Genomic DNA, 72089 nt, shown 5'->3' on the forward strand with positions numbered 1-72089 from the left:
ATGCTATCATGGAATGGCACCCGACATGCTGTGGCATTTTTCGTGTCCATTTTGAGAGAAGGCGCACTCAAATAATGACAGCCAACAAAGGCATTTTGAAAAAATAGCTGCCACTTTAATATCTCAAACGTTTGTAGAATTCAAACCGTGTGCGTTCTTTTAACCATTCACGTGACGCCACGTGTCTTGGTTTTAATGGCTGTAGGAGGTGCCGTGCGGACAGCTGCTTGACCTTGACTGAACGGGAGGCGTGCGAGCATAGTCCGGTGCGCAGGTTGACCGAGAGGCGTGCAAGCTGTCCTCTAATGCGCATGCTCAATGGGAAGCGTGCGGGCTGTACGCTGCGCATGCTCAATGGGAAGCGTGCGGGCTGTACGCTGCGCAGGCTCACTGGGAAGCGAGCCCTTTGACTTCCATGGTCGCCCGCCTTCCTCTCCATTAATGGCGCCCGAGCCGCTGTTTAATATGGGCGGCCTTACTGTTCGCCTCCCATTCCCCTCCCTCCCGCAGACCTCCACCAACGCCATGGCGCAGAACGATCATCTGCCACTAGTCTTCAAGTTTGGTGAAGTTGACTCCGAGCCAGAGGAGATAGAAAATAAGGAGGAATGGGGCCTCATGGACATGGCCCAGAACGAGCTGGCCGCGGGCGGTTGCTGCCCCCGCTCCCGTCCCGGCTCCCATCCCCGCGCCCGCACCAGCGACCATCCCCGTAGCATTGACGGGCTAGTCACCGAGCACTATCGAAGAGCTGGAAGCCGCGGGCGTCAGTGAGGTCTCCGCGGACCCGCGCGAGCTCCTGTATATGCCAGCACCAGCGCCCGTGCCCGTGCTCGTGCGTGCCCCTCCACCCATCGTGGCGCCGGGCCCCGTGCGTTTGGCTGCACCCGCCGCGCCCATGCCCGTGCGCGCGCCCCCCTCAGCGGCATGGGACGGTGCCGTTGACCGCTACCTCTCAGCAGCGCCAGTTGTCGTCCTCCGGCACCCCGCCCGTTGATCGCGCGACGACATGATGTTTGATTTACAAGGAAGAACATTTTGTGCTGCCTTGAAGACTTCAACAACGGCGTCCCGGAGGACGACAACGACAACCACGGCGCGACACACCGCCTCCGCCGCCGCCGGAAATAGTTGTTTTGGGGTTTAATACTGTATCTCGAATTCTCGATCATATGAATATAAATTCGCAGTGTGACTGACTTATCAAACGATTTTCTTTTGAAAAAAACGTCAATGGTTTTTAAATATAAAACACTCATCGCAAACATTTTAGTTAGAACACCCGGATGCAAACCGACAGCTTCCCCAGGAACCAAGGGAAAATGTGCCGAGCAGGATTTTTGCATCCCTTCAACGCAAACGGTTGTTTTGCATGACCCGTGTGCAACCACGTACAAACAATTGGGTAAGATTTGCATATCTGTCATTTTGGGTATGTTGCCATTTGTCAAAATGGAAAGGTTGACATTTGTTTATCTAGTAACATTGCCATTTGTCAACCTTGTAACACTGCGATTTGTCAAAATATGCAGCTAAAAATCACTAGCACTATCAAATTTTTGCAACTAAAATCAGTAGCACTATTCATATGGACACCACTAGCAGGCGTGAGTTGATGGACGCATATGCAAATGTACCATTGATTACATACAACAAGTCATCAGCCCACAACGACAACGAGGATACATGTTGGATTATAGATCATTTCCAACAAAACATTCTAGTAAAGTTTTTCTCACACAACAAATAACAAAGCGATGAAATGAACTTCAGCTCAACCACTCGTCGGCATTGGAAACGCTTGCTTTGAACCAGAAGTGATTCTCTGGGAAGGGCCAGCTACTGTCAATCTCGAGACCAACGCAGGACTGATCATCCAGGCTGAAGCAGCCTATGTCAGGACCCATATTGGGACAGTAGGGAAGCATAGCAATGTCCGAGGTATAGATACAGTTGCTTCTCATAAATGGTAGTAACGTTGTGTCAACAGCAGCTGGATCGCCTTCCACCATCATTGGATAGTTTTGTCCAAGGAAGAGCGAGTTTCCTCCAAGATTTCAATACTGAACCAGGGAGAAGGTGTTGGCGCTAGTACACTAGTATCCATCCCGAATACCCTCCAACGGATGTTGGAATACGTCCGGAGAGTGCGACCATGCGAGACAACACCTGCTTCCTTAGTAACATCAGCAGTGCCCTGTATACAGACAAGAAGAGGTGATCCATCAGAATAAGTTGCCAGGCGCCACTGAGTATATGGGTCCAGCTCGTCCTCATGCTCGTGATCATCAGCATCGTCATCTCCCCCTTGGTTATAAAATTTTTCAATTATAGGTGGTGGAATGTTCACAGGACCTTGGAAACACAAGAAGGTTAATTAATTAGTAAAGGGAAACTAGCTAACCCGCATGCATGTGGATGAAACAACTATAATTACGGTGGAAGACAAACGTACCAAAAGCATGATGATTCCATGCAAAAACAGTGCCACGAGTGGTGGCAACAAACACATGACCCTCGTATTGAATTGCATCACAGTACTCATCCGTGTACAAAAATTGATTTTTGAGCAATATCCATCGAGGCGTGGAAGTAAGGAAGGCAACAAGCTTGTCGAAGATAGCAACAACTTCATGGTTCGAGTAATCCCAATAGCGGTTGGGAACTCGACAAATTGCTATCTTCCGTAGACGACAGTCACCATGATCGTATTTGAACTCACGTAGGATACCAGTGTACTCAACCTCTGGGCAGTCGTATGAGATTTTTGGAAGTGGAACCCGGTGACGAGTGTACACATTCACAAGTTCCCACTCGCAGTTGTACCCAATATAAACAACCCAATCTCCATTTGCGCCTGCCCAAGCCTTGACCTCAAGCGATGGCATCTTAACATCATACGTATCATTATCAAGCGGCATCAACTTGCACAAGGCGAGGCTTCCCTCGTCCCCTCGCCAGTCAGCAGGGTCACGGCGAAGAAGATAGGGGAGATCAAACTGCTCCTGGACCCTTGGGTTCCTTGTAATGATGTTATTAGTTGAGTCGAGAATGGTCTTGAACGAACCTGCCATCCTAGCCGAGGTGATGACGTCGCACCGATCAATGAGTTCCTCCACCATGTCATCTTTCAGATCGGGGCAAGAATAACGAGGTCGTTTCTGTCCTGTTCCCTCCATGGAGAAGATGATCGAACAATGGCAGAAGGAAGGGTGAAGGCAAATGGAGGGAGGAAGAGCGTGCGACAGCAGTTCCAAATCGAGAGGGAAAGGCGAAGAGGCGCTGGACGGTTGCCATGGTACACGAAGAGGCGCCTGGGGAGAAAACGGTTGCCACAGAGGTCACACACTGATGACAAGGGCCGAGTGAACCGCATGCGTATATCGCACACACCTTGATCTGGCTGACCGTTTCTTTTGTGTTGCCTAATCACAAACAGTTCATCCGAGTGAACCGTATGCTGTATATCGCACACACCTTCATCTGGCTGCCCGTTTCTTTTGTGGTGCCTAATCACAAACAGTTCATCCGAGTGAACCGTATGCTGTGTATCTCACACGCCTTCATCTGGCTGCCTGTTTCTTTTGTTCCTCCTCATCGCAAATAGTTAGTTGAACTGAATCGTATGCCCTTCATCGCATACGCAACTAAAACCCAAACCGTGTTTGATGCATCCGTCATCGCAAACGTTTTATACATTTCTGACGGTTTTCATACAGCACCGTTTGCGATTATTGCATCGCACACAGTTTCTCGAAGGGTCTCTGATCGTAGTGTCGCGTTAGCAGCATCCTGCAGTAGTGCCTCTTTCAGAAATTTTATGCCCCAAGACAATACCTTCATTAACCATAAAGTGGCACTTCTCCCAATTCAAGACAAGATTAGTTTCTTCACATCACTGCAAAAAATCGATCAAGGTTGCTTAAGCAATCATCAAAAGAAGTTCCATACAGGGAGAAATCATCCATGAAAACCTCAACAATCTTTTCACAAAAGTCAGAGAATATAGCAGTCATACATCTTTGAAAGGTAGCAGGTGCATTACATAAACCAAAAGGCATACGTCTATAAGCAAAGGTACCGAAAGGGCAAGTAAAAGTGGTCTTTTCTTGATCCTCTTTCGACACAGGTATTTGAGAGAAACCAGAATAACCGCCTAGAAAGCAAAAATGTGTATGTTTGGATAATCTTTCTAGCATTTTATCAATAAAAGGTAAAGGGTAATGATCCTTTCTAATAGCTTTATTTAATTTGCGGAAATCAATTACCATTCTATAACCTGTAACAATTCTTTGTGGGATCAATTCATCTTTATCATTAGGAACAACAGTAATACCTCCCTTCTTAGGGACACAATGGACAGGACTTACCCACTGACTATCAGCAACAGGATAAATTATACCTGCCTCCAGAAGCTTTAGTATTTCATTTCTTACCACTTCTTTCATCTTAGGATTTAACCATCGTTGGTGATCAACAACCGGTTTAGCGTCCTTCTCCTATTTTATTTTGTGCTGGCATAGAGTGGGACTAATGCCCTTAAGATCATCAAGAGTATATCCAATAGCAGCACGGTGCTTCTTCAGAGTTCTCAATAATTTCTCTTCTTCCTGCTCTGAAAGGTTAGCACTAATAATAACAGGATATATCTTCTTTTCATCAAGATAAGCATATTTAAGAGTATCAGGTAATGGTTTAAGCTCAAACACCGGATCACCCTTGGGTGGAGGAGGATCCCCTAGAATTTCAACAGGCAACTTGTGTTTCAAAATAGGTCCCTGTTTAAAGAATACTTCATCTATTTCCCTTCTTTCATTCATAAACATATCATTTTCATGGTCTAGCAAATATTGTTCTAAAGGATCATTAGGAGGCACGGCAATAGAAGCAAGACCAATAATTTCATCTTTAGTAGGCAATTCTTTATCATGGGGTTGTCTACGAAATTTAGCAAAATTAAAATCATGAGACATATCCCCTAAACCAACAGTAACAATATCCTTTTCGCAGTCTATCTTGGCATTAACAGTATTCAAGAAGGGTCTACAAAATATAATGGGACAAAAGCCATCTTGTGGGGAACCAAGAACAAGAAAATCAGTAGGATATTTAATTTTCCCACACAAGACTTCAACATCTCTAACAATCCCAATTGGTGAAATAGTATCTCTATTGGCAAGCTTAATAGTAACATCAATACCTTCTATTTCAGTGGGTGCAATATCATGCATAATTTCTTTGTATAAGGAATGAGGTATTGCACTCGCACTAGCACCCATATCACATAAGCCATGATAACAATGATATCCTATTTTAGCAGAGACAATAGGCATGCCAACAACAGGTCTATGTTTACCTTTAGTATCGTGTCTAGCAATTCTAGCAGCTTCATCACAAAAGTAAATAACATGCCCATCAATATTATCGACCAAGAGATCCTTAACCATAGCAATACTAGGTTCAACTTTAATTTGCTCAGAGGGTGTATGTGTTCTAGCTTTAATCTTACGAACCACAGTTGAAGCTTTAGCATGATCCTTTATTCTAACAGGGAAAGGTGGTTTCTCAATATAAGCGGTAGGAACAATAGGATCAACATTATAAGTGATAGTCTTTTCTTCAACTTTAATAGGTCCAAATACTTTTACTTCCATGGGAGGATGATATTTAAACCACTTCTCCTTAGGGAGATCAACATGAGTAGCAAATGATTAACAGAAAGAAGCTACTATCCCAGAGTCAAGTCCATATTTAGTGCTAAATTCACAAAAAGCATCGGTATCCATAAAAGATTTAAAACACTCAAACTTAGGTGTTATACCTGACTCCTTACCTTCGTCGAGTTCCCAATCTTCAAAGTTTCATTTAATTCTTTCCAATAAATCCCATCTGAATTCAATAGTCTTCATCATAAAAGAACCAGTACAAGAAGTATCGAGCATGGAGCGATTATTGAGAGAAAGCTGAGGATACAATTTTTGGATAATAATTTCTCTTGAGAGCTCATGATTGGGGCATGAATATAACATTGACTTAAGCCTCCCCCAAGCTTGAGCGATACTTTATCCTTCGCGAGGCCAAAAATTATATATATAATTACGATCACGATGAACCAGATGCATAGGATAAAACTTCTGATGAAATTCCAATTTCAATTGGTTGTAGTTCCATGATCCAATATCATCACATAGCCTAAACAATGTCAATGCCTTTCCCTTTAAAGATAAAGGGAAGACCTTCTTCTTGATAACATCCTCGGGCATACCTGCAAGTTTAAATAATCCACAAAGTTCATCCACATAGATTAGGTGCATATTGGGATGTAATGTTCCATCTCCTGTAAAAGGATTAGCTAGCAGTTTCTCTATCATACCCGAACGAATTTCAAAGTAAACATTTTCAGTAGGTTCAGTAGGTTGAGGTGAAACTCTTTGCTCTACTGGTCGGGGTCAAGATACCCCGAACAAGCCCCTCAAAGGATTATTTTCCATAGTAACAAGTGATAGTAAATTTCAGCACACTATATAAATTTTTCCTTACCAAAGGCGTTTCACTCCCCGGCAACGCCGCTAGAAAAGAGTCTTCATGACCCACAAGTATAGGGGATCTACCGTAGTCCTTTCGATAAGTAAGAGTGTCGAACCCAACGAGGAGCAGAAGGAAATGACAAGCAGTTTTCAGTAAGGTATTCTCTGCAAGCACTGAAATTATCGGTAACAGATAGTTTTGTGATAAGGTAATTCGTAACGGGCAACAAGTAACAAAAGTAAACAAGGTGCAAAAAGGTGGCCCAATCCTTTTTGTAGAAAAGGACAAGCCTGGACAAACTCTTATATAAAGGAAAGCGCTCCCGAGGACACATGAGAATTATCGTCAAGCTAGTTTTCATCATGCTCATATGATTCGCGTTCGTTACTTTGATAATTTGATATGTGGGTGGACTGGTGCTTGGGTACTACCCTTCCTTGGACAAGCATCCCACTTATGATTAACCCCCCTCGCAAGCATCCGCAACTACGAAATAAGAATTAAGGTAAACCTAACCATAGCATGAAACATATGGATCCAAATCATCCCCTTACGAAGCAACGCATAAACTAGGGTTTACACTTCTGTCACTCTAGCAACCCATCATCTACTTATTACTTCCCAATGCCTTCCCCTAGGCCTAAAAAATGGTGAAGTGTCATGTAGTCGACGTTCACATAACACCACTAGAGGAAAGACAACATATATTTCATCAAAATATCAAATGAATACTAAATTCACATGACTACTTATAACAAGACTTCTCCCATGTCCTCAGGAACAAACGTAACTACTCACAAATCATATTCATGTTCATAATCAGAGGGGTATTTGTTGGGGAACGCAGTAATTTCAAAAAAAATCTACGAACACACAAGATCTATCTAGGAAATGCATAGCAACGAGAGGGGAGAGTGTTGTCTACGTACCCTCGTAGACCGAAAGCGAAAGCGTTATGACAACGCGGTTGATGTAGTCGTACGTCTTCACGATCCGACCGATCCTAGTACCGAACGTATGGCACCTCCGCGATCTGCACACGTTCAGATCGGTGACATCCCACGAACTCTAGATCCAGCTGAGGTCGAGGGAGAGTTTCGTCAGCACGACGGCTGATGGTGTTGATGAAGTTACCGACGCAGGGCTTCGCCTAAGCACTACAACGATATGACCGAGGTGGAAATCTATGGAGGGGGCACCTCACACGGCTAAACAATCAACTTGTGTGTCTATGGGGTGCCCACCTCCCCCGTATATAAAGGAGTGGAGAAGGGGAGGGCCGGCCCTCTCTATGGTGCGCCCAAGGGGGGAGTCCTACTCCCAGTAGGAGTAGGTTTCCCTCCTTCCCTAGTTGGACTGGGAGAAGAAGGAAGAGGGAGAGGGAGAGAAAGAAAGGGGGCCGGCCCCCTTCCCAATTCAGATTGGGCTTGGGGGGCGCACCCCCACCTTGGACGCCTCCTCCTCTCTTCCATCATGGCCCATTAAGGCCCATTAACTCCCCGAGGGGTTCCGGTAACCCCCCGGTACTCCGGAAAAATGTCCGAACCACTCGGAACCTTTCCGGTGTCCAAACATAGCCTTCCAATATATCAATCTTTATGTCTCAACCATTTCAAGACTCCTCGTCATGTCCATGATCACATCCGGGACTCCGAACAACCTTCGGTACATCAAAACACATAAACACATAATACCGATCGTCATCGAACGTTAAGCGTGCAGACCCTACGGGTTTGAGAACTATGTAGACATGACCGAGACTCACTTCCGGTCAATAACCAATAGCGGAACCTGGATGCTCATATTGGTTCCTACATATTCTACGAAGATCTTTATCGGTCAAACCGCATAACAACATACATTGTTCCCTTTGTCATCGGTATGTTATTTGCCCGAGATTCGATCGTCGGTATCTCAATACCTAGTTCAATCTCATTACCGGCAAGTCTCTTTACTCGTTCTGTAATGCATCATCCCGCAACTAACTCATTAATCACATTGCTTGCAAGGCTTATAGTGATGTGTATTACCGAGAGGGCCCAGAGATACCTCTCCGAAACATGGAGTGAAAAATCCTAATCTCGATCTATGCCAACCCAACAAACACCATCGGAGACACATGTGGAGCATCTTTATAATCACCCAGTTACGTTGTGACATTTGATAGCACACTAAGTGTTCCTCCGGTATTCGGGAGTTGCATAATCTCATAGTCATAGGAACATGTATAAGTCATGAAGAAAGCAATAGCAATAAACTAAACGATCATAGTGCTAAGCTAACGGATGGGTCAAGTCAATCACATCATTATCTAATGATGTGATCCCGTTAATCAAATGACAACTCGTGTCAATGGCTAGGAAACTTAACCATCTTTATCAACAAGCTAGTCAAGTAGAGGCATACTAGTGACACTCTGTTTGTTTATGTATTCACACATGTACTAAGTTTCCGGTTAATACAATTCTAGCATGAATAATAAACATTTATCATGATATAAGGAAATATAAATAGCAACTTTATTATTGCCTCTAGGGCATATTTCCTTCACTCTCCCACTTGCACTAGAGTCAATAATCTAGATTACATTGTAATGATTCTAACACCCATGGAGTCCTGGTGCTGATCATGTTTTGATCGTGAGAGAGGCTTAGTCAACGGGTCTGCAACATTCAGATCCGTATGTATCTTGCAAATATCTATGTCCCCTTCCGACACTTGATGACGGATGGAATTGAAGCGTCTCTTGATGTGCTTGGTTCTCTTGTGAAATCTGGATTACTTCGCCAAGGCAATTGCTCCAGTATTGTCACAAAAGATTTTCATTGGACCCGATGCACTAGGCATGACACCTAGATCGGATATGAACTCCTTCATACAGACTCCTTCATTTGCTGCTTCCGAAGCATCTATGTATTCCGCTTCACACGTAGATCCCGCCACGACGCTCTGCTTAGAACTGCACCAACTGACAGCTCCACTGTTCAATATAAACATGTATCCGGTTTGCGACTTAGAGTCACCCGGATCAGTGTCAAAGCTTGCATCGACGTAACCTTTTACGATGAGCTGTTTATCACCTCCATGAACGAGAAACATATCCTTAGTCCTTTTCAGGTATTTTAGGATGTTCTTGACCGCTGTCTAGTGATCCACTCCTGGATTACTTTGGTACCTCCCTACTATATAGTTATAGCAAGGCACACATCAGGTCTGGTACACAGCATTGCATACATGATAGAACCTATGGCTGAAGCATAGGGAATGACTTTCATTTTCTCTCTATCTTCTGCAGTGGTCGGGCATTGAGTCTCACTCAACTTCACACCTTGTAACATATGCAAGAACCCTTTCTTTGACTGGTCCATTTTGAACTTCTTCAAAATCTTATCAAGGTATGTGCTTTGTGAAAGTCCAATTAAGCATCTTGATCTATCTCTATAGATCTTGATGCCCAATATATAAGCAGCTTCACCGAGGTCTTTCATTGAAAAATTCTTATGCAAGTATCCTTTTATGCTATCCAGAAATACTGTATCATTTCCAATCAGCAATATGTCATCCACATATAATATTAGAAATGCTACAGAGCTCCCACTCACTTTCTTGTAAATACAAGCTTCTCCAAAAGTCTGCATAAAACCATATGATTTGATCACACTATCAAAACGTTTATTCCAACTTTGAGAGGCTTGCACCAGTCCATAAATGGATCGCTGGAGCTTGCACACTTTGTTAGCATCCTTTGGATCGATAAAACCTTCTGGTTGCATCATATACAACTCTTCTTCCAGAAATCCATTCAGGAATGCAGTTTTGACATCCATTTGCCAAATTTCATAATCATAAAATGCGGCAATTGCTAACATGATTCAGACAGACTTAAGCATCGCTACGGGTGAGAAAGTCTCATCGTAGTCAACTCCTTGAACTTGTCAAAAAACTTTCGCAACAAGTCGAACTTTGTAGACAGTAACATTACCGTCGGCGTCAGTCTTCTTCTTGAAGATCCATTTATTCTCGATGGCTTGCCAATCATCGGGCAAGTCAACCAAAGTCCACACTTTGTTCTCATACATGGATCCCATCTTAGATTTCATGGCCTCAAGCTATTTTGCGGAATCTGGGCTCATCGTCACTTCCTCATAGTTCGTAGGTTCGTTATGGTGTAGTAACATGACGTCCAGAACAGGATTACGATACCACTCTGGTGCAGATCTTACTCTGGTTGACCTACGAGGTTCAGTAGTAACTTGATCCGAAGTTTCATGATCACTATCATTAGCTTCCTCACTAATTGGTGTAGGAATCACTGGAACTGATTTCTGTGATGAACTACTTTCCAATTCGGGAGAAGGTACAATTACCTCCTCAAGTTCTACTTTCCTCCCACTCACTTCTTTCGAGAGAAACTCCTTCTCTAGAAAGGATCCATTCTTAGCAACGAATATCTTGCCTTCGGATCTGTGATAGAAGGTGTACCCAACAGTCTCCTTTGGGTATCCTATGAAGACACATTTCTCCGATTTGGGTTCGAGCTTATCAGGTTGAAATTTTTTCACATAAGCATCGCAGCCCCAAACTTTCAGAAACGACAACTTGGGTTTCTGCCAAACCACAGTTCATAAGGTGTCGTCTCAACGGATTTAGATGGTGCCCTATTTACCGTGAATGCAACCGTCTCTAAAGCATAACCCCAAAACAATAGCGGTAAATCAGTAAGAGACATCGTAGATCACACCATATCTAATAAAGTGCGGTTACGACGTTCGGACACACCATTACACTGTGGTGTTCCAGGTGGCGTGAGTTGCGAAACTATTCCACATTGTTTCAAATGAAGACCAAACTCGTAACTCAAATATTCTCCTCCAAGATCAAATCGTAGAAACTTTATTTTCTTGTTACGATGATTTTCCACTTCACTCTGAAATTCTTTGAACTTTTCAAATGTTTGAGACTTTATGTTTCATTAAGTAGATATACCCATGTCTGCTCAAATCATTTGTGAAGGTCAGAAAATAACGATACCCGCCGCGAGCATCAACACTCATCGGACCGCATACATCAGTATGTATTATTTCCAACAAGTCTATTGCTCGCTCCATTGTTCCGGAGAACGGAGTCTTAGTGATCTTGCCCATGAGGCATGGTTCGCATGTATCAAGTGATTCCAAAAGCCCATCAGCATGGAGTTTCTTCATGTGCTTTACACCAATATGACCTAAACGGCAGTGCCACAAATAAGTTGCACTATCATTATTAAACTTCTATCTTTTGGCTTCAATACTTTGAATATGTGTATCACTACTATCGAGATTCAACAAAAATAGACCACTCATGAAGGGTACATGACCATAAAAGATATTACTCATATAAATAGAACAACCATCATTCTCTGATTTAAATGAATAACTGTCTCGCATCAAACAAGATCCAGATATAATGTTCATGCTCAACGCTGGCACCAAATAACAATTATTCAGGTCTAAAACTAATCCCGAAGGTAGATGTAGAGGTAGCGTGCCGACCGTGATCACATCGACTTTGGAACCATTTCCCATGCGCATCGTCACCTCGTCCTTAGCCAATCTTCGCTTAATCCGTAGCCCCTGTTTCAAGTTGCAAGTATGAGCAACAGAACTAGTATCAAATACCCAGGCGCTACTGCGAGCATTAGTTAAGTACACATCAATAACATGTATATCAAATATACCTTTCACTTTTCCATCCTTCTTATCCGCCAAATACTTGGGGCAATTCCGCTTCCAGTGACCAGTCCCTTTGCAGTAGAAGCACTCAGTCTCAGGCTTAGGTCCAGACTTGGGTTTCTTCACTTGAGCAGCAACTTGCTTGCCGTTCTTCTTGAAGTTCCCCTTCTTCCCTTTGCCCTTCTTCTTGAAACTGGTGGTCTTGTTGACCATCAACACTTGATGCTCCTTCTTGATTTCTACCTCCGTAGCTTTTAGCATCACGAAGAGCTCGGGAATTTTCTTATCCATCCCTTGCATATTATAGTTCATCATGAAGCTTTTGTAGCTTGGTGGCAGTGATTGAAGAACTCTGTCAATGACACTATCATCAGGAAGATTAACTCCCAGTTGAGTTAAGTGGTTGTGGTACCCAGACATTCTGAGTGTATGTTCACTGACAGAACTATTCTCCTCCATTTTGCAGTTGTGTAACTTATTGGAGACTTCATATCTCTCAATCCGGGCATTTGCTTGAAATATTAACTTCAACTCCTGGAACATATCATATGCTCCATGACGTTCAAAACGTCGTTGAAGTCCCGGTTCTAAGCCGTAAAGCATGGCACACTGAACTATCGAGTAGTCATCATACCGAGCTTGTCAAACGTTCATAACGTCTGCATCTGCTCCTGCAATAGTTCTGTCACCTAGCGGTGCATCAAGGACATAATACTTCTGTGCAGCAATGAGGATAATCCTCAGATCATGGAGCTAGTCCGCATCATTGCTACTAACATCTTTCAACTTATTTTTCTCTAGGAACATATCAAAAAATAAACGGGGAACTACATCGCGAGCTATTTATCTACAACATAGATATGCAAATACTATCAGGACTAAGTTCATGATAAATTAAAGTTCAATTAATCATATTACTTTAAGAACTCCCACTTAGATAGACATCCCTCTAGTCATCTAAATGATCATGTGATCCAAATCAACAAAACCATGTCCGATCATCACGTGAGATGGAGTAGTTTTCAATGGTGAACATCACAATGTTGATCATATCTACTATATGATTCATGCTCGACCTTTTGGTCTCAGTGTTCCAAGGCCATATCTGCATATGCTAGGAACGAACTGTCGCAACGGTGCATACTCAGGGAGAACACTTATACCTTGAAATTTAGTGAGAGATCGTCTTATAATGCTACCGTCGAACTAAGCAAAATAAGATGCATAAAGGATAAACATCACATGCAATCAATATAAGTGATATGATATGGCCATCATCATCTTGTGCCTTTGATCTCCATCTCCAAAGCACTGTCATGATCACCATCGTCACTGGTTTGACACCTTGATCTCTATCGAAGCATCGTTGTCGTCTCGCCAACTATTGCTATCACGACTATCGCTACCGCTTAGCGATAAAGTAAAGCAATTACATGGCGATTGCATTTCATACAATAAAGCGACAACCATAAGGCTCCTGCTAGTTGCCGATAACTTTTACAAAACATGATCATCTCATACAACAATTTATATATCATCACGTCTTGACCATATCACATCACAACATGCCCTGCAAAAACAAGTTAGACGTCCTCTACTTTCTTGTTGCAAATTTTACGTGGCTGCTACGGGCTTAGCAAGAACCGTTCTTACCTATGCATCAAAAACCACAACGATTTTTCGTCAAGTGTGCTGTTTTAACCTTCAACAAGGACCGAGCGTAGCCACACTCGATTCAACTAAAGCTGGAGAAACAGACACCCACTAGCCACCTGTGTGCGAAGCACGTCGGTAGAACCCGTCTCGCGTAAGAGTACGTGTAATGCCGGTCTGGGCCGCTTCATCCAACAATACCGCCGAATCAAAGTATGACATGCTGGTAAGCAGTATGACTATTATCGCCCACAACTCTTTGTGTTCTACTCGTGCATATAACATCTACGCATAGACCTGGCTCTGATACCACTGTTGGGGAATGCAGTTATTTCAAAAAAAATCCTACGAACACACAAGATCTATCTAGGTGATGCATAGAAACGAGAGGGGTGAGTGTTGTCTACGTACCCTCGTAGACCGAAAGCGGAAGCGTTATGACAACGCGGTTGATGTAGTCGTACGTCTTCACGATCCGACCGATCCTAGTACCGAACGTATGGCACCTCCGCGATCTGCACACGTTCAGCTCGGTGACGTCCCACGAACTCTAGATCCAGCTGAGGTCGAGGGAGAGTTTCGTCAGCACGACGGCTGACAGTGTTGATGAAGTTACCGATGCAGGGCTTCGCGATATGACCGAGGTGGAAATCTGTGGAGGGGGCACCGCACACGGCTAAACAATCAACTTGTGTGTCTATGGGGTGCCCCCCCGTATATAAAGGAGTGGAGGAGGGGAGGGCCGGCCCTCTCTATGGCGCGCCCAAGGGGGGAGTCCTACTCCCGGTAGGAGTAGGTTCCCCCCTTCCCTAGTTGGAGTAGAAGAAGAAGGAAGAGGGAGAGGGAGAGAAGGAAAGGGGGGCGGCCCCCTTCCCAATTCGGATTGGGCTGGGGGGCGCCCCCACCTTGGCCGCCTCCTCCTCTCTTCCATCATGGCACATTAAGGCCCATTAACTCCCCGGGGGGTTCCGCTAACCCCCTGGTACTCCGGAAAAATGCCCGAACCACTCTGAACCTTTACGATGTCCAAACATAGCCTTCCAATATATTAATCTTTATGTCTCGACTATTTCGAGACTCCTCGGCATGTCCGTGATCACATCCGAGACTCCGAACAACCTTCGGTACATCAAAACACATAAACTCATAATACCGATCGTCATCGAACGTTAAGCGTGCGGACCCTACGGGTTTGAGAACTATGTAGACATGATCGAGACTCACTTCCGGTCAATAACCAATAGCGGAACCTGGATGCTCATATTGGTTCCTACATATTCTACGAAGATCTTTATCGGTCAAACCGCATAACAACATACGTTGTTCCCTTTGTCATCGGTATGTTACTTGCCCGAGATTCGATCGTCGGTATCTCAATACCTAGTTCAATCTCATTACCGGTAAGTCTCTTTACTCGTTCCGTAATGCATCATCCCGCAACTAACTCATTAGTCACATTGCTTGCAAGGCTTATAGTGATGTGCATTACCGAGAGGGCCCAGAGATACCTCTCCGAAACACGGAGTGACGAATCCTAATCTCGATCTATGCCAACCCAACAAACACCATCGGAGACACCTGTAGAGCATCTTTATAATCACCGAGTTACATTGTGACGTTTGATAGCACACTAAGTGTTCCTCCGGTATTCGGGAGTTGTATAATCTCATAGTCATAGGAACATGTATATGTCATGAAGAAAGCAATAGCAATAAACTGAACGATCATAGTGTTAAGCTAACGGATGGGTCAAGTCAATCACATCATTCTCTAATGATGTGATCCCATTAATCAAATGACAACTCATGTCAATAGCTAGGAAACTTAACCATCTTTGATCAACGAGCTAGTCAAGTAGAGGCATACTAGTGGCACTCGGTTAGTCTATGTATTCACACATGTACTAAGTTTCCGGTTAATACAATTCTAGCATGAATAATAAACATTTATCATGATATAAGGAAATATGAATAACAACTTTATTATTGCCTCTGGGCATATTTCCTTCAGTATTAATGTGCATAAAGGATCTGAACATATAATCTTCCGCCGAATAAACCAACTAGCATCAACTACAAGGAGTAATCAACACTACTAGCAACCCACAAGTACCAATCTGAGGTTTTGAGACAAAGATCGGATACAAGAGATGAACTAGGGTTTGAGAGGAGATGGTGCTGGTGAAGATGTTGATGGAGATTGACCCCCTCCCGGTGAGAGGATCGATGGTGATGACGATGGTGAGATTTCCCCCTCCCGGAGGGATGTTTCCCCGGCAGAACAGCTCCGCCGGAGCCCTAGATTGGTTCCTCCAAGGGCCCGCCTCGAGACGGCGGCACTTCGTCCCGAAAGCTTCCTTATGATTTTTTCCAGGGCAAAAGACACCTTATACCAGAAGATGGGCATCGGGTGGCTTCCAGGTGGCCCATGAGGCAGGGGGTGCGCCCAGGGGGGTAGGGCGCGCCCTCCACCCTCGTGGACAGTGGGTGGCCCCCCTCTGGTGCTTTCTTCCGCCAATATTTTTAATATATTCCAAAACTGACTTTCGTGGAGTTTCAGGACTTTTGGAGTTGTGTAGAATAGGTCTCTAATATTTGCTCCTTTTCCAGCCCAGAATTCCAGCTGCCGGCATTCTCCCTCTTCATGTAAACCTTGTAAAATAAGAGAGGAAAGGCATAAGTATTGTGACATAATGTGAAGCAATAGCCCATAATGCAATAAATATCGATATAAAAGCATGATGCAAAATGGACGTATCATGGCTCGCCAGACGAGGCCCAAGGATGCCCGTAGCGGGAGCCCGAGGGACCGGCATCGAGTACGCGTGTACGACACCCGTCCACGGGTTGGTGCCATAAGTCCAGGGCGGGGTGGCCTGCTGCTGCTGCTGACGAGGCCCCCCCTTGCGCCTGTTTGCGACCGCCCCCGCGGCGGTCGCCCGGCGCCCGCCACCCGGCTACGGCTGCTGGGGGCAGCGGGAGGGGCGGGGGGCACGGGCGGGAGGGGGAAGAACCCCGGGGGGCGCGGGGGGCGCCGGCTGGTGGTGGGGCGCGGGCGGGACGGCCGGTGGAGGGGCACCACGCGAGGTGCCGGCGGCGAGGGCGTGGTGCTGCACGCGCTTCTTGACCCCCTTCATCTGCCGCTCCTCCAACAGCAAGTATGCCACAAACTTGGGGAAGGAGGGCTCCGGTATGAGGGAGAGGTTGGAGGCGGCGTTACCGAAGTCCTCGTTAAGGCCGGCGGTGAGCGTGCTGAGGAGGAGGTCGTCATCAACCTTGGCGCCAATGTCACGGAGCTCATCCGCCAACATCTTCAAGCGGCGGCAGTAGTCATCGATAGACTGATCATCCTGATGACAGTGAAAAATTCCTGCTGCAAAAAAACGCGGCGCTGAAGCTTGTTGTCGGTGAAGAGGCCGTTGAGCTTCACCCACACGGCGCGGGTGTCATCACCATCGCTCACGACCATGTGAAACAGGTCCTTCGAGATGGTGGTGAAGAACCACCGGATGAGCGTGGTGTCGATCGCGGTCCACTCGGAGTCGCCCACCATGGCGCGGGAGTCGACGGAGCCGTCAACATGATCCACAAGGTTGTTCTCGCGAAAGAGCAGCGAGAAGTACGTCTTCCACGCGAAGTACGTGGAGTCGGTGGCATTGAGGACGACGGAAACGCGGTCGTGGATGTTGATGTCGCGGATGTCAGCGGGGTCTGGCCCAGCGAAGGGCTTGGAGTAGGAGGAGGCGGAGGAAGACATGGCAGCGCGGCGGAAGGGCGACGCGGCGGAGGTGCGGCGCGGCGAGGGGGAGGCGGCGCGGCAGGGGAAGTGGCGCGGCGCGGGAGGAGAGGCGCGGCGCGGGGAGGCGGCGGCGGCGTGGGGCGGCGGCGGCGGCTGTAGATGGCAGCGGCGGCGGCGGCTAGGGTTAGGCGGAAGCGGGGGATCGACTTGCGATAGATACCATATAGAGAATGATTTGGTGCATCGATATCTCATTGATCGTGCACTAGGCACATATATATATATAGGTACAAGGGTGCGACCGGTATTTTGTCTCCTAAGATACACGTACATATAGAGGGAGACAGGCACTATAGGTACTGCATACGAAACCCAGACCTACGTACATGCACACATGTTGAACAGGGATGATGGTTAACTTAGAGCTTAATTAACGATGATCTAACTGCAGGCTCTGGTTAGACTTTTTTGGATCGAGTATACATGGATGGCCAAAGGCTGCATGCATTGGGAATATGGACGATGGGCGCACAATCTTCATTGTTGCTGTGACTACAGCCGTCCAATCAGACGTGCACTAACCTTCTTTTCCCTCCTTCCTGCAGACTTCTCGTACATTAGTAGCTTCCACACATTGACACACGCGTGAACGCGCGTAAAGCCGCGTGTAGAGAAAGAATCGTACGGCAAATACCGAACGGGGACGTGGAGACTTGTCAAAAGCTCTCCGTGCATGGGTGCCCTTTCTGACATTTGATCCAACTATTGTGTTTCAATTTCCCAGTTTGCTCGCACACAACCCCGGATGCGGGCTTCTGGATTTACCGGTATAAAGAAGCTGCGACGTCACCGGGTGACAAAGTTAATGACGTCGTTTGGTGCAAAATGATCACTGACTCAGTGCATGTGCACAGCTTTCCCATGGCCCCCCTGCAAACACAAATGCGCAGCTAAGGTGAGCACCCCGTGTTGCCGTTTTCCTTCGATCTCCGTCGCCACTCGACATGGATCAGGCCCGATCCAATGCAATCCGGGATCGCGTCGTGGGTTGACGAGTAGCCAGAGCGGCCGCCCCCTGCGATTCACGGCAACACGCCTCGTTCCCGTGCCATGCTTTCGAAGCGCACCAGGAGGTTGAGGTTGCAAAGGGTTTTTTCCTTCCCCTCAGTGAAGGGGGGTCGGCATAACTGACAAGAGGACGCGCGGCCAGAGCTTCGTGCAAACGAAAGAGGATTCCGCTACATGCCCAACTGTTAGAGCAACTCCAAAGCGCCGACGCAGTTCGTCCGCCTGCGTCCGTTTGGGTCGGCGCGGACAAAAGTGGCGACCCAACGCGCCGACCCAAACTCAAATCACATCCGCGTCGCGTCCGCGCCGACGCATTTGCGGTCCAAATTTGCGCCCCAAATGCGTCGGCGCGGACGCCGAACGGACGCTTCGCGCGCCTTCTTGCTATCTGCCGCGTCCCCACATGACGGCCGTCCAACTACCCGCTGCCCACGCGGCCAGCTTAACTTATGACGACGGGCCCACGCGTCAGCGACGGCGCTCGTCCTTTTTTAAGCCAACCGTGCGGCGGGGCCGTCCTCATCCAAACTCGCCGTCCACATCTGCCCACCTTTGCTCCCTCGTCGCCGGCAAACCCTAGCCACCACAACCACAGCGAGATGGGCCTCTTCTCCGGCGCCAGCGGACGGCTCGTGCTCACGCGGAGGAGGTGCGGCGCCGGCGGGCGCTGCTGATGCCGGAGCAGCGCCTCGACAAGGCCTACGCAACCGACTCGCCCAACTGGGCGAGGTGGTTCGCGTTCGAGCACGAGGAGGCGAGGCGACGGGGCGTGCGCAAGGTCGACTGGAGGTCGCCGCCAACGCCGCTCGTCGTCCGCGAGGAGGACCAGGCGGCCCTTGCGGCCGTGTACCGGGAGAGCGAGGAGGACGAGCGACGCAGAGCGGAGGCGGAAGAGGAGGCCCGGTACGAGGCGGCAATGGCGCAGGCCCTTGCCCTCTCCGCGGCGGGAGACAGCGTGGTGCCGCCGGTGGCCCTGCCGTCCCCCATCAAGCCGGAGCCCGAGCCCGAGTCCATCGCGCGCTTCTCCTAGAATGGAGTAGTGCGCGAGTGGGTGTCCGCGCCATCGGTTTGGCTGGGGACGACGCCGGCGTAGGAGCAGGTGTACCTCGAGATGTGGCGCCGGCGCCGGCTGGCAGAGGAGCGCCGTCGCGGCGAGTACGAGTAGATGCTGTTGGGGATCGTTGCAGAAATTAAAAAATTTCTACGCATCACTAAGAACAATCTATGGAGTCTTCTAGCAACGAGAGGGAAAAGAGTGCATCTACATACCTTTGTAGATCGCGAGCGGAAGCGTTCAAGTGAACGGGGTTGATGGAGTCGTACTCGTCGTGATCCAAATCACCGATGACCGAGCGCCGAACGGACGGCACCTCCGCGTTCAACACACGTACGGTTGGGGAAGACGTCTCCTCCTTCTTGATCCAGCAAGGGGGAGGGAGAGGTTGATGGAGATCCAGCAGCACGACGGCGTGGTGGTGGAAGCAGCGGGGATCTCGGCAGGGCTTCGCCAAGCTCAGCGAGAGGAAGAGGTGTCACGGGAGGGAGAGGGAGGCGCAGGGGCTTGGGTGCGGCTGCCCTCCCTCCCCCCTCTTTATATAGGGGTCCAGGGGGGCGGCGGCCAAGGGGGGACTTGCCCCCCAAGTCAAGTGGGGCGCCCCCCACCCCTAGGGTTTCCAACCCTAGGCGCAGGGGAGGCCCAAGGGGGGCGCACCAGCCCACCAGGGGCTGGTTCCCTTCCCCACTTCAGCCCATGGGGCCCTCCGGGATAGGTGGCCCCACCCGGTGGACCCCCCGAAACCCTTCCGGTGGTCCCGGTACAATACCGGTGACCCCCGAAACTTTCCCAGTGGCCGAAACTGGACTTCCTATATATAATTCTTCACCTCCGGACCATTCCGGAACTCCTCGTGATGTCCGGGGTCTCATCCGGGACTCCGAACAACTTTCGGGTTACCGCATACCAGTATCTCTACAACCCTAGCGTCACCGAACCTTAAGTGTGTAGACCCTACGGGTTCGGGAGACATGCAGACATGACCGAGATGACTCTCCGGTCAATAACCAACAGCGGGATCTGGATACCCATGTTGGCTCCCACATGTTCCACGATGATCTCATCGGATGAACCACGATGTCGAGGATTCAATCAATCCCGTATACAATTCCCTTTGTCAATCGGTACGTTACTTGCCCGAGATTCGATCGTCGGTATCCCAATACCTTGTTCAATCTCGTTACCGGCAAGTCACTTTACTCGTACCGTAATGCATGATCCCGTGACCAAACACTTGGTCACATTGAGCTCATTATGATGATGCATTACCGAGTGGGCCCAGAGATACCTCTCCGTCATACGGAGTGACAAATCCCAGTCTCGATTCGTGCCAACCCAACAGACACTTTCGGAGATACCCGTAGTGCACCTTTATAGCCACCCAGTTACGTTGTGACGTTTGGCACACCCAAAGCACTCCTATGGTATCCGGGAGTTGCACAATCTCATGGTCTAAGGAAATGATACTTGACATTTGGAAAAGCTCTAGCAAACGAACTACACGATCTTGTGCTATGCTTAGGATTGGGTCTTGTCCATCACATCATTCTCCTAATGATGTGATCCCGTTATCAACGACATCCAATGTCCATAGTCAGGAAACCATGACTATCTGTTAATCAACGAGCTAGTCAACTAGAGGCTCACTAGGGACATGTTGTGGCCTATGTATTCACACATGTATAACGATTTCCAGATAACACAATTATAGCATGAACAATAGACAATTATCATGAACAAGGAAATAAAATAATAACCATTTTATTATTGCCTCTAGGGCATATTTCCAACAGATGCTCGAGCGCGACCTCGAGGAGGAGCAGCGCGAGGCCGAGGAGGACGCGCGCCAGGCCGCGGCTGCACAGGCGGCCGCACACCCCCCGCCCCGGCACTGCCTGCGCCGGCACAACCCGACATGGCGGCGCTCTGGAACACGGCGTTCGCCTGGGCCGGGCCGGCGCCGACGCTCATTGACCTCACGGGCCCCGAGGACGACGGCGGCGACGCCTAGGGCAGCGCGCCGCCTCGTAGTTTAGGCTGTTTTTTTTAATGCAAATGTGAACGCGTGGACTCTCGCCGGCCTTCGTGGCCGGCTTTAATGTTTAATTAATGCTGTTTTCTTTTTTAATATGCATTTGTTCATTTTTTTTGGCGCCGTCGAAATGGGTCTCAGGCCACCGTTGGGTGCACGCGCCTATCCAAATGCAGAAGCGGGCATCCGTGTCCGTCTAACCGACCCAAACGGACAAAAAGCGACGAAATCGCCGTCCGTTTGGGTCGGTCCGTTGGAGTTGCTCTTACCACCATAAGCTGGAGATATTTACCTGCCTGTCCTGATTAGGTTTAGGTGTGGCATCGAAAAGAAAACCGCCGCCGCTGGCCCCTGAAACGGGCGGCGGGCACGTCGCGCGATGCGTGGACGATCGATTCTCTCCGCCCAGCTGGCCTGCGGTGTCCGCATACGCGGGCGAACCTGCACCTGCACCTGCACTGCAGCGCCACCAGATGGCACGCGCCCCTCCCGTAGTCCCGCCCCACCCTACGGCCCATCGTCCTCGGCCCGGCACACGCGCATACGGCCGTGGAGTTCGAGTTGCCCGGCACCAGCCGTCCGGCGGGTGTTGCTGGTCAGGCAGAGCGCCAGAGGAATGAGCGGTGCCCGGAAACGACGCCAATGCCTTGGTTGGATGCCAGTGTACATGTTTGGGTTTGGAGGAAGCGCCGTAGCTGCGTGTGTAGCCTGGGCCTGGGCCCTTCCCTTCTGTGCGCTGATCAGGCGTTTGTCTTGCCCTCGCACAGCTAGCATGAATAACGCTGTGTTATCGTCACTTGCACCGTTGCACGCACGGTGGACACGCTGCATGCATGCACCTGTAATGGTGGTTTTTGGGTGGTTGAGGGTACAATTTGGATGATCGACAGTACTGTACCATCGACGAGCGAGCTTCTGGGTTTATAGGAGTCTCGTCTACTTGACTGGTTATTAAGAAAGTTTTACCTTTTCTTAGTTAAGAAAGTTTAGCTTGTAGTAGGATGATGTTAAACGTGCACAAGGTCCGTACTGCGTCAACATCAGGCTTGAACGAATACAAGAGAAGAAAAGAAAGCAAGGAAAATCATTGCCAGTGGCGCCGACACATGCATAATGAGGAGTTCTCGGAACTTGCGAGCATCTACGCCATACGTTGTCCATTCGAAGTCAGAAATGCAGCTAAGCAATTTGGTGCTTTTCCGGCTTTTCTCTAGGTTTTATATATTTATTTCCCTCACACCGAACACATGCATTGGCTTTGCATACCAGTGGCGATCCAAGCGCATTTCTATAACCTTGTCTTGAATGATGGTTTCCTAACTTTAGGGGCCAACTCTCTGGTTCGAAAGGAGCGAACACCTTCTACTACCGCCGTGTGATCATGCATCTATGTGCGGGCGAGATGCGCTGCAATGAAGAAGAGGAACGCCGGTAGGAGGAAGTAACTAACCGTTTCCAATAGATGGTGTAGATGTAAATGACCAAAATTTACATCATTTAGCCCTTCAACAGATGATGTGGATGCAAAATAAAAATAAAATTCTCAGCTTTTACTCTAGATGTAAAATACATCACTTGGTGACACAAATCTACATCACCTGCCGCCGCGCGAACGCCTAACCGGCAACCAGAAGTTTCCCGCTGCACACCCACCCTCCCGCCAACTGCCGGCCACCGGCCGCCATGGACGCCCCCTCCCCCCCCACCCCCCTCGCGCGGCAGCCGCCGCACCTCCCTGTGGCCGCCCCCGCATCTCTCGCCCTTCTCGACGCCGTCGTTGTCGCCATGGTACCCCCAAATCGTCGCGCTGGATTCGTGCCCCCCCCCCCCCCCCCCGCGGCAGCCACCGCACCTCCCCGTGCCCGCCATGATGCATCATGAGACCATGATTTTGCTATGTTGATGTTGAATTTGACATGCTATTTAAGTTTGTGATGATTTTGATTCAAATATGTGCAGTTGTATTGCGACTATAGAGCTGCTGTCGCGCAACCGACCTATTTTTACATCATCTGGAGCGGGTGCCCTATTTTACTTCATATGTTGGAGTTGGATGTTTTCAATGATAAAAATGCACTTTTTAATGATGTATATTTTACTCACACCAAAATTAATGTACATCATCTATTGGAAATGCTCTAAGGAGGGTGATGCGTGCAGATAGAAGCGTCGCATGAGAGCAAAGTAAGGTAGGACTAGGAGCGCCGGCAGTGTACCAAGTAAGTATTGCTCCACCACACGTGGCATGGTGATCACAATACAACGTTTCATCTTTGAATCTTCATTCCATTATATCATGGAATTGTATATATCGATATTTCAAAAGTACTTTCGAGATGCTTTGTTATATCAACACAATACAAAATTAGGCTTTGCTATATCAGTTTCTCCAACATCAATGTTCATTTGCTTGTGAAAAATTTCAAGCACACTGTAAACATGCATGGGCATTAATATGTGTAATTTTTATTTACTTTTTTTTTTGCAAAAATGTGTGTGCGAGTGTGTGCACGCGCGCGCGTGTAAATGTTAGTCATAATCATTTTACATTTAAACTAATTTTAATGAATTTAGTAGTCATCTCCATAGCACATGCTCATCGAAGCCATTTCGCCCCTCTCACAATAGGTCGCATCGTTGAATCTAGGCCTCGGTCTTTTTGATTCACCGGATTTATAAACTATAACAATAAAAACTTAGAAATATTGTGCCATGCGATCTTAAATACTGCAATATTACATGAAAGTTTGATTGTACTTTTAAAAAATATGATTCATCATATGTGGTTAAAGTAGATGTAAATTTTACAATGAAATCTATTGCTAAAAATCACATGGAGAAATAAATATTATGTATTGCATTCTTACGAATTAACTAATACACGTAGGAAAAATTCCTAAGAATATAATCCTCCAAAATTTCCTTGGAAATCGTTTGAGTCAAAGAGGCCCTTAGTTTGGATGAGAACTATTGGATGCTCCAGAATAGTTGAATTATTGAGAGCGTACTTAAAAATTTCATTGGATTAACAATATTACTCCCTCCGTTCCTAAATATAAGTCATTTTAGAGATTTTACTACAAACTACATACGGATGTATGTAGACATATTTTAGAGTGTAGATTCACTCATTTTGCTCCATATGTAGCCAATAGTGCAATCTCTACAAAGACTTATATTTAGGAAAGGGGGAGTATATATTTTCAGTCCTTGAGACTAGAGTTCCAACTCGGAGTAACATTTCAGATACAATCTGTTATTCTTGGAGTATCTTGGTATTCTTACATCTGTAAACGCATTATAAGATGAGAGATGCATAGCGTAGTCCACGGAAATAAATTACAAGGGAGATTCGGCCTGTAAGACAAAATATTTCTAAAGGGTTGAACTCCCTCCGTTCAATGGCCTCTTTAAGTATTCTCTGGGCAATAGACATGGGCTGTCTATTCCATTGCATGTCAACTTCTGAATGAATTATACGGGTAGGAAACAAGGAACATGTTCCATTGATACATGAAGTAGGAAATGCCCCCAAACAAAATGGAGGGACGGCATTTGCTCCTAGCTCTCTCCACAATCGATGCCTTCAATTAAGTACACTTACGCTTTTGTATGACGATCAAATATACTACTCCTACAATGCAAAGGGAATTGACTTAGAGCTAAAAAGCAAAACAATTCGCGGTCTCTTTTGTTATTAGTGGCGATTCCATGTTCCGGTTGCTTGCGAAAGGATGGACTTTTCGGTTGAAGAATAAAAGGGTGTCATATAGTAGTATACATAATTAAAATGGTTGGGCTATTTCTCATGGGGCCGATTTCGAAATTAAGGCTCTGTTGCTCCAGCTCCTAAAAATATAAGGAGCTGCGGAGCATCTGTTTCCCAGATGCTCCCAGCTCCGTGCCTTTTAACTCCAGCTCCGGAAGCGGAGTGGTGGAGTGGTGGGTTTCCGAACAGAGTCTAAGTCCGGACACGCTTCAAATTTGTGTAATTGCGAAATGATGGTAATCATCAAATGACTGACTGAGCCATGGTCGTTTCAACTGGAGTAGTGATAAAATGATATGAATACATTGTCCCCGCCAAAAAAGAAGAAGATAATGTAGATGCTGAGGCACCTGCCTGTTAGAGTTGTGTCGAATATTATGTACAAGATAGGTTACAGTTGGACTTGTAGTTGTACTGTGTTTATATAGGATGTGGAGTCGTGTCAAGTAGGACACTTGTATCCTAGGCCTTTCATATATAGAGGGGCTAGACACACGATGTAACCCATGCCAACATAATAGCACATGCACTCAAGGGGGAGCCGGCGGCGTGTGTCGGCGCCCGGGTGGCCGGTGTGCGGTATTGTGACGGTGTCACGGGGAGGAGCGCCCGTAGTCAGGCCCCGGGGATGTAGCCATATCGGTGAACCTCGTTAACAAATCTCGGTGTCGTGCTCGTGTGATTGCTTGGTCCTCGGATGATCGACGGTATGCCTCGGATTTATTCTAACAAGTGGTATCATGAGCAAGGTTACGAAGAGGCTGTTGCGTTGAGCCGAGTTGATTCGCTGATTTAGTTCGTCATGGGAGACGATCGTGTATCAGCAGACGAAAGCGGCGGTCAAAGAAATCGATGGAAGCAGCGGGGCGTAATGCGTGCAAGCTGGCGGCGATTTGTTCAGAGTCTCGACGAGGTGTGATCGAAATTAGCGGCGTCTGGAGAGTCGTGCGGCTGTCGGTCGACGGATTGATGGTGCGAGCGTACTCTAGGCGGGCGCTGAGATCGCTGGCGCCTGGTGGCTGGCAGGCAAGCCCAGGCGGGGCTGGCCGTAGCGACCCGTGCAGGTGGGCAGGGCAAGGCGTGGCAACGCGATCAGGTTCAGATGGCCGGTGAAGCACGCAGGAAGCGCTACAAAGCAGCGAAACGAGTTTTGTTTTGGAAAAAAAAAGGACCGAGTCCTTGTGTGACACGGACGGAGGCAGATCAATCGGCAAGGAAAAAGTCTATCAAAGGATATGCATACATCAGGAAGGCTAAGGATTTGACAAAGCAAATAGCTAGCATTGAGAGTTGAGCCTAGGAGCTACACCACGTGAAGACCAACATTGTTTTGGTTGAATTGCTACTAGTACTGGGAGGTGATCACGTTTGGTTTGCTCATGTACTTTGGCATCGTGGAAAGAAGCTCGGTTAATTTTCGCAAGGTCAGCCTTACAAAGAATCATGACGCCATCGGGCATCGGGTTTGAGGTGGAGAAGTTCATCGGAACTGAAAACCTTGGATTATGGCAGACAAGAGTGAAACATTTGTTGGCACAATAGGGATGCTTGAAGGCATTGCGGGAAGTCGTGACAACTGAGATGGAAGTATCATGTGATGGATGGGAATTCGCCGAAGACAGTATGGGAGCCTCAAGTGTGTCGTACAGTCGAACGAGATCGGCTGGGTCGGACTAGACAGTCTGACGGATCGACGTAAGTCGGTTGATACAGAAGACGGTGATGGGGTCGGCGACAACGACATAGGAGCGTGATGCTGATGGTGACCGACTTCTGGAGCGTGGAAACACGTGGCACAGGCCCGAGTGCTTGCGTGGCTTCGACAAGACTATGGCGCGGGATTGATTCAAGGTGGTGTATACACGGAGCTTGAAGTCGATGGGGCGCAGGGGTGGACTGATCCTCTACCATGGAGTCTTGTTGAAGGTGGAGTTGGATTGAGGGGCTACGGCGTAAGAGCTCAGAGAGTCAAAGCCTATTCAGCGGGAAAAAGCGAGGGACACGTTGTTCGGACTGGAGCCCAGTGGTCTGATGGAAGAGTGAAACTCGTCATCGATCGGTGATGATCGGTGGTACTCTGCAGTGGGGGTTGAGTGGTGTGGGTTCGCGACCCTTGAGATTCGACCGGGACAGCGGAGGCTCGACGCGGTAATAGCGGCGAGGCGTGCGGTATGCACGGAACATGGAGACGGGCCAGGGCTCTGGTGGTCATACATGTGGTGAGACAACTGCGAATTTGACTCGGGATGACTACAAACAACGGTGAAATTCCTTCAAGTTTCAGATAGACGGTCAAGAAAGGAGCAGTGATGGTGAGTTCAGTTGGGAGCGCAAACTAGAGTAATGTGGAACTTAATTTCGCTCGTGTTGGCCGTGGTCAAGAAAAGAAGGGACTACAAGTTGTAGGTGGAGTCACATGGAGTCTTTGGAGTAGCAGCAGTGCTCACGGGATAAACTCAAGTCCAATGTACATGAAAGTTTGACACATGGACAAATTCAAGGTGATGAAGAATATTCGCCAAGGTGGAGTTTGTTAGAGTTGTGTCGAATATTATGTACAAGATAGGTTACAGTTGGACTTGTAGTTGTACTGTGTTTATATAGGATGTGGAGTCGTGTCCAAGTAGGACACTTGTATCCTAGGCCTCTCATATATAGAGGGGCTAGACACACGATGTAACCCATGCCAACATAATAGCACATGCACTCAAGGGGGAGCCGGCGGCGTGTGCCGGCGCCCGGGTGGCCGGTGTGCGGTATTGTGACGGTGTCACGGGGAGGAGCGCCCGTAGTCAGGCCCTAGGAATGTAGCCATATCGGTGAACCTCGTTAACAAATCTCGGTGTCGTGCTCGTGTGATTGCTTGGTCCTTGTATGATCGACGGTATGCCTCGGATTTATTCTAAGTGGAGCACCGTAGATGAAGGATGCAAACATGTTCATTCTGTAACACAGCAGTGTGCGTGTGGTTTTGCCCGATTTTTTGCCAGTGGAGTGCGCATATGTCATGGAGGGGCCCTCCCACTGGCGGCAAAAGTATCTGTTCCCCCCATGCTAGTGGGATATGTGGTGAGCAGCGGCGGAGCCCGGAGCGCCGCCCCCCTACAAATACCCCCCGCCCCCCTCTCCGGTTTCTTATCGTGTGTGCCTGCGCCTCCCAGCCGAAGCGAGAGCGAGAGCCCCTCTCCCTCTCTCTCGGCACAGCCAAACGACGAGTCAGAAACAGAGCGAAACCGAGACGCGCGTTAGAGTCTACCAAGCTTATCCCTCCGCCGTCCGCCTCCGCCTCTCGTTTCCTTCACAGTTCACACACACCCTGTCACCCAGTCAGTCGGCCGGTCAAGCCAAGCCGCCTGCCTCCGCTTATATATCGCCGCCGCGTGCCCGCTCCCGGTTCGCCCCCTTGCTTCCTCTCTCTCTCTCTGTGTTCGTGTGCCTGCTCTGCTCTCCCGAACCCCGGTCACCACCAGGTAAACTAACCCAGCACCAGCCACTCAATATAAACGCACGTACTCTTCACGCCAAAGCAGCAACTCCGACCTACTACAAGCTAGCTAGCTCCTTCACACTCGTGGTCGTGGTACTGTACTACTGTGCGCCCTCCTTTTGGTCTGACCTGTGACGCTACCTGCGACGCGTCGAGACATGGCACTCACGGCGTTCGAGACCGCGGAGCAGCGCCTGCCGTGCCACGCCGAGCAGGCCGACGCCGGCGGCAAGGTGGCCGCTGCTGCTGCCGCCGAGCAGGCCGTGCCGCTGCAGGAGGCGGACCACGGCGGCCGTCTCGAGAGGGACGACATATGGAACATGATCCAGTCGCAGAAGCCCGCGGCCCCGGCGTTGACGCCGAAGCAGGCGCCGTACGTGCCGGCCCCCGTGCGCCGCTCCTCCAGCCTGCTCACCCAGAAGAGCCTGGAGATCTGCACCGAGAGCCTCGGCTCCGAGACTGGCTCCGACGGCTTCTCCGACGCCACCGACCGCTCCTGCCCGGGCTCCGACGACGACGGCGAGGGCGGCGCCAACGGGGTGGCCGCGCGCGCCATGCCGCCCCGCGCGTTCCCGCCGCCGCTGCCGTCGCTGGCGCGCCGCACCGTGGGGTCGCTGCAGATGAGGCAGCACCGCCGCGACGGCCGCCTCGTCGTCGAGGCCGTCCCCGTGCTGTCCAACACCCTGTTCCGCTCGCAGCGCCGTGGCGGGCGCCTGCTCCTCTCCTTCGCCGACACCGCCGCCCCCGCCGAGGACGAGGGGAAGAACCACGCCCAGGAAGCCGATCAGCAGCAGGCCGACGAGCAGACCCACGAGGAGGAGGAGGACGATGACGGCGAGGAGGAGGTCCAGGTCGTGGACAGAGGCACCGTCGTCGAGGTCAAGGTCAGCACGCAGCCCCAGGCGCACAACAGTGGGGCGCGGGTGCACCGCTCCTCGCTCGTCATCAACAAGTTCGTCGGCGCCGAGCCCGTCAACGCCTCCGAGATCAATGACACCGCCGCTGCACCGCAGCAGCCACCCAAGCCTCCGAGCAGTTCGGAGGCCGCAGCTCCGGCTGTAAGCGCGACTGCGACACTGCCTGACCCGGAAGATGACGGCACTGCTGCCACGCCCTGCGAGGGCAAGGTGCTGATGACGATGAGGAGGCGGCGGAGCAAGCAGGAGCTGCTCAACCACATGCGCCGGTGCGGCCAGCTGAGCGGGCAGCTCTTCATATGGGAGCCGCGCGTCGCCACCTCCTCCTGAGCCGATCGTCGCACACGGCCCGCCGGCGCCGCCGCCTCCTGATTCCGTCCGATTCCATGCCTCCACGAGTGCCCTGTTTCTGTTTGTTTGTAGCCGTTGCTGCTGCCGGTGTAACGTAAGCGTGCGTAATATATGGATGTTTGTGTTAGTAGTAAGTGATAATCACGTGCTTGGCTTAGCCGTATGAGCGAGTGCGAGTGAGAGCGAGAGAGGTTGATTGCTTTGGTTATCCACGTGCCTCCGCGCACGTGTTGTATCTACTTGCGTGCTATCCAGTGGTCATAATTTAAGATAAACACGAATGTTTGTGTGATTTATTATTCTTTTTTTTAGGGAGTGATTTTATTATTGTAATGGACAAACTTCATCTGTTAAACAAATTACGGGTATAATAAATAAAAAATTAAACAACACAATAACAAAAATTACCATTTTGTTCGATTCCTTCTAAACCGTCCTGAATCGGCTGTACCGAACCGAACTAAGACCAAAAGAACGAATAAGACGCACATGTAGATAGGGAACATGACTCGGCGTCGGAATAGCTTGGGCAGGAGGTCGTCAAGCAGTCTTGGGCTCCATCAATCAGTGAGGAGAAAACCAAAATCTATTCATTCTTTCATAGAATGATAGGAAGCATGGTTGAAGGGTTTAGGTAAGAAATAAAGGCTGCCGGTGAGGCGGAAAAAGAACAAGGTCATTGAGTTGATGCCAAAGAAGTGGTCAGGGGAGCCATTGCTGCCTAATCACCTGTCATTCTTGCATGAACTCTTGCATTCATCCATGTTCTACTCTTCCTTGTTTGTTCTTAGATCTTTCTGCGGGTGCGGTTGGGTATGCTCGTCGCAAGAAGGCCAAGGGCAATGATGGTAGTGCAAAGTGTGTTCACAAGGCTAACAAGTCTAGGTGAGAATAGAGTTCAAGCGCAACACCTCAATTTTCCAGGGTCGGAAGGGCAGCCTCCAAGGCTCCAGGGATTCAAGCCTTTGAGTCTGAGTTAGATGAGGAATATGATTCTCAGGAAGATGAACACTATGTGGCTGGTGGGCACGAAGGTCAAGAGGATGAGATTGAGGAAGATGATATTGACTTCAATGTAGAGAATGAAAATCATGATCTGATAGCCATTGCAGATCTTAATCAGATTGGCAAGTTGAAGTACCTCGTTGAGCGTGAGCAGGATCCATATATTCGCGACACAGATCCCAATGTTTGTTCTTGTTTCTGGAACAATATCCAACAGAGGGTTTATGAGGAGATCCTCAAGGTAAAGAAGTACAAGATTGCAGTTCATCGGAGTTTGGATCTTGAGTTCGTGCGCACCAACACACAACCATATCCGGATCTGCACTGGGTTCTAGCCAAGATGGGGTTGATTCCGTTGCTCACTTTCGACAAGGCATTCAATGAAGACCTCGCTCTCCAATTCTTTTTCACAATGTATTTTTGGGAGAGAGGAGGCTAGATCTTTCAAGTGGACGTCTGCAACTGCCCGGATACGAGCTTCTATGGCTCCTCTATCACCAGAATGCCCTTGCTTTTGGTTATAAGGAGCACTCTGAGGTCACCATTGGCTCTATGCCAACATGACTCCAAGGTAGGATGCTCTTCATTTTATCTTTGCTCCCCCCTCCCCCTCCTCCCAAAGCTGGATACTCCAGTGAGCTATTGCATATCTGTAGAAGTTAAAGGAGGACAATAATGCACACATAACAAATCATAGCCACAACAGGATGGATGCGCGTAGAGGGGGGGGGGGGGGTAGTGGTATAAATCTGTTTCCAGGGGCTCTGAATATCCATTGTAAGAAAAAACAAAAGCGGTGCTTAGTGTCGGAATTTTTTGAAGATGCATGGATGGGACATTGCATTTGCACATATGAGCTCTAACTATTGTCATATCTCCAAGTTTCCCATAAGATAACTTCAGTTGCTTCAGCAAGTAATAATCTTAATGGTCTGCATCATAACTAGAAGAAACAACATGCGCGACTCATGATGCAACATGCATAAAATGTGGTTCCTAAACCTAAACCTAACAATCTTTTGTGACCCAGAACAACAAAAAGGATATATGAAGATGAACAGAGTGAAAGTGTGAGATACAACAAAGGTTGTACAAATGGTCCAGCAAGGGAACGAGGGCAAACCCCCCACCAACCCCCCCCCCCCCCCCCCCCCCCCCGCGTGTTCACCAAATATGAAAATATGAATAAAGTGAAAATTATGGAATGCAACAATGGTAGCACGACAACCATACATGCTCGAGTGAGGAGGGCAAAGCCCCCCCCCCCCCCCCCCCCACACCCACCACCATTGGCCGGACAAGGTCACTAAACTTCCCGATACAAACAAAGATATTACTACCGCGACACCATGATATTCTGATTCTCTGGAAAAAGAAAATCAAAATTCACAATTTAAATGTTCTTTTTGAGGCAACAATTTTTTTTTGCGGAAAAAACTTGTGGCAAAATATACTCCCTCCATTTTTAAATACAAGACCATTTTGGGAACTATATTTTGTATCTATACAAGGTCACCAGCAGTAACCGAGGTAAAAAATGATGGTGTTGCCTCGTACTAGCAACCCATGATTTAACTACTCGCATGCATGCAATGGATGATAATGACACTCTCAACTACTTTCTTCCTTGCGTCCACTCAATTTTCTCTAATTTGCATGTGCCCTATTAAATCACCCGGTTACGAGAAGACAAGTTAGCTTACAATGCAGACATTAATTTTTACTTGGGTACATGTAATTCGAGTTTGTGACCTTGTGTAAGTAAATGGAGGGAGTATGATATATGGTGTGTTTTAATTTGGTACTGACATTACGTAAAAAATATGAATAAAATGCTGTGAACATTTACATTTGAACAGAAATATATTTCCGCCATATAAAAAGGAAACTTTGCTCTTTGAAAACCACTTACGAGACTAGATATTTTCCTGTATGGAACACGTCAAAGTTCGACACTTCAGACAAAATCCTATCTTGGTTGCTCATAATATTTTAGTTATAATAAATATTATTATGCTAACCATATTACCAGAACCACATATACAATATTACCCTACAAAATGTACAATTTGAAACTTGATTGAATGATTGCAAATTATGATCAGCATGGAGAGAGTTACAGTCGTGGACGTTAGCATCCCCCAAAAGATTAATTGGGCCAGCCAAATATGATATTTCACTATCATATATATTAAAAAACTAAACGAAAAGCAGGAACAGGAAAGCATGGCCATCGTCCCTTCCTTTTACTCTCAAAATTTAGCAATAGTATGATACCAAGTACTGAGAACTTTTCATTTCTAATTAGAGCACAAAAAGAGGAGCTATCCATTTTAACCTACTAAATAAAGATTAGAGGAAGAAAGCAGATGCTTCATAGAAATGCACTATCTATGTTCTCAGCACACGGCTTCCAAAAGGCAACGTCATAGAGCTAAGAAAGAGGAACCAGAATCAGAATCGCAATACTGAGGCGAGAGCGCAGCAGGAATGGGGATTGGAATGTTCCCCGCAGGTGCCACCCTACGAACCGTCCAAAAACCGGAGGGAAATCAAGGCCGTTAAAGGCCGCAAAATCCGGGACCGGAGCCAGAAAGCCTAGAGGAATAAAGGACCCGGCGATAGATCGATCGATCGATGCGGAGAGTCGGAGAGATCTTTTCATGTCGATGATCGAGGTTAAGACTGTGAACTCTCCACGCGATTGCACCTCGTGGCCTGTATTTAGCTAGAGCGGGTAATGCATTCATTCACGCTGGATGTGTACGTATGCCTGCATATGCGAGATTCTGAGGACGATGGCAAGGGTTATCTGCAGGGAGGAAGGAATATGGGTGGCTGGCGGCCCAATCTAATCCATCTTTTGCTGGGAGGTGACGGGAAAAGTTACGACACTTGAGATGCTTCACGAGGCTGTCACTCCAGCGCTTGCACTGTCCGGTAATGGAACTTGGAACCCGTCCATCTCTACTCCCTGGTGCTACTTCTCTAACTCGTATGGAATTGAAGCACAATGATGTACAGTAGCACTCGATTCGCGGTCGGTGTGCGCCGATGCTTTTTCGCTTATTCCTGTCCGTTTCAGGCATTTTTAAAGCTGTGTCTCGATCGAGATGTACATATATATATGCCTGCACGCACAACTTGCACTACTGGCAATCTGGCATGCACATAACATGCCGCTTTCGAATTTTCATCCGAAGCGGAAAGCGGGGTCTCAATCGTTTGATGATGATGATGCGCTGGTGGACATAGGACAAAATTTCCGAGGCTTATCGGACAAGCCCATCGACAAGGCTATAGACACGAATGAAAAGGACAAACGGGTTTTATGTTGCCTTCCTTGCTCATGCGTTATGCAATTTACTTCCTGTAGTATAAAAAAACGCCTTACATTATGAGACGGAGGGAGTAAGTTTTAAAAGCCTGGTTATTTAGAGATGTCCAACCCGGCCTGGCCGCCTCAGCTCGTGCAAGTCTCCGAAGATTGCACTAGCGCTAATATTGTATTGCATTAGTGCTCTTTTTTATGTACATACATCGACTATGGCCAGCCTAGGAGCCGGCCAGCCAGGACCATCACATCCTGATTGAGCAAGGAAAAAGGCTAATTATTTGCATTAAGACCACCACTTTGCATTGCGGAGCTAACAGGCGGAGAGCATAGCTGAAAGAGATTGCACGACAAACGGGAGAGATTGCGTAAGGGCTAAGTGAGAACCGCTTTCGACGGAAGGCTTTTGGAGGAGAGGGCATGCCGCATGCAACGTCACAGCCCAGCGATGAATGGTGGTGATAACGAACTCCCTGAAGCAGCGGGTACTGTACAGCGCAACTGAAGCTATTTTCCGAAGGCAGCTGTTTTGGAAACAAAAGCATATGGACCTGGTTGGGACAGCATCAGCAAAGCACTTTTTTTCCACAGGAGGCCCTAGCTCTATCTAGAAAAGGGCCCTGATTGCACAAAAAGTAGAAAGCTGAGGATCTATAGGGAGATTTTCCCTTGACTGGATTTTTTTTTCTTACTTGAAAATAGCTTCAGGTTCCTCAAAACTAACATGAATGGTTTCAGTCCAGAAACTGAGGCATCCTACCTAATTAGAGAAGATTTTCTATTGCCACAATTTATGCATGGGACCTTTTTTTCGGGGGAGCCCTTTGGCTTTCTAAACATTTGCTCATATCTCATGTGTTTCACTTTCTTGTCCAATGCAACATGTGGTTTTTATCTCGCCTATTCTCCCTTTTGAAGAAACAGTTTCCTGTAAAATTTCTGGAGCATCCAAAGAAGTATATTGTACAATTCTTGTGTCTCAGATTTCGATCTGTAGAATCTACAAGACATGACATCCAATTTTCAGTTAGGTTTTATTATTACTGTGTTTTTCCTAACCTGTGTTCCAAACAAGCCTTAGGTCATTAACTTGTCTATGTTGCTACATACTACCTCCGTTTCAAAATAATTTGAAGTTCTAGCTTTGTCCTAAGTCAACTTGTTTAAGTTTGCTATAGAAAAATATATTAACATCTAGAACACTAAATTAGTCTTATGTGATTCTTTATTAACATCTAGACAGTACTAAATTAGTCTTATGAGATTGTACATGAAATATGTTTTCGTACTATGTATATTTGGTGTTGTAGATCTTAGCACATTTTTCTATGGAGTTGGTTAAACTTAAGCAAATTTAACTTAGGACAAACCTAGAACTTCAATTATTGTGGAACGGAGGAAGTGATCGTTTTTACTGGATGTAGAATTGGGATTCAAAACCCTGTAGGTAATATTGCATTTACATTTTGCTTTATCAAATAAACTGCTACAAAATGTATTACTTCCAAGAGAATAAAGACGCATTAGAAGGTAGTGCACGTATGCGGGAATCAACCTACAAGCTATTTTCAGTAGTGCATTCCCCTTTGGTCTAAAAATACATAATAGTATTGCATTCTCCATTAACCTGCAGTACTATTATGTTTAATTTATTAGACAAAATTGGTACTTCATGGAAGGCAATCACTCAAAAGGAGACCCAAAAAACCGTGGAGCTCGTAAAGCAAAGCAAAACCAGAAGGGAAAAGGCTTATGCTAATGACGGGAAAAGGAGGAACCTTATGCTTATGATGCTAGCTACCTAGCTACTACTTGCTTATTTTAACGGAATAAAACAATGATCACTTACTCAAGATAGACAACGGTTTTAGTGGTACTCCCACTTTTGTACCATACAAGTAGCTTTTTATCTAGTCTGAAATGTGTCATTTGTCTAGTTAATTTCAGAATGGCAGTAACAAAATATGAATGGAGCAGCCTCCCATTAGAATCTACATCCAGGAGGAACCGAACACCTGTGCGGCCATGCCTCGCTTAAGGCCTCCTTCATCGACATGATTTTTAAGACTCAAGAACATAGTGTCATGCCATCTCCAGGATTTTTTTTTTCCGAATATCTCCAGGATTATATCGATGTTTGATCGTGCACAGGAAGAATATAAGATTGTTCGCAAGAGGTTGGAGTAGAAGTAAATATTCCTACAAAATATAGTAGTGCAGATAAATCTAAGAAAAGACCCCTACCCACTGTAATCATACAAACAAATTAAACACTCCACACAGAGAAAGTTCCAAGGTTTTAGACCCTCTCAGATTATTTTTGGAAAAGCCTTTGAATCAAAGAGAGACCATATACCCTTGCTTAATTTACCTCAGCACACATCCAACTGGAAATGGCAATTTGTCCAGGACAACGTACGAAGTACTTGTATATTGAACAAATTAAGCAAAGTTTTTTTCTTTATGCTCTCCTTATTTCTGTCTTTTGAGCGTTTGATGGAAAACCTTTAATGTCGTCCAGTACCAGGGGAATAAGATCCGTGAACGGATTACGGATATGTACCGGCCAGTGCCTGGCCACCGATCTTTCCTGTGGTTTGCCAAATGCCAAATTGCCAATTGCCGGAGGAATAATTAAAGTTGCTCTGCGCGTAGGAGAGGGAGGGGGTATATATTTCTTGGTGCTTGCCTGCCACCTTTCCTTCATGGTGTTTGCTGAAGCACCCGTGGCCCCCATTTGATCTCACAATAATGGAAATCTTTAGGGCAGGGCCTTTTTGTGTTGTGCCAAAAGGATTCTGGCAAGGTGCTAAATCTCCCCTCGCTGTCTGCCCATGATGATCCTTTTTTAATCAGTCTGTATGGATTATCTGAGCTACTACTAGGTGAAGTGATGTTCATATCACATGTAGCTGGGTGGCTCATACGTATGCATGAGAAGAAAGGCTTAATTTTGTGAGGCAGGCTTCTGTGAGCCTTTTTAACTCTTTTTCTTAGAGGCCAAGCTTGCATCTTTAGTGGACATGTTGTAGTGTAATTGTTGGTGATAAACTGATCTGTGCATACTCACCATGGACCAATTGTGTGATCTAACCATATCATAAGTTGCAACTTTTTCAGTTCAAGATAAATAAAATTCCAATTTTTAGTTTTAGTTATTTTGAGAAATACCTAATATAACTCGTGAATGCCTATGTAGTTACCTACCATATACACAGAGCCGCACAAAGAAACACACGGCTACACAACATCTACTAGGGGTTGGATTTGCAGAGCTCGAGGATCGGTGAAGTCAATAGAGACATGTTGATACCAACGAATACATCATTTACCGCCTTGGTGATATGGAACATGAGATTAATGTTCTCGGAGGGGCAATCAGCAAACCAAAAAAGGCAGTGGGAGACAATCTTACAAAATTTGAAAAAAAAAGAGGTCCAGGACGCATTCTTTTATGTTACACCTTGAGCTCTTTTTGTTGTTGTTGTTGTTGTTGTTGCAGAAACTCCATGACATGAGCATTTAACGACGCTTCCAGATTTTTTTGGACCGAAGACGTCAAACCAGACAGATCACTGCCGGTTTAGGTCAATGTAAACATGAATTACAACATGCAAGACATCATTTTTCCATTAACTCAGGGCCTAGAAGCTGCCATGAACCCACGACCTCCGGCCTCTAGCTAGTGCCGACCACCGAATCTCTAAACCTCGATGAGCATGAGCCCACCATCTTTACGAACGCAAATTAAAAACGGGAGCACAGCAAGGTTGAAGATCCACTTGCTCCGCCGCTCTACCAGTCAGTCAGCGACATGTGTGACCAAAGCTTCAAATCATTCACGGCCCTTTGCATAAATTTTCTAGACCGCCACGTTTGTCTCCGCTCTGCTCACATCACCCCTGGCCCTGGCCCTGTGGATGGAAATGGAATGTGGCGTCGGGTGGGGGCGCGCCCGGCGGCTCACGGGTTCGTGGAGCTGGGCAGGTAGTCTTGCCGTTCTCGTTTGGTGTTGTTTGGTGTCGTGCTTTGGTGACACCATCATAACGGGGGAGATTGGCCGATCGGGCGCGCACCACCTCCCGACGCAACGGACCAGTGCCCTCTCCCCGTCGTGCCCGCCCGTCACCCAACGCCCGGGCAGGCAGTGGATTATGGTCTGCGCCTTGGGCGGGCGCTCACAACTGAGCCGCAGCGCAGGCGGCGGGGCGGTGCTGCTGCCAATTTGGTCGATCGCATCGAAACTTCAAAAGGTCCTCCGGCTAAATAATTTCGGGAGGAGGCAGCATGGGCTCCACTGGGAAGTTGCGGACTGTGATCAGGGTGGGCGTATGGCCGGGCCTTGGCCTTTGGGCAGGTGCGCCGGCTGAGCGTTCCTTGTGGATAAACCAAGGGGCTGCAGATGTTTCTCGAGGATAATAACTGGCCAACTTGTCGTGCTTAATTGCTGTACCATATCTATCCGTTTATGGGATCCAAATATTCGTTCGTGTTTCAGTTTTTTTTAAGCATGTAGTGTTTCGGTAGAATGTCAATGTGCTCAGTCAGTGATAACTTTTTTTTTGCGGGTCCGTCACTGATAACTTTGCGTCTTTGGCTATCAAGAAAAATAAATCATTTGCTTGCATGGCGAGCCCAGTTGTTCGTGATCGAGCGCAATGAGAAGAATCGCGATAATCGTTGGACATATAGCGCTTTGGTAGACTGTTAATGTGCTCAGTTAGTGATAACTTTTATTTTTCAGCCGCAAAAAAAAAAGAACTTTGCGTTTTTGGCTATCAAGAAAAAGAAAACATTTGCTTGCATGGTGAGCCCAGTTGATCGTGATCGAGCGCAGTGAGAAGAATCCTGATAAGCGTTGGAGCCTACGTTTCTGACCAGTTCGTTCCTTCAGAGTATGACGACGGCAAGTGCATGCAATGTATCAACCCCTTTCAACACTTCCACTTTGGCGCTACAGACGTCCTAGGCGTTGTGTTCTTCTCCGGACCTGTCGTCTGAAATTGACCAACGTAGCAGATTTTGCTGTGCCGTACGAGGACCAGGAGGTAAACACAGGTTGACTTGTCAGTACAGAGAACAACTTTGAATTGCATCTGCGCGAATGTCAACGCTAGCTGGCTACGAGCTATCCACGGGATGGCGCCCAAGTCAAACAAACAGATATGCAAAACTTTTGCCTCCGTTTCGAAAAGAAAAACAGATGATGCGCCTCCCACATTCATCACACGCATACCGAGGCCAACGCCCAGAAAACAAAACCCATCACAGATTGGCTTGTAAGAAATGGGGGCGGGCAAGAGCAAACGTTTGAGATCCAGCATCTAAACAAATTAGCAAAAGACTGCAACAAGTCCATGGTCATACTATGATAGCTAGCAAATCGTGAAAACATATATGTAAGCATGACTTACAGTGAATATTGAAACAACGATCATATTCCAACATCCACTTCAGCGTTTCTTTTCCAACAGAAATTTTCTTTTTCAAGGCATTCTACACAGGTACATTAGTCCAATGTCACTCTAGGTAGATGATATGTGTCCATTTTGCTCACAATTATCTGCTATGTTCCACTGACTACACTGGGAACATACAAGCCATAACCCAAGCTTATAGCCTGAAAGATAAACTTGACAGGCTGTGGCTTGGATCAGGTCGCGGCAAGAATGGCCGCCAGATTGGTCTTTCAGTGCAGATGAATACGACACCTTTTAACCACGCTTTACTGGCCTCTGAACATAAGATTTGTTCGGGTCTTCAGTCTTGAGCCTTGGAGGTTTGAGCTCTCCTTTCCGTGCCTGTAGAAATGAAACTATATGTCAAAAGAGTCATGGGTAACAAAAATACAACTTCTCAACTGCACTCTCTAACCTTCTTTCCTGTCTTCATGAAATCCCTCCAGCTAGAGACCTGCAAACCACAAACACATGGTATCAGACATTGCCCGTGGCAACAACTCGACAAAGCCTTTCATCATTTTCCAATAGGGTAATACTTGTAGGTAACTATTTAAATGGCCACAATCATAGTGTCCAGTTAGGATAAAATATTTAAATTTCTACAAATGAACTGCAAGCTTACTCGCTGGTCTCTCGTCTCCTCCCACTTCTCTTCATGCTCTCTCTTCCTCTTCCACATTTCTTTTGTTTCCTCCTCGTCCTTCTTCAGTCTTCCTTCTTCCTCTGATATCTGCATAGTGCACATGAACAAAGCTCAAGTGAGTGGCTCAACTGATGATGTTTGAATATGTTAAAGCCTATTACTTACCCTCATCTGCATTTTCCTCCGACGCCATTCTTTGTCTGTCAAAATCTCACGAACTTTAATTATTAGCTGCTTCTGAAATTCGTCCGATCTTTCAAACTGCTCTTCATACTTTCCCTGCACATAAGCAAGCCAATCAATGGATTTTCTCAAGTGCTGAAGATATATGAAGCTCAATAAGATGTTTCAAGGGTCTAGCAGAACAATCACCATTAAAAAAAATCGAGACAAGACTGCGAACAGGAAAACATCAAAACTGCAAGATTCCACATGATCATTGACATTAGCAAATGACTCATTTCATGGTATGGGAATCATTTTTTTTCTTCTGAAATGCTGTTATTCTCAAGTATCTAAAATCCCATCATACGCATGCAATGACTTCTAAAATAATTATCATTCCATGCAGTCAAGCAAGAAAGACAAACATGCATCACAGATCTGCGTGGTCATTAGAGAAACTGAAGCAAACAACAGGTCACTTCAATGGTGTACAAAGCAGCTAGTATATTATGAGGACATCTTTCTCCAAGAAACTGTTTTCACCAAATTGAAGAATAAATAAGTTCAAATCATAGAGTGCAACAGAATGAAGATCCGTTGTTTAAAAAGCTGAATTAGACCAGTGGTTGAACTCGAAAAAACCCATAACCAGCAACTTCAATGGTTGAGTTTCATTCAAGGACCATCTACATAACCTAGGGTGTGTTTGGTCGCGGTCATGGACTGGAATGTCACGGGTCCAACCCGTTCCTAGGCCTGTTCTCGCATTCAGTACACAGGTGGAACAGTCACCCCCTCGTTCCCACAGACCGAATATTCGGCCAAGATCCGGAACGGGGTGAGGCCTCCAAACTGAGCGGACGATGCGGAACCGCTCTTCTCCTCGCACTCCCGCAGCCCTATCCTCTCGTGCGGCTCCTCTCCTGCGTCTCTCCCCCTCCCGCGTTGGCACCACCGGCCCTCCTCCTCCGGTCTGCACCGCCGGCTGTTCTCCGAAGCACGTGCAGCGGGCGAGCGGGTGTGTGGTGGTCTTGCAGCGGGGCAACAGCGGCGGCACACACCGGGAAGCAACGGAGCAGCCGCTCAAAGAGCGACCGCTGACCACGCCTAGGTTCGCGCCGTCAAGAGCCGCGGTCGCGCGTGTGGAACGCCAAGGCCAAGCCGCGCATCCAGCCGTCCGTCATGCTCAGCTGTCGTATTGTTTTCTTGTAGCTGCTGTTTATCCTGTGGCTTCCGATTCTTGTAGCTCACACCCATGTTCGTTGCATGGATGGATGGATTTGATATGTTGATGTTCACACCCCTGTTCTGTAAATTATGTTACTGGTTCCGGGGAAAATCTGTGATAATAATCAGAATTATATATATAGTCTGCATTTGGGAAATGCGTTTTGCTTCTTGCCTTTGTTGATCCTGATACTGGTTGTTGGTTTGAGTCTCTGTCACTATGAATCTTGGTTATCCGGTTCGGTTCAGCGAGGCAGACTGCAGTTGCAGGAACTGCTCGTCCAGAAAAGAGAAGTTAAATGTCCAATGGCTTTATTTTACGTCAAACTTTGGCACAGAATTAACAGTCAAAATGTTTATCTGCCTTAGTTGCATGGATGGATGACCACTTACAAATCCATTCCATTCCATCTATCAAACCATCAAACCAAACATCAAAATGTAACCATTCCATTCCCTCAAATTACCCATACCAAAGACAAGGACGGAACCGACCCATTATAGTGGAATGGAACCATGGCATTCCATTACACTTCGTTCCCGAACCAAAAACGCACCCCTAGTGAACCAGGCGGTTCTGGTGAAAACCCCATGAAACTGGGCATGCTTTAGAACCAGGAGGCGCTTGTTCCTGATACCTATGCTCATGTGTGAAATGCGTTCCCTGAGCTAACCCTCCCAAGGCTGCCTCTACCAGTCTGCATTCCATCCAATATCAGCTCCCCTTTCACTTTGTTCTTCTATACTTCCTCATCCATTTACCATTTCACCCTCTCTTGATATTTTTGCTTGCTCTTTCTCAAACAGAGCCCCGGCGTAACAAGGGGCAGCTCAGCGTCACGAGGTGAATAGGCCACAGAGGTAGTGTCTTCACCATGAAAGCTCAGTGGCAATGGAATGGCTTATACATGACTTGATAAACCCCAGCAGAACCAGCTTGATTTATTAGATATTTGGATACAATGCTAGACGCTAGTTAAATGAATAATAGAATCTGGTGCCTAAACTTTGTACTGGATTAGATAATTCTAACAGAAAAACATGCTTGTTTCTGTTGGAGTTAGTTTGATTTTTGCAGGCAGCACTGGTTCCTTCATCTACAATTTTTGGCGTTATGCTTCTCTTTTCATGAGGGACTTCTCAATTTCACGCTGCTCTACATAACATTGTAGAAGAAAAAATGTGTATGACTAATAAAATATTATATCTACAAAACTGTTGGTCAGATAGTCAAACTGCTGCCTGTCCAGTTTTTAGATGTCAGCAGTCACCAATTAGGCTTGTTACTGACAAACGCTGGTTAAGAGAATCTCCGATGAGTGTGGGGTTTGATTTCCAGATGGCTTAAGTTTATTTAGACCATGAAACTAGCCCAAATTAGACCAGTTCATGTTGAGACATACTTCAAATTACTTTTCACATTAATCTTTGTTTGAAACATGTTACTCCGAGCGATTGTTACTAAAAAGTCGATGACAACTCACACAACCTTTCATGGGATTGTCTTACCTCATCTACTTGGGATTTTATCTTGGATGCACTGTCTTTCCTCAACTCTTTTTTCCTTTTTGCCCTCAGTTCTTCTGAAATTTCTCAACACAAAATAATATCAGTTTTTGTTCTTCATATCTCCTTTATTATAAATTGAACAAATCACTGAGCTGATGTAAAAAAAAATACGTTGGGTTAAAATAAGATTGCATCACACCTTTTGCAGAAGTAACTTGATCAAGAATGTACCCTCTTTCCTGTGGATCAAGTAGGAGCTGCTGTGCTTTTGCCAGGGCTGTTTATGAGTAGAGTAGGCAACGTTAAACAAATATACATCAATGCATAAACGACAAGAGAAGCGGAAGAATGCGACACTGGGAAAATAGTAAGTCACTGATGCGCAAAAGGTTGGTTAGTTACAACTAATTGCAAGAAGAGATCATGCAACACTTACTTATCCTGGTTTCTCTTGAAAAATGCATCTCCTACAGGGATGAAAAAATGCCTAATTCTAGAGTGATACAAAGGCTACTACCATCTGCAAACAAAATTGTACAGATTCATCTTCTAAGCTGACTTATCCATGTCGTAATTTGCACTCCGTTATCTGGACTTTTTGACTTGGTGTTGAGGCTAATAAATGAAAGATTGGTCCAGCTTTTTTCCTAGCTTGTCATGATTTTGGTACGTCCCTCTCTCCCAGAAAAATATATATGAAGTCATACGAAAGTATTAGTTTTGACGTGTCATGATCTTGTTTATGCCATTCATCTTGTTCTGCCGTCACCAAATAATATCTGTAAACCTGACCTAAATGAAGCCTACAACAACACAAGTGCAATACTGTCTCCTAACCTGATATTACTATGCATCACTATTACCATCTCATATGCTCCACATGGTCATGATTAGACAGTTCACATACCTCCGAAAGCTTCTTGTGCTTGTGGATGCTTGCACTTGTCAGGATGGACCAACAGTGACAACTACAAAAGGTACATGAAGCGACAACAATTAGCCAACAGTAAGGGGGGAAGACTAGAACTAACAGTGTAGTTCAATGTTAAATCCATGTTTTCTTACCTTCCTATATTGCTTCTTCACCTCATCCACAGAAGAATCAAAAGACAACTTAAGATGCTCAAAAGGGTTTAACTTGAAGCAACCAAGTATCCTGACAAGATTATAATGTGTTAGAAACAGAACGTAAAATCAAGAACACGGAAATAATCTGAATGCTTTTGTTTATTTTTTATCAACTGAATAATACGCCTGTTTGACACACATGGCATTTCAAACTTATCATTTTTTTAACATGCATGTACTGTATAAAGGGACCGAGTCCGGAATGATGATATACGAGATAGAGTTGGGGTAGCACCGATTGAAGAGAAGCTTGTCCAACATCGTCTGAGATGGTTTGGGCATATTCAGCGCAGGCCCCCAGAAGCTCCGGTGCATAGCGGACAGCTAAAGCGTGCTGATGATGTCAAGAGAGGTCGGGGTAGACCGAACTTGACATGGGAGGAGTCCGTAAAGAGAGATCTGAAGGATTGGAATATCACCAAAGAACTAGCCATGGACAAGGGTGCGTGGAAGCTTGCTATCCATGTGCCAGAACCATGAGTTGGTCGCGAGATCTTATGGGTTTCACCTAAGTTGTTGTTGCATGTCACTGTATAATTTCAAGGTACATTTATAAGTTTCCTCGCAGCATAAATCTCCCTCAATAACTTATGTCTAGTGTTCCAATAGAAAAGGACTAATCTAGACATGAAGGAGCTTTAAATAAGCTTAGAATATAGGATGATTAAATTCGGCTATTATGCTCAGCTACATGCCTTCTAGAGACTAAAATAACATCTAAAATCAGGAAAAAGACTAAAGGAGGAAGTACAACTAAAAATGAAGCTGAATCGGCCAATATTCAGTTTTGCACTGCTAGGGATCTCACTGATCAACTATCATGTGTCATTCCAAAAAACAGAACATGTATAGCAAGTTGCAGAGTATGCCTCCCTAGTCAGTAGTCAACCAACCATGTTTAATTGTTTATAATAGGTATAAGTAGTTATAATATTTAACCGGCTTCGAAACCGATAGCATAACAGTATGCCTGCTGGGCTCCATTGGACAGCATAAGCTAACACAAGAAGACATAGGTATCTTTGGTTGGTGTCCAAAAAGGAAGTGTACGAATATTTTGGTTGTGGACAAAACTTTGGTCCTTCTTTTGTTTGTATGGCTGCCAAAATTTTCGCATGTGACCATGCCACCTTGCCTATTCTGGTTCATTTTTCTTCCCAACATTGGCCAAAACATGAACAAGCAAAACCTTGACCAAAATTGGGCTCAAACAAAGCACAGCCCAAGGCACAAACGTAACGCAAGAGGCCAGTCCTTCTTGAATCCAAATTTATGAGCTCGGTACAAGTAAATATATCGCAAGAGGTTCTATATACGTCGGTCATGGCATGGGGTGCACAATATCAGAAAGGCTCTGGACGTCATTACCGTGCAGCCTGTGCACAACCTAACATAGCATACTAAACTACAAGAAAGCAAAGAAATAGCATCTTAGAAGCAGCAACGGATCATAGTATCTCATCACCACCAAAGTAGTATAGTAAAAGTGGAAAATTTTCCCAAACAACCGATTTCCACAAGGGGGGCATCAAATTCAAGGTTAAGTTGAGATCTATGAGCCGACTCATGGTTTGAGCGCGTGGAGGACACAAGTGAGAACAAGTGAACAAGTGAGCGAACCGGACGACTTCGACCTAGGGTTCACGCGGACCCGGGCGGACCCCCGTCGCCGACCCAAAATTCAGCAGCAAGCAGCGGCTACATCTACTGCGTCGCACGATTGGCCACGAATTGCGCGACACCGATGGCGCTACTGGGGATCTGAAGCTACGTTGTGCCAGAAGGGAAATGATACCGCTCGAGGAGATGGGGGATTGGGAGGTGGGAGGGGGGAGGGGGGCGAGAGGAACCTGAGGACTTCGTTGTCGCGCTCGGCCTCGCTGACCTCGGCCAGGAAGCTCTTGAGGAGCTGGTCGTCGTCGGCCTCCGACGACCCCATGGGTGTACCGGGAGGAGGAGACAGGGGTCGCGGCTGGGGTGGGCTCCGGCTCTGGGAGCAAGACGAGAGCGCGTTGCGTCAGAGGGCACGAGGCCGAGAGAGGGACAGGGAGAGAGAAGGGACGGTGCGGATTTGTCGTGCTCCGAAGGGCGCAGCCCAAAGGGACTCAACTCTCGACCAGAGCTAACCAAACGGGCTGGCCCGGCCCATGCTAGTCGTGCCTGGCACGGCACGGCCCGCTGTCGCACGTTTAATAGCCGGGCCATGCCGTGCCGGCTGGTCGATCCAGGAGACCACATATGACCACATATAGGTTCTTAAAAAAACATATGACCACATATGGCTCTCATGGAACAACTAGTTAACAAGCACTCCTTCGGAAGCCTCGCCGATCAGCGCCACTTGGCACGCTATCAGCCACCCCACCACATGTCGCGTTCTGGGCGCTCCCTCTGAATTTTGTTTTTTATTCTTTCGCACGCGTTTTCGGCTTTTTAAACGGGTTTTTTTATTTTCTTCGACATTTCAGTTTTCCACCGGTCTTACTTAACTTTTGAAAAAAAATCAAAAAAAATCGAGGAAAAAAAGCATTTCTTTTTTTTCTTTCGCAAGAGTCACGATTTTGTTTCCGCGAGAGGCACGGTTTTGCTTTCGCGAGGGTCACGGCCGTGCCTCTCGGAAACGAAAAAAACATGTTTTCTATTTTTTCCTTTCGAAAGAGGCATGGTTTTGGTTCCGAGAGAGGCACGGTTGTGCTTTCACGAAAGGCACGGACATGCCTCTCGAAAACGAAAAAAACGCGTTTTCTGTTTTTTTTTTCTTCCGAAAGAGGCACGATTTTGCTTTCGCGAGAGGCACGGTTGTGCTTTCGCGAGAGGCATGGCCGTGCCTCTCGGAAACGAAAAAAACGCGTTTTCTGTTTTTTCTTTCACGAGAGGCACGGTTTTGCTTCCGCGGGAGGCATGGTTTTGTTTTCGCAAGAGGCACGGCCGTGCCTCCTCGGAAACGGAAAAAAAGCGTGTTTTCTCTTTTTTTTTCTTTCACGAGAGGCACGGTTTTGCTTCCGCGAGAGTCACGGTTGTGATTTCGCGAGAGGCACGGGCGTGCCTCTTTCGGAAAGGGAAAAAACCAGTGCTCCCGGTTTGGCTTTTTTGTACGGTTTTTTTCGTCTGATTTTTTTCGTGAAAAAAAGCTTGTCAAACGTATCAACATGGGGTCTAGTTTTGAAGATCTCGATGCAAGCAATCTAACGGTGAAAACTTTTTAAGATTTGGATGCACGGTTTAAGAGATAAAACGCTTCGAATAAATGAATCTACGAAAAAAGGGAAAACTCTCAGGTTGCGACAAGTGGCACACATGCAGCGCGCCACTTTTCGCAACCTAGGAGTGGTGGGAGTGATCTTTGCAATGAGTACTCCTTAACTAGTGTTTCGTTGTTTCCTTTGCTGTTTCTTCAGGGTTTTTTTCGTTTTTCTTCTGCAGTATTTTGCTCTCAGTTTTTCACTTTTTCGTCCGGTTTTCGGTTGTTTTGTTTTATTTTTTATTTTTCTGTATTGGTTCCTTTTTTACTTTCAGTTTTTCTTTTACATTTCTATTTTTCTGTTTCTGTTTCTTTTCCTGTTTTCTTCTCTTTTATTACGTATCCTATATACATAAGAAGTTGATCTTCACTATTTTATTTATCCCAGCATGCACACATGTCACCTCATCAAAGGCTTACCACTACATGCATGAGACAAAATTTTCATTATTAATTGATCTTATGCACACTTTTCACCTCACCACACATGCCACCTCATCAGAGGTCCACTCATAATGCATGAAAAAAAGTTTTCCATTATGTTATGCCACTTATATTCGAAATATTTTCTAACTGCACAGTAATCAATTACGATATATAATATTTATTTATTTAGCTTAAGGTCATATATTAATTTGATATGTGGGCGGACCGGTGTGTAACGCCCACGATGCGGCTATATCTCCCACGTGTCGAGGCACGACTTAGAAGCATAACCGCATAGTGGTTTTGTCGCAAGAAGGGTCATCTTCACACAATCCCATGTAATGAACAAGAATGGGATAAAGAGTTGGCTTACAATCGCCACTTCACACAATACATAAATAAATATCATACATCATCCAAAATACAATCATATCGACCGACTACGGTCAAAAACCAGATGAAAATAAGACAACCCCAAATGCTAGATCCCCGATCGTCCTAACTGGGCTCCACTACTGATCATCAGGAAAAGACACATAGTAACGACCATGTTCCTCGTCGAACTCCCACTTGAGATCGACCACATCATCTGCACTGCCATCGTCGGCACCTGCAACTGTTTTGGTAGAATCTGTGAGTCACGAGGACTCAGCAATCTCACACCCGCGAGATCAAAACTATTTAAGCTTGAAGGAAAAGATGGTGCAAAGAGGTGGAGCTGCAGCGGCAAAAGCATATATGGTGGCTGACATACGCAAGAGAGAGCGAGAAGAGAAGCAACGGAACGGACGTCATCTAGCAATGACCAAGAAGTGATCCTGAACACCTACTTACGTCATTCATAACACAGACCGTGTTCACTTCCCGGACTCCGCCGAGAAGAGACCATCACGGCTACACACGCAGTTGATGTATTTTAAATGGGTCAAGTGACAAGTTATCTATAACCGGACATTAACAAATTCCCATCTGCCTCATAACCACGGGCACGGCTTTCGAAAGATAATACCCTGCAGGGGTGTCCCAACTTAGCCCATCATAAGCTCTCACGGTCAACGAAGGATAAACCTTCTCCCGGAAAGACCCGATCAGTCTCGGAATCCCGGTTTACAAGACATCTCGACAATGGTAAAACAAGACCAACAAAGCCGCCCGAATGTGCCGACAAATCCCGATAGGAGCTGCACATATCTCGTTCTCAGGGCACACCAGATAAGTCAAGCTACGAGTAAAACCAGACCTCGAGTTTCCCCGAGGTGGCCCCGCAGGCTGCTCGGTTCGGACCAACACTCGAAGGAGCACTGGCCCGGGGGGTTAAAATAAGATGACCCTCGGGCTCGCGAAAACCCGGGGGAAAAGGCTTAGGCGGCAAATAGTAAAACCAAAGTTGGGCCTTGCTGGAGGAGTTTTATTCAAGGCGAACTGTCAAGGGGGTCCCATAAATCACCCGACCGCGTAAGGAACGCAAACTCAAGGAACATAATCCCGGTATATCAGTAACTAGGGCGGCAAGAGTGGAACAAAACACCAGGCATAAGGCCGAGCCTTCCACCCTTTACCAAAATATAATTAGATGCATTAATTAAATAAGAGATATTGTGATATCCCAACATATCTACGTTCCGACATGGAACAAACTTCAACTTCACCTGCAACTAGCAACGCTATAAGAGGGGCTGAGCAAAAGCGGTAACTTAGCCAAACAACGGTTTGCTAGGAAAGGATGGTTAGAGGCTGACATGGAAAAATGGGAGACATGATATAGCAAGTGATAGGTAGCGGAGCATGGCAATAGAGCGAACAACTAGCAAAGCAAAGATAGAAGTGATTTCGAGGGGTGGTCATCTTTCCTGCAAGGTTCTCAGAGTTGTCGAAAGCTTGATCCTCGTAAGCGTACTCAACAGGTTCCTCGTTCACGAACTTGTCTCCCGGCTCTACCCAAGACAAGAACACAAGCAACGGAACCACAATCAATCACGAGGAATGCTCAAGCAACATGATGCAAAACGTGTATGATATGCGAGATATGATATGCGGTGCATATGCGTGCTCCAGAAGGAAAATGATGAACATAGCAGTAACTTGGCAAACCAAGTATGCCACTGGAAAGATGAGATGATTTCGGTCGAAATCGATATAAAGATCACCGGAAACGGATGCACGGTTTGCAAATGGCAATCAAAACAAGAATGACACGAATCTGCGATTAACAGCATGATAGCACTTAAGATGCAACAAACAACAATGCTAGGGCACCCCAACATAGCAACAAAGCACATGGCAGTAATCTACAGGAGATGCTTGACAAAAGATGAACACTGAGCTACGGCTAGTTCACAACATATCAAGCTCAAACAAGCATGGCAAAAGTGCAAAAAATAACAGGTTCACAGACTTGGTGAAAAACTGAACATGGCAGAAAACAGTATCAGGTAGCAATGTTCAGAGCACGAAATCAACATGCTACAGGAACTTAACATAGTAAAACAAGGCATGGTAGTGATCTATTAAATGCATATGAAAAAAGTCCCTTAGTGACCCTAAGCCAAACAGGACCAGAAGATATGATGGCAAGCATGTAAACATAGCAAGTTTCGTTAACAGGTTTCAGACTTGGCAGAAAACAGAGCATGGCAGAAATAATAATATGTAGGCCTCTTTCTGAGCTTGATGCACTCACTACAGAGCAACGCACTACAAACCAAGCACACCTACAGCAAGATGGCCTGTTTATGAAGCTATCCATGGCAAGAGCAATTGCATAGAATGTATGGATCAACTACAATAAGCTTGGCAAAATTGCATATCATGTTAGAAATCTGCCAGAAATATTTTATAGCAAAAGTAGAGCAAGATTGAGTCATGCTATGGCACTCCATAATTGCAAACTATTGCAGGAATGGATCAATTACAACTATAGCTACAAAACATCCTTACTGAACATCTCCAAAATATGCATGGATCTCTCTGTAGCATCAAGTTTACATGACAACAAAATTACAGCAGACAAGGACTTAGAGAAATCACTAAGTCCCTGAAATCAGAAATATTACGGGGCCTACTTTGCATGCTTGTGCTAGTCACCACAAAGATCAAAAAAATACATGGACTACACCAATGAAAGATGGCATGGCATACTTCAAAACACATGTAGAGCTCATGCTCAAAAGATGCACAGATTAAATGATACAAAAATGACAAATCTCCAAGTTCTGATAAGAACCAGAGAATAACAGCAACTAGCCCTCTTCCAACAGAGATTTTGGCATCAAGATGACCTCTAATGAACATAGTGCAATTGAACAAAATGAAGAGTATCGCGAGACGAACAATTTGACATATTACACGCGCGAATCGGAGCTACATGCAAGGAGTTATAGCATCACGAACAAGTGCACATGCTGAGAAAATCTGAGGACAGGAAAAAAAAGGGGCGAGAAAAGTCAACGCGGAGGCTACCAGATCGGATCGAGCACCGGGGCTCATGCTCGTCGCCGGTCGGGAGAGAAGAGGAGGCGGGCGGCCGGAGAGGAGAAGAGGCCGGAGGCGAGGTCGCCGGCGGCGGGGGCGGCGCGGCCGCGGCCGCGGGGCACAGCAGGCCGGGCGATGGCGGAGGGCGCCGAGCGCGGCGGCGGCCGGCGGACGCGGGAGGTGGCGGCGCGTCGGGCGGCGGAGGTCCGAGCCGGTGGGCCCGCGACGGGCCGGGCGGGCCGGTGCGGGGCGGCGAAGTGGGGCGCCCGGGGGTGACGTGGCGCGCCCCTATTGGCTGCGGCCGGCGGCGGGTTTTCGTCCGGCGGCGCTGGACGCGTTTGCCCGCGGAGAGGAAAATTTTCTAGGGTTGATTTGTGATTCGTTTTCGGGGGAGATGCAAATAAATAGGTAGAGGGAGCTAGGAGACTCCAAATGAGGTGCGGTTTTCGCCCACACGATCGTGATCGATCGACCTAGAGCATGGAAGAGAGTTTGGTGGGTTTTGGGCTAGTTTTAGAGGGGGTTTTTGCTGGACACTCAAATGGACATTGCGGATGCCCGGTTAACCGTTGGAGTACCAAACGACCTCCGAATGGAACGAAACTTGACCGGTGGTCTCCGGGTGGTATATTAAGGCCACTTGACAAGCCTCGGTCCATTCCGAGAAAGTTTGACACCCGCACACGAAAGAAAACAAGAGGGGTGCACCGGAGGAGATAGGAGCGCCGGATTGCAAAACGGACAACGGGGAAAATGCTCGGATGCAAGAGACGAACACGTATGCAAATGCAATGCGCATGATGACATGATATGAAAATGCATGACATGACAAAATGCAAAATGAAAAACAAAACCCGACCACGGAGGGAATAACATATCACAAAGCCGGAAATGGCAAGAGTCGGAGTTACAAATATGGCAAGTTACATGCGGGGTGTTACAACACTCCACCACTACGAGAGGATCTCGTCCCGAGATCTAGGACTGAAAGAACTCCGGATATTCCGAACGGAGATGGTCCTCGCGTTCCCAGGTGGCTTCCCGGTCGGAATGGTGCGACCACTTCACTTTCAGGAATTTGATTGACTTGTTGCGAGTCTTGCGCTCAGTTTCTTCAAGAATAGCAACGGGGTGCTCATGATAAGACAAATCTTCTTGGAGGTCAATCTCTTTGAAGTTGATAGTGCGCTCAGGCACCTTGAAGCACTTGCGGAGCTGTGACACGTGGAACACATCATGCACGTTCGCGAAGTTGGAAGGAAGCTCAAGTTGATAGGCGAGGTCGCCTCTTTTGCCAATGATCTTGAAAGGACCCACGTATCTAGGGGCAAGCTTCCCTTTGATACCGAAGCGACGAGTGCCTTTCATTGGAGAGACGCGGAGGTAGACATGGTCTCCGATCTCGAAAGCCAAATCACGATGCTTACTATCATAGTAACTCTTCTGGCGCGATTGCGCGGCTTTGAGATTATCACGGATGACTTTACGCATTTCTTCAGCTTCAGTGATTAAGTCATTGCCAAGAAGTTGGCGTTCACCAGTCTCTGACCAATTGAGAGGAGTACGGCACTTTCTGCCATAGAGAATCTCGAATGGGGCCTTGCCCGAACTCGCTTGGAAGCTGTTGTTGTAGGAGAATTCAGCATATGGAAGACAATCTTCCCATTTCATGCCAAAGGAAATGACACAAGCCCTGAGCATATCTTCAAGAATTTGATTGACTCGCTCGACTTGGCCACTAGTTTGAGGATGGAAAGCTGTGCTGAAGCGAATGTTTGTGCCCATGGCCTTCTGGAAGGAGTCCCAGAACTTGGAGGTGAAGATGCTTCCACGATCAGAAGAAATCAATTGTGGAATGCCGTGCAAGGAGACAATTCTGGAGGTGTAAAGCTCTGCCAGCTGAGCTGCTGTGATGGATTCTTTGATTGGAAGGAAATGAGCCACTTTAGAAAGCTTGTCGATGACAACGAAGATAGCATCATTTCCGCGCTTGGACTTGGGAAAACCAGTCACGAAGTCCATTTCGATGTGATCAAACTTCCATTCTGGTATAGCAAGAGGTTGGAGGAGACCAGCTGGTCGTTGGTGTTCTGCTTTCACTCTTCGACAAACATCACATTCATTCACGAATTGAGCAATTTCTCGCGTCATTCGAGTCCACCAATACGACTGCTTGAGGTCATGATACATCTTCGTACTTCCAGGATGAATGGATAGGAGAGAATTGTGCGCCTCGTTCATTATGACTTTCCTTAGATCACCTTTAGGAACCACAAACCGGTCCTCGAAGAATAAAGTGTCTCTGTCATCAATGCGATAGCACTTGTATTTGGAAAGACCCTTGTCGATACCACGTTTCACCTTCTTCACCATGGCATCAAGGAGTTGTGCCTCATGAATTTGATCTTCCAAAGTAGGAGAGACTAAGAGGTTGGCAAGAAAGCCTTGAGGAACAACTTGGATATTCAGCTTGCGGAAAGCTTCACAAAGATCCGGTTGGAAAGGCTTGAGAATTAAGCTGTTGCAATAAGCCTTCCTGCTTAAAGCATCTGCAATGACATTAGCCTTGCCTGGAGTATATTCAATACTCGGATTGTACTCTTCAATCATTTCGACCCATCGAGTCTGCCTGAGGTTGAGGTTGGGCTGAGTGAAGATATACTTGAGACTCTTGTGATCGGTGAAAATGTCCACTTGTCTTCCCAACAAGAGATGTCTCCACGTTATTAATGCATGGACAACTGCCGCCAACTCAAGATCGTGAGTGGGGTAGTTCTTCTCATTGGGCTTCAACTGACGAGAGGTATAGGCCACAACTTTCTTCTCTTGCATTAACACGGCACCGAGACCTTGGAGAGAAGCATCACAGAAAACTTCAAACGGCTTGGATTCATTAGGAGGAGTCAAGACATGAGCTGTGACTAGTTTCTCTTTGAGAGTGTTGAAAGCAACGTCACACTCAGGAGACCAGACATATTTCACATGCTTCTGAAGGAGGTTGGAAAGAGGCTTTGCAATCTTGGAGAAATTCTCAACGAATCTTCGGCAATAGCTTGCAAGACCCAGAAAACTGCGGAGCTGCTTGACATTTTGAGGAGGTTCCCAATTCACAACTGCGGACACCTTCTCGGGGTTAACAGCGATGCCCTTGGCAGAGATGATGTGACCAAGGAAAAGAACTTCATCGAGCCAAAACTCACATTTAGAGAACTTTGCATAGAATTGATACTCTCTGAGCTTGTCGAGCACCAATCGCAAATGTTTGGCATGATCCTGCTTGTTCTTGGAGAAGACCAAGATATCATCGAGATACACCAGACGAATTCATTGGTATAGGGGTTGAAGATGTAATTCATCATCCGAGAGAATACTGGAGGAGCATTGATAAGGCCGAAAGACACGACAGTATATTCATAAGAACCAAAGCTTGTTCTGAATGCTGTCTTGGGAATATCTTCTTCACGAATGCGAATCTGATGATAACCCTTACGAAGGTCAAGCTTCGAGAATACTTTAGCACCTTTGAGTTGCTCAAATAGCTCATTGATGTTGGGAAGTGGATACTTGTTCTTGATTGTCTTCTTGTTCAATGGACGGTAGTCGACACAAAGTCGGTCCGTGCCATCCTTCTTCTTGACAAAAAGAACACCACAACCCCATGGAGAAGAACTCGGTCTGATCAAACCCAGACGCTCTTGTTCATCGAGCTGTTTCTTCAATTCCTTCAGCTCGTTAGGTCCAAGCTTGTATGGACGCTTGCAAACGGGTTCAGTACCAGGCTCTAGTTCGATAACGAACTCAACTGGCCGGTGAGGAGGCATACCCGGAAGCTCTTCTGGAAAGACATCTTGATACTCACAAACGACTGGAATTTGCGAGATGGCATTCAATTCGCCCTTCTCATTGAGAGAGAAAAACCGAATGATTTCATCACGAGCGGCATAAACAATCACATCCTCAAACGAGTGTGTCAATTGAATTTCCCTGGCAGCACAATCAAGTTGAGCCTTGTGCTTAGAAAGCCAGTCCATCCCGAGAATTAGATCAATATCCGAGTCACCAAGAACAATTGGAGAAGACTGAAATTCATAGTCGCCCATCTTGATGGAAACATCCGGAACCATCATACTAGAACTCAAACGTTTGCCCGGAGAAACGACATCCATGGGTTTACCCAGATGAGAACAAGTGAATTCATGCTTGGCAAAAAACGGTCTTGACATGAAACAAAGCGATGCACCAGTATCAAAAAGAACTTTTGCAGGAATATCATTAACAGGAAGATTACCCATTATCACATCAGTAGATTCCTCCGCTTGAGCTGCATTCATCATGTTCACCTTTGTAGACTTTCGATTATGCTTGACCACTGCATTGCTGGAAGATCTGACAGGAGGAGGAGGAGGAAGACGCCTTTGGTTGAAGCACTTGTTAGCATAGTGACCTTTCTGCTGACATTTGTTGCAAGTCACCTCTGAGAGTGGATGGTGATAAGGAGCATTGAACTTTGGAGCTTGATTCTGAGACTTGTTCTGATAGCCAGAGTTGGAAGAGTTGGAAGAACCATGGCCACCTTTGTTCTTCTGCTGGTAAGGCTGACGAAACGGAGGAGGAGGAGGCAACCAGAACTTCTGTTGCTTAGCTGTCACAAGTGAGGAAGAAGAAGACTGAACTGCGTCTCTGACTGTCTTCTTAGAAGCCTCACACTTGAGCTGAGCAGCCTCTTGCTTCAATGCCATATTATAGAATTGATCAAACTGAGTAGGCTCAACAAGAACGAGAGCTAACTGCAGATCCTCTCTAAGGCCACCTCTGAAGTGATAGATCATGCTTCTCTCATCAGGAACGTCTTGTTTGGCGAAGCGAGCAAGTTTCTGAAACTGGATGTTGTATTGATACACAGACATGTTTCCTTGCTTGAGATTGCGGAACTCCTCACGCTTGCTCTCAACAACACTTTGTGGAATGTGGTGCGCTTTGAAGTCCCGACAGAAGTCAGTCCAAGTGATCACACGACCTCCTCTGGAATCTTTGTATTGTTGATACCAATCAGCAGCTTGGTCCTTGAGCTGGAAAGAAGCGAACTTGACATAGTCCTCAGGCCTGACATTGCTACATTCAAAATGCTTGTTGATGTCCACGAGCCAATCATCGGCATCCGTGGCCTCGACACAGTAGCTGAAAGACTTGGGCTGATTTGCGAGAAACTGGTTGAGAGTGGCAAAGTGAAACTGATTGTTGCCTTGACCTTGATTGCCTTGATTGCCTTGCCCTTGAGTGCGTTCTTGCAAGAGTTGCAGAATCATCTGAGCATTGGCGTTGGTGGCTGCCATGATAGCCTGCCATGCCTCCGGAGGCGGAGGTGGTGGCGGAGGGTTCGCTTGACTCCCTTCATTGCGATCCGGATTCTGACGCGTTGGCGGAGCCATCCTGAAGAGGGTGACATCCGTTAGCATCTTGATAGACAAATAGATAAGTAGAATCAACGGATAGAAATTGCAACATATAGTCTTCACAATAAACATTCGAACGAAGATGAACGAATGAATTCCGTAGTAAATCATCACACTTCCATAAGTTGAGAAGCCACTTGAAAAAGATATGGAAACAACATATGAATTCGAAGCAACTCGAATACCACAATACAAAACAAAACAAAGTATTGGCTTGCAGAATAAGCCGAAACAAACATATGATAGAGGTTTCGTCCGAAGTTTTCGTGGTGGGGCCCACACAGGCTCAATCGTACAGCACCATCATGTACAAGGCTGTGCACATGACATACGAAGCGTCCCCGAGTCGGCATAGCCATGGACTCTTTAAGACACTACGAGACCACTGTAAAATCAACCGTATACAGGCGGAGCACTAGACGTCGAACCCCAATCTCATATCATGCGTCTGTCGGAAAGATATCCTAAGGCTACTAGAATTCCCACTTATAAACTCCCGAAACTTTCTGGTTATGCAATCTGGTGTAGAGGATACAGGGGACACAAAATATATCACCCAAACTAACAATCCCTAGATCCAGCTGTATCCATCCGTCAACACATAACCAAGAAATCTTCGAAAATCGTTTACCTCTACCTTCGAAAAAAACATCCGTTATACAAGTTATGACAATACTCCCGAACTCCCGCCCCAGTACTGGGTGGCATCGAGGTGATCTCACCAACAACTGCATAAAAGAGATTTCGATGTCGGCGAAACTCAGGTATTCCAGAACTGCAACGATAAAATTGTGACGCCAACACCTCGGAGCTCAACTCCCCGGGACACTGCCACAACCCCTAAATGACAGGAGGCACCAAGAACAATGTTCTCGTCACAAAACCATCGGAACGATTCCAAGATACCCGCGTGATCCTAAAATTTTTTTTTGGTGAAATTTGAGGAGAGAATAGTCAAAACTTCTACGTCAGGAGACCTCACCAGAGCGACGAAGGGACTGAGGAGTAAAAAGAATCCTACTCTCCGATATATATAATCCTAAGACTCAAAACATTTTTGTTCTAGACTCAACAACGCCAGCGATTCGATCAAGCAGGGGGCTCCTAAGTCGGGGATGGCTCTGATTACCAACTTGTAACGCCCACGATGCGGCTATATCTCCCACGTGTTGAGGCACGACTTAGAGGCATAACCGCATAGTGGTTTTGTCGCAAGAAGGGTCATCTTCACACAATCCCATGTAATGAACAAGAATGGGATAAAGAGTTGGCTTACAATCGCCACTTCACACAATACATAAATAAATATCATACATTATCCAAAATACAATCATATCGACCGACTACGGTCAAAAACCAGATGAAAATAAGACAACCCCAAATGCTAGATCCCCGATCGTCCCAACTGGGCTCCACTACTGATCATCAGGAAAAGACACATAGTAACGACCACGTTCCTCGTCGAACTCCCACTTGAGATCGACCCTATCATCTGCACTGGCATCGTCGGCACCTGGAACTGTTTTGGTAGAATCTGTGAGTCACGAGGACTCAACAATCTCACACCCGCGAGATCAAAACTATTTAAGCTTGAAGGAAAAGATGGTGCAAAGAGGTGGAGCTGCAGCGGCAAAAGCGTATATGGTGGCTGACATACGCAAGAGAGAGCGAGAAGAGAAGCAACGGAACGGACGTCATCTAGCAATGACCAAGAAGTGATCCTGAACACCTACTTACGTCATTCATAACACAGACCGTGTTCACTTCCCGGACTCCGCCGAGAAGAGACCATCACGGCTACACACGCAGTTGATGTATTTTAAATGGGTCAAGTGACAAGTTATCTACAACCGGACATTAACAAATTCCCATCTGCCTCATAACCGCGGGCACGGCTTTTGAAAGATAATACCCTGCAGGGGTGTCCCAACTTAGCCCATCATAAGCTCTCACGGTCAACGAAGGATAAACCTTCTCCCGGAAAGACCCGATCAGTCTCGAATCCCGGTTTACAAGACATCTCGACAATGGTAAAACAAGACCAGCAAAGCCGCCCGAATGTGCCGATAAATCCCGATAGGAGCTGCACATATCTCGTTCTCAGGGCACACCAGATAAGTCAAGCTATGAGTAAAACCAGACCTCGAGTTTCCCCGAGGTGGCCCTGCAGGCTGCTCGGTTCGGACCAACACTCGAAGGAGCATTGGCCCGGGGGGGTTAAAATAAGATGACCCTCGGGCTCGCGAAAACCCGGGGGAAAAGGCTTAGGCGGCAAATAGTAAAACCAAAGTTGGGCCTTGCTGGAGGAGTTTTATTCAAGGCGAACTGTCAAGGGGGTCCCATAAATCACCCGACCGCGTAAGGAACGCAAACTCAAGGAACATAATCCCGGTATATCAGTAACTAGGGCGGCAAGAGTGGAACAAAACACTAGGCATAAGGCCGAGCCTTCCACCCTTTACCAAAATATAATTAGATGCATTAATTAAATAAGAGATATTGTGATATCCCAACATATCTACGTTCTGACATGGAACAAACTTCAACTTCACCTGCAACTAGCAACGCTATAAGAGGGGCTGAGCAAAAGCGGTAACTTAGCCAAACAACGGTTTGCTAGGAAAGGATGGTTAGAGGCTGACATGGCAAAATGGGAGACATGATATAGCAAGTGATAGGTAGCGGAGCATGGCAATAGAGCGAACAACTAGCAAAGCAAAGATAGAAGTGATTTCGAGGGGTGGTCATCTTTCCTGCAAGGTTCTCAGAGTTGTCGAAAGCTTGATCCTCGTAAGCGTACTCAACAGGTTCCTCGTTCACGAACTTGTCTCCTGGCTCTACCCAAGACAAGAACACAAGCAACGGAACCACAATCAATCACGAGGAATGCTCAAGCAACATGATGCAAAACGTGTATGATATGCGAGATATGATATGCGGTGCATATGCGTGCTCCAGAAGGAAAATGATGAACATGGCAGTAACTTGGCAAACCAAGCATGCCACTGGAAAGATGAGATGATTTCGGTCGAAATCGATATAAAGATCACCGGAAACGGATGCACGGTTTGCAAATGGCAATCAAAACAAGAATGACACGAATCTGCGATTAACAGCATGATAGCACTTAAGATGCAACAAACAACAATGCTAGGGCACCCTAACATAGCAACAAAGCACATGGCAGTAATCTACAGGAGATGCTTGACAAAAGATGAACACTGAACTACGGCTAGTTCACAACATATCAAGCTTAAACAAGCATGGCAAAAGTGCAAAAGATAACAGGTTCACAGACTTGGTGAAAAACTGAACATGGCAGAAAACAGCATCAGGTAGCAATGTTTAGAGCACGAAATCAACATGCTACAGGAACTTAACATAGCAAACCAAGGCATGGCAGTGATCTACTAAATGCATATGACAAAAGTCCCTTAATGACCCTAAGCCAAAAAGGACCAGAAGATATGATGGCAAGCATGTAAACATAGCAAGTTTCGTTAACAGGTTTCAGACTTGGCAGAAAACAGAGCATGGCAGAAATAATAATATGTAGGCCTCTTTGTGAGCTTGATGCACTCACTACAGAGCAATGCACTACAAACCAAGCACACCTATAGCAAGATGGCATGTTTATGAAGCTTTCCATGGCAAGAACAATTGCATAGAATGTATGGATCAACTACAATAGGCTTGGCAAAATTGCATATCATGTTAGGAATCTGCCAGAAATATTTTATAGCAAACGTAGAGCAAGATTGAGTCATGCTATGGCACTCCATAATTGCAAACAATTGCAGGAATGGATCAATTACAACTATATCTACAAAACATCCTTACTTAACATCTCCAAAATATGCATGGATCTCTCTGTAGCATCAAGTTTACATGGCAACAAAATTACAGCAGACAAGGACAGAGAAATCACTAAGTCCGTGAAATCAGAAATATTACGGGGCCTACTTTGCATGCTTGTGCTAGTCACCACAAAGATCACAAAAATACATGGACTACACCAATGGAAAGATGGCTTGGCATACTTCAAAACACATGTAGAGCTCATGCTCAAAAGATGCACAGATTAAATGATACAAAAATGACAAATCTCCAAGTTCTGATAAGAACCAGAGAATAACAGCAACTAGCCCTCTTCCAACAGAGATTTGGGCATCAAGATGACCAATTGAACAAAATGAAGAGCATCGCGAGACGAACAATTTGACATATTACACACGTGAATCGGAGCTACATGCAAGGAGTTATGGCATCACGAACAAGTGCACATGCTGAGAAAATCTGAGGACTTAGGAAAAAAAGGGGCGAGAAAAGTCAACACGGAGGCTACCAGATCGGATCGAGCACCGGGGCTCGTGCTCGTGCTCGTCGCCGGTCGGGAGAGAAGAGGAGGCGGGCGGCCGGAGGCGAGGTCGCCGGCGGCGGGGCGGCGCGGCCGCGGCGGCGGGGCACAGCAGGCCGGGCGACGGCGGAGGGCGCCGAGCGCGGCGGCGGCCGGCGGACGCGGGAGGTGGCGGCGCGTCTGGCGGCGGAGGTCCGGGCCGGCGGGCCCGCGACGGGCCGGGCGGGCCAGTGCGGGGCGGCGAAGTGGGGCGCCCGGGGGTGACGTGGCGCGCCCCTATTGGCTGCGGCCAGCGGCGGGTTTTCGTCTGGCGGCGCTGGACGCGTCCGCCCGCGGAGAGGAAAATTTTCTAGGGTTGATCTGTGATTCGTTTTCGGGGGAGATGCAAATAAATAGGTAGAGGGAGCTAGGAGACTCCAAATGAGGTGCGGTTTTCGCCCACACGATCGTGATCGAACGACCTAGAGCATGGAAGAGAGTTTGGTGGGTTTTGGGCTGGTTTTAGAGGGGGGTTTTGCTGGACACTCAAATGGACATTGCGGATGCCCGGTTAACCGTTGGAGTACCAAACGACCTCCGAATGGAACGAAACTTGACCGGTGGTCTCCGGGTGGTATATTAAGGCCACTTGACAAGCCTCGGTCCATTCCGAGAAAGTTTGACACCCGCACACGAAAGAAAACAAGAGGGGTGCACCGGAGGAGATAGGAGCGCCGGATTGCAAAACGGACAACGGGGAAAATGCTCGGATGCAAGAGACGAACACGTATGCAAATGCAATGCGCATGATGGCATGATATGAAAATGCATGACATGACAAAATGCAAAACGAAAAACAAAACCCGACCACGGAGGGAATAACATATCACAAAGCCGGAAATGGCAAGAGTGGGAGTTACAAATGTGGCAAGTTACATGCGGGGTGTTACACGGTGCTAGGGTGTCGTTCTTACTTGAACAAGCAACCCTCTTATGATTGCCCCTCCTCGCAAGCATCCACAACTACGAAAGAAGAATTAAGATAAATCTAACCATAGCATGAAGCATATGGATCCAAATCAGCCCCTTACAAAATAACGCATTAACTATGGTTTAAGCTTCCATCACTCTAGCAACCCATCATCTACTTATTACTCGACAATGCCTTCCTTGCCAAATATGATGAAGTTTCATGTAGTCGACATTCACATGACACCACTAAAGGAAGGACAACATACATATCACCGAAATATCGAAGGAATGCCAAATTCACATGATTAATTATAACAAGACCTCTCCCATGTCCTCAAGAAAAAAAGTAACCACTCACAAATCATATTCGTGTTCAAGATCAGAGGGGTATTGAATATGCTTAAGGATCTGAACATTTAATCTTCTACCAAAATAAACCAACTAGCATCACCTACAAGATGTAATCAACACTAGTAGCAACCCACAGGTACCAATCTGAGGTTTTGATGCAAAGATTGAATACAAGAGATGAACTAGGGTTTGAAATGAGATGGTGCTAGTGAAGATTGGTCCTCCCACGATGAGAGGAATGTTGGTGATGTCGATGGTTTCGATTTCCCCCTCCCAGAGGGAAGTATCCCCCGGCGGAATCGCTCCGCTGGAGGGCAAAACTGACAAAACTCGGGACAAATAAAATACAAATATAACACAATATTAATATAACATTCATAGCATAGATAAATAAAAGCCCTTACATATAACACGGCATAGATTAAAGTTCATGGTACACACGAACACGACACAACATATAGATAAGGGATAATAAAAGCCCTAACACACTAGCTAGGGCAACACACATGAACCTCTGTGTCTTCACCATCTTCACCTGGCCTTCACCGCCATCTTCACTCCACGTGCTCCTCCTCGTCGAGATAGTAGGGGAGACTTTGCATGTGATTGAGGGTGGGGTAGATGCTCTCGACATCGGTGAAGATATTGTAGGTCGTGAATGCGATGAACTCGCCGCCACACCAAAACACCTTGCCGAGGAGGTAGTAGGCGTCGAAGCGATTGTTGAACTGGGCAACCAGGGCAGCCGGCGCGAGCTGGCATTGGGACGCATATCCTCGAGGCGGAACATGATCGGCGAGCCCGCTGGGAGGTGTGCAAAGTCAGCACGAAGGAATCGCTCGGCCAACTCCGTAACACCCCTCCACCTCGAGATCGCCCACACGCGAAGTGTGGTATCCACCACGACGCTAGCGGGGTACTGTGGCTACGCCATGGTAGGTGGCATCACTACAAAAAATACACTTCCGTGATGATACGTGTTTGTCACAGTAGGTCACGTTTTCTGTCATGCATGTACATCCATGACAATTTTATGACAGAATCAAGATAGTCATACATGTGATGTCGTAGAAGTGTTCCATGACATTACCAAAACTATCATCACGGAAGTGTCCACTTCCATGACGATAAATCGCGCGTCACAGAAGTGCTTTCGTCAAGGGTGACCGACACATGGCATCCACCGTAACGGAACGCCGTTAAGCTATCGGGTCCGGTTTTGGATCCGATAACCCGCTAACAGCCTCGACCAACGGGGATTTTCCACGTGTAAAATCATCATTGGCTGGAGGAAACACGTGTCGGCTCACCGTTGGGACAGATGTCATCCACTCATTGGACCGAAGGCGCCTATGATACGTCGACACGTGGCACGGCCGAACAGAGGCCCATTCCTGTGAAAAGGCCGGCCAGTTTGACTTGGTCAAAAGGTGGCGGGCCGGCCCACGGAAAGCCTGTTAACGGCATGTTCGCATATAGCCCATTTACAGCCCGCTAACCCAGGGCCCGTTATGACCTATCCGAATTAGGCCCAGTAGCGTCATCTGGGCCGTCCAATATGATTCCAACCCATTTTAAGTTCCGGCCCATGTATGGCCCATGACGTCTTTCGGCCCATATGAGGCCCTTTGTAACTCTTGGCCCATTAACGGCCCGTGGTGAAACTGGCCCGTAATGAACAGTGTATCGCTTTATACCCATTAACGGTCCATTAATCCATTGGGCCGTTTGCATCCCATGTTATCTTTCGTCCTTCTCAGGGCCCATTTATTCTTGGGCTCATTTCCAGCATTTGGTTACTTACGGCCCGTTACTGCCATTTTCTGCTTGTGGGCCAAATTCAGCCCCTGGTTACAGTCGGCCCGTTTGTGGCCCGTTAATACGTTGGGCCGTTTTCATAGCGTCATCAAATACGGCCTATTAACGACGACCCGTTATGGTCGGCCCATGAACGAACGACTCCAACTCTAGCCCATTTACGGCCATAATGCGGTCTGTTTTTGGCCCATGTTTGGCCAATCGATCATACGGCCCGTCTAAGGCCCATTGATGATACGACCCGTAGAAGGCCCATTGTTTCTACGGCCCATAGAAGGCCCATTGTTTCTACGGACCATAGAAGGCCCATTGTTTCTATGGCCCATAGGAAGCCCAGTGTCACTACAGTAAATATGTAGCCCATGGCCTGTTAAAGGCGGGAAACTACTATAGGTTTAGACCTGCTAATGGCCCAAGATGATTATAGGCCCACGTTTTGGCCCATATGAGTAACGGGCTGGCCTGAAGACCGACAACACTGAGATCCACTGAACCTTCCGGCCTAAATTACAGCATACCGACCAAAGAATAAACCTACACTATACAATAAAGAAATTACGGCATATTACATCCACTGGGAATCAAAGTTCGCTACCGGTGATAATAAAGCGCAACATGACCGTGGATTACATACACTGGGCATCAAAGGTCGCCACCAGTGCATATAAACGCGCCGACAAAAGAATATACAAAACTGAGAGCACTAGACCTGGCAAGCTCGGGCCCCGCAAGCAGCCGAACAAGCTGATGAGACCTCAGTTGTGTCAACAATAGATGCTTCATCCCTAGCTGTATGGCACCATAGTGCGCAAGGAAGTCCCCTGACATCTTCATTACATCTTTGACTTCAAGTCGGAGCTGAGCTGAAGCAAGCCTTTCCGCTTTAAGTTGAGACTGAAGAAGTCGGACTGATTGAGGCAGCAACTGCACAGAGGTCAACGTGGCATGGCGTGGTGCTCTTGGCGCGGCGTGGTCAATGTGGTCAACGACCGACTTTCATCGGAAGAGTACTGTACGTGGAGAGGCTGACAGCTGGGTCCACGGCCGCAGTTGGGTCCACGGCCACAACCCAGTTTTTTTGTGATTTGCCAAGTAAGTCGCTTTGTCAGGCCTGTTGGGCTGCAAATCTTTCAAGACGAGGAGAGCTTCATTCGGCTGGCCGAGAAAATGGCCTATCAGTAATGAGAAATGGGTTGTACATGTTTAAAACAAATCAAACCGGCAATTAGTTTCAAATTTCTTTTTTTCATTTCGAGATTTTGAATTACATTGATTTTTATGCGTGGACAATTTGTTGGATTTTATATTAATATACATTTATTTTTAAAATCAGTTTGAATGTGACTTGAAATTTTGGATTAAAAACAGTTCGGACCGCACCGAAATATATAAAATTTCGTATAATTTTTTAACCGTGGCCACAATATGGGCTGTAATGCTAACAAAAAGAATATGGGCTCCAAAAAAACCTTAAGAATTAGCAAATGGGCTGTAAATTATTAGAAATAATGGCAGATGGGCTGTATGATGTTTTCCATAGATTTGAGGCTTTCCAAAAAAAAGGTTGACGCACAAGCAGTGACTGTTGGATGTCCATCCAACGGCCGTCGTGCTTCTTCAATCTCTGCTCTTCCTGCTCCAGCCGCTCAAACAAGCGCCGGCAGGACTGCCTGCTCTCTCCTCCCCGCGGCCGGCTATGCTGCCGCGCAGGCCTCACCGCCCCACCGTACTCCCATCGCTGGCCTAGCCATCCCTCTACTCACCCACACTTGCTGTTATTCTCCGGCGACGGCAGACAAACCAGTAAACCCACGTACAGTCATACTCCCCTCCGCGTGGGAAACAACTGCCGAGTCTTCCCTGCCTCCGTGTCGTTCCCTTCCTAGGCCTCGCCGTCGTCCACCGCCCTGGTGCTCTCGGCGCGGCCTGGTCAACGTGGTCAACGACCGACATGCATCTGAAGTGGACTGTACGTGGAGAGGCTGACAGCTGGTTCCACGGCCGCACGCAAGGAAATGCCTCCTTATTACGCGTAAAATAATGATTCCTCCACCTGACATCTGGGACCCACCGAAAGGGCCTCTGTATTTCGCAAAAAAACGTTACCGCCGCTGACAGCTTGGACCCACCAGCTATATCTTCGCATGCAAGGAAGTGCCTCCTTATTACGCACAAAAAATGAATACTCCCCCTTCTAGCTGGGACCCAGTATAGTGGCAGGCTGACTTGTGGGCCTACTAAGTTGACGGGGACAGAGGGCTTTGTCAACTTAGTCAATATGCACGATTCTAGCTGCAGTGACCGTACGATGTCCATCCAACGGCCGTATTGCTTCTTCAACCTCTGGTCTTCTTGCTCCAGCCGCCCAAACCAGCGCCGGTCGTGCCTCGTGCTCCTGCCTCCCGTGGCCGGCTGCGATGCAGCAGAGGCCTCACCGCCCCCTACTACTCCCACCGCTGGCCAGGCCATCCCTCTACTCACCCACACCCCCTGTTATTCTGTGGCGACGGCAGCCTCACACCGCAGCGAACCAGTGAACCCACATACTCCTCTATGCGTGGGCATTCACTGCCGCGTCTTCCCCGGCTCCGCGTCGTCCCCTTCCTAGGCCTCGCCGTCATCCACCGCCCTAGTGCTCTCGGCACGGCGTGGTCAACGTGGTCATGGAACGGCTTCCATCGAACGTGGACTGTACGTGGAGAGGCTGACAGCTGGGTCCACGGCCGCAGCAAGGAAGTGCCTCCTTATTACGCGCAAAATAATTATTCCTCCACCTAACAGCGGGGACCCACCGGACGGGCCACCGTATTTCACGAAAAAAACGTTTCCCCCTGACTGCTGGGACCCACCAGCTACATCTTCGCACGCAAGGAAGTGCGTCCGGGCAAAAAAAAAAGATTCGCCCCCCTGACTGCTGGGACCCACCAGCTACATCTTCGCAGGCAAGGAAGTGCCTGACAGTCGGGACCCACCTGGTCGAAGCGTACGTAGCGATGTCATTCTGGTCGCGAACGTGTACGTACATACTAGTCGATGTAGAGGCGCGCACGTGTCGTAGTAGATGCGCGCACGTAGCATGTACACGTACGTACAGCGGCCAGTGTGCAAGAAAGAAAATACGACCACGTACATACATACGGGCAGGGTCTCGAACGCCTACTCGCGCATACATACGGCCAGAGCTCGTGTACATGGCTGGGTCGGAACGGAGAAACTGCGTCGTCGTGTTCATGGGGAGCCAACCGGCTGGGTCAGAACGGAATGCGTCGTCGTGTTCATCGGGAGGGCTTGGACGGAACAGCCGATGGAAACGAGGTCTGGCGTACCGTAGAACGGAGGAAACGGCCTTGTGTTCGACCGGCCACGTTCGAAACGGGATCCTGTTCATAGGGAGGGGTCTGGCGTACCGCAAAACGGAGTAAACGGACCTCCTACGGTCGAAACAGGGGTCCTGTTGATCGGGAGGGGTGTGGCGTACCGCAAAACGGAGGAAACGGACTTGTGTTGGAGCGCTACGGTCGAACGGGGGTCCTATTCATCGGGAGGGGTGTGGCGTACCGCAAAACGGGACTCCACGGGATACTGTTCATCTCCACCGTCGACCCCCTCCAACCTCCACGGGCTACTGTTCATCCACCGTCGACCTCCTCCAGCCTCCACCTGCGACTGTTCATCCACGGGCTCCTGTTCATCCAGCCTCCACACTGCGCGCTACTCCACCGGCTACTGTTCAACCAGCCCTCTCCACGGGCTACTGTTCAACCACCCCTCCACGGGCTACTGTTCATCCAGCCCTCCACTGTCTATTGTTCATCCAGCCCTCCACGGGGTGGTCCTATTCATCCAGCCCTCCACGGGGTCCTGTTCATCCAGCCCCAACCGCTCGATCGATCGGGGTCCTGTTCATCCACCCCCACCGGGAACTGTTCATCCAAACCCCCCAGTAACGCTCACTGTTCATCTAGAGGCAGCATCGATCGGCTTCAGTTAGCAGCAGTAGTGAGGGAATCGCTCAATCGGGTTCTTTTAACAGCCATCGATCGATCGCTCGGGTTCAGTAACGCGTAGCCTGCAGTGCAATCGCTCGGGTTCAGTTAGAACCCAACGCCTCGCTCGGGTTCAGTTAGAGCCCAATGCCTCGCACCCACGCCCGTGCATGTACGAGAGAAACGTGCATTGCTCGGCCCCGACCACACCCACCGTAACCGGGAACACCCCGATATTTTCCTTGCCCTCGCTTCTACCACGGTTTTTTCCGTCATGGACGGCCCAAAGAATGTCATGCAGCTGCGTCTCTGGCCCGCCCAGGACGAAAAGCCCATTTTCTGTCATGATTTTTTGTCATAGAAGTAGGATCCCACCACATCTATGATGATACTGGGTTTTGTCATAATTATCGTCATAGAAGTGTCATAAGTATGACAGAAAAAATTTCGTTCGGCCCAAAATGTCACGGATGTGTCTTTTTTTGTAGTGCATGCGGAAGGTGGGCCCGTTGTACTGTATCTTCGATTGGATCTTGCTTTGTCTTTTGGTGAAGAAGAGAAGAGGGGTGACGCAGATGGAGTGTGTGTAGAGGAGGTAGACGGGGGGTAAATAGCCATGTTGCTACACTGAAAGAGGCGTGTCCATCTGTATGCCCTTGGCTTTATTTCACACTAAAACGAGGTGGCTCATCGACCCCTTGCTTTATTTCTAAAACAAGGCGGCACATTGAAACGAGGTGCTTTGACCAGTCTCCGTATGCGTGGCCAACAACTCCCCTAAATTAATGCAACAGAGTTGAATTGAGCAACCAACAGCTCTCTGCGGCGGCGACGGCCTGGCCAACAGCTCTTTGTGGCGGCGGCATGGCCAGCAGCACTGAATCATGGCGGCGCGCATGCATGTAGGGCAAGGTCAAAGATGCGTGCATGCATAGCACACTGGATCACGTCGCGCATGTAGCGCAAGATGAGTAGGCTGAACCACGGCCCAAAGGATAGAGCCACACAACCACGACCCATCTATCCTATGCGGCCCCACTCCAACAAGTGAAATGGTACGATGCAGCCCCACTCTTCAGAAGTGAATGGTCAAACCATTGACCCGACGCCAACGTCAATTTGAGCATTTGTGAGGTTTTCATACAAGAGGGTGTGGAAAAGTGAGCAAAAGATTAGAGCGTGGGCAAAACTGAGTACAACTAAGGAACTAGGGGCACAAAAATAAATAAACAAACTTGATTATATGGGACCTTTTCCTTCTTCGCATGGTAACACACATATTTTAGTTGCTGTTGATTATGTTACTAAGTGGGTAGAAGCTATTCTAACTAAAAGTGTTGGTCATAAAACTTCTATTAAAATTCTCAAAGATGTTGTCTTTCTAAGGTTTGGAGTCCCTAGATATTTAATGACTGATAGCAGTCCACATTTTATTCATGGTGCTTTCAGGAAATTTCCAGCTAAATATGATGTAAACCATAGAGTAGCATCACCTTACCATGCTCAGTCTAGTGGGAAAGTTGAATTAACCAATAGAGTAATCAAATTAATCTTGCCAAAGACTGTTAATAATTCTAGAAAGAATTGGTCTAAGAAACTAGATGATGCACTTTGGGCATATTGAGCTTCTACAAATCCTATGGGAATGTCCCCTTGTAAAATGGTTTATGAAAAAGCATGTCATTTATCTCTTGAGTTAGAAAATAAAGCCTATTGGAAAATTAAAGAATTAATTATGATTTCAAACTTGCTGGAGAAAAGAGGTTGTTTAATATGAGTTCTCTAGATGAGTGGAGAACTGAAGCTTATGAAAATGCTAAGCTATTTTAGTAAAAAGTTAAAATATGGCATGATAAAAGCACTTAGAAACAAGAATTAAACATTCATGATAAAGTTCTTTTTTACAAGTCTTGTTTTAGACATTTTGTAGGCAATCCCCTGTCCAGATGGGAAGGTCCATACATCATTGAAGTAAAGGAAATATGCCCTAGAGTCAATAATAAAGTTGTTATTTATATTTCCTTATATCATGATAAATGTTTATTATTCATGCTAGAATTGTATTGACCATAAACTTGGTACATGTATGAATACATAGACAAACAGAGTGTCCCTAGTATGCCTCTACTTGACTAGCTCGTTAATCAAAGATGGTTAAGTTTCCTAGCCATGTACATGTGTTGTCATTTGATGAACGGGATCACATCACTAGAGAATGATGTGATGGACAAGACCCATCCGTTAACTTAGCATAATGATCGTTTAGTTTTATTGCTATTTGATACGTCTCCAACGTATCTACAATTTTAGATTGCTACATGCTATATTATCTTCTGTTTTGGACAATATTGGGCTTTATTGTTCACTTTTATATTATTTTTGGGACTAACCTATTAACCGGAGGCCTAGCCCAGAATTGCTGTTTTTTTGCCTATTTCAGAGTTTCGCAGAAAAAGAATATCAAACGAAGTCCGAACGGAATGAAACCTTCGGGAACGTGATTTTTGGAACGAACATGATCCAGGAGACTTGGACCCTAAGTCAAGGAAGCTTCGAGGAAGCCACGAGGTAGGGGGCGCGCCTACCCCCCCAGGCGCGCCCTCCACCCTCGTGGGCCCCATGTTGCTCCATCGACATACTCCTTCCTCCTATATATATATATATATATATATATATATATATATACCTATGTACCCCCAAACGATCAGATACGGAGCCAAAAACCTAATTCCACCGCCGCAACCTTCCGTACCCACGACATCCCATCTTGGGGCCTGTTCCGGAGCTCCACCGGAGGGGGCATCGATCACGGAGGGCTTCTACATCAACACCATAGCCTCTTCGATGAAGTGTGAGTAGTTTACCTCAGACCTTCGGGTCCATAGTTAGTAGCTAGATGGCTTCTTCTCTCTTTTTGGATCTCAATACAATGTTCTCCCCCTCTCTCGTGGAGATCTATTCGATGTAATCTTCTTTTGCGGTGTGTTTGTTGAGACCGATGAATTGTGGGTTGATGATAAAGTTTATCTATGAACAATATTTGAATCTTCTGAATTCTTTTATGTATGATTGGTTATCTTTGCAAATCTCTTCGAATTATCAGTTTGGTTTGGCCTACTAGATTGATCTTTCTTGCAATGGGAGAAGTGCTTAGCTTTGGGTTCAATCTTGCGGTGTCCTTTCCCAGTGACAGTAGGGGCAGCAAGGCACGTATAGTATTGTTGCCATCGAGGATAACAAGATGGGGTTTTTAT

General features: G+C 47.1%; 3 protein-coding genes across 3 annotated transcripts; 1 reads left to right on the forward strand and 2 right to left on the reverse strand.

The window, feature by feature from the left end:
- Window positions 1-17204: 17204 nt before the first annotated feature.
- Window positions 17205-17648, reverse strand: LOC141021897 (uncharacterized). The gene has a single exon (XM_073497751.1). The coding sequence runs from the start codon at window positions 17646-17648 to the stop codon at window positions 17205-17207; it is 444 nt and encodes a 147-aa protein (XP_073353852.1).
- Window positions 17649-28689: 11041 nt separating this feature from the next.
- Window positions 28690-30604, forward strand: LOC109763145 (uncharacterized). The gene has a single exon (XM_020322000.4). It carries the CDS (start codon window positions 29199-29201, stop codon window positions 30285-30287), a length of 1089 nt encoding a protein of 362 aa, XP_020177589.1. The 5' UTR covers window positions 28690-29198; the 3' UTR covers window positions 30288-30604.
- A 9443-nt stretch (window positions 30605-40047) lies between these two features.
- On the reverse strand, window positions 40048-46852 carry LOC109763146 (J domain-containing protein spf31). Its single transcript, XM_020322002.4, has 9 exons — window positions 46632-46852; window positions 44719-44809; window positions 44561-44621; window positions 43853-43930; window positions 43654-43727; window positions 40918-41031; window positions 40732-40839; window positions 40522-40560; window positions 40048-40448 (listed from the first exon to the last, which is right to left on the reverse strand). Exons 1-9 carry the CDS (start codon window positions 46718-46720, stop codon window positions 40362-40364), a joined length of 741 nt encoding a protein of 246 aa, XP_020177591.1. The 5' UTR covers window positions 46721-46852; the 3' UTR covers window positions 40048-40361.
- Window positions 46853-72089: the final 25237 nt, after the last annotated feature.

This window comes from Aegilops tauschii, chromosome 4, assembly GCF_002575655.3.
Source record: "Aegilops tauschii subsp. strangulata cultivar AL8/78 chromosome 4, Aet v6.0, whole genome shotgun sequence".
NCBI lineage: Eukaryota > Viridiplantae > Streptophyta > Magnoliopsida > Poales > Poaceae > Aegilops > Aegilops tauschii.

Bases quoted from the DNA above. Each gene is read 5' to 3' on its own strand.
- LOC141021897 (XM_073497751.1), bottom strand. From the start codon at position 17,648: ATGTCTTCCTCCGCCTCCTCCTACTCCAAGCCCTTCGCTGGGCCAGAC.
- LOC109763145 (XM_020322000.4), top strand. From the start codon at position 29,199: ATGGCACTCACGGCGTTCGAGACCGCGGAGCAGCGCCTGCCGTGCCAC.
- LOC109763146 (XM_020322002.4), bottom strand. From the start codon at position 46,720: ATGGGGTCGTCGGAGGCCGACGACGACCAGCTCCTCAAGAGCTTCCTG. The intron at 43,931-44,560 runs GTATGTGAACTG...ACTCATAAACAG, and splicing joins AGCACAAGAAGCTTTCGGAG to CCCTGGCAAAAGCACAGCAG. The intron at 43,728-43,852 runs GTGTGATGCAAT...GAGAAATTTCAG, and splicing joins TCAAGTTACTTCTGCAAAAG to AAGAACTGAGGGCAAAAAGG.